The following is a 70402-nucleotide window of genomic DNA, read 5'->3' on the forward strand; positions in this document are numbered from 1 at the left end:
AATAAATATATATATAAAAGGGCTGGACACAGATCCATGATAGAGTATTTAGCTAGCTTGTGCAAGGTCCTCCATTTAATCCCCTGTACAACAAACAAAAGCCATTTGTTTTCTCAGTTCTGGAGGCCAAAAGCTCGTGTTCATTCTGTCATGTGATTTGTCAGGAGGCTGCTCTCCTTGGCTTGCAGGTGGCTATGTCTTGCTGTGTCTTCTTAGGGTCTCCCCACTTTGTATACTATGTCTGTGTCCTAATTGCTTCCTGTCAGGGCACCAGCCGGATTGTCATGAAAGCTTAACCTGTCGGCCTTATTTTAACTTAATCATCTCTTTTAAATCCCTGCCTCGAAATATAATCAGAATATAAGTTATGGGGAATTAGAACTTCAACATGAAATATTTTGGACCTGCCTTATCCTGTTCACTTGTCCAATACATATCCTCCAGCACTAACTACATAGAACCACAAAAAAACACCCACTACTCACTGTAAAAATTCCTACTACAAAGCCTAAAGATCCCCAATCTCTTTGGGACATGACGGCAGACACCTTTAATCCTACCCCTGGGAGGCAGAGGCAGGCGATCTCTGTGGCTATTACACAGTCAAAGCCTGTCTGGAGAAAACAAACAAACAAAAAAAGATCCCCAATCTCTAGCCCCTACAGACACCACTCATTCATGGACCCCATCACTTCCTGCATGAGCTTCATCACGTCATAATTCATATCACTCCACAGACTACCCACTATTCTCCTTACAGACCTCTCCCCGACCCCACATCAATTTGCTTCCTGGCCCGTAATCACTCATTCCACAGCCTAAGTCATCATGAACCATTAAATCTCTCACTGCAAAGGTCTTACTCTTCACCCCCCAGATACCCCAGCATAATTCACTGGGCTACACCATGATTGTCCCTATTCGTCACAACACCATATCCCATCACTCACCTTACAGGCCAGTACAACAGCTATCACTCCACAGCGCCTGCCACCTAACAGCATCTTATCAGCCTATAGACCCCTAACCACTCACCCTAAAAACAAACTACAGTCCCCTATAGACTCATTCTTTGTCCCACGGGTTCCATCATTAACCCGGTCCTTCTTAATGCCCATTATTCACTCCAAAGACTCCACCAGTTCATATATACCCATCACTACCCCCCAGAAGACCTCATCACTCAGCTGTCAGTCTCTTGATCACATCTATTACAGGCCTCATCACTGACCCCACAGACCTTCATTATACCCTATCTGTGTAAAGCTACACTTCAGTTCTAATCTTGGCTTTATGCAGGCTTTCAGGGTAAATCTGGAGAAATGTCTTTTTGTTGTTGTTGTTTAAAGCAAGGGAACTGTTTTAATAAGTACATTTCAAGAGGCAGCAGGCTAAACAGTGACAAGAATACCACCAGCAGGTCATAAAATATCTGTCCTGCATAATTTCACCTTGATTCTCTCATTTCATATGCTGTTACTCAATCTCTTGCACTAAAGACATGCTGACTTTGCACTGCCACACACTAGGCACAGCCTCAATTTCTCTCCATTGTACTGCCTATTATGTGCTACTTTACCCTTTGACCTTGAACTTCTTTCTCCACGGCTTTAATACTGACATTCCTTGATGGAGAGTGAAATGTAAAATAGTACTATCAATAATGTCTACCTCATTGAGTTTTGAATGGAGATAAAATAAATTGATATATGAAATCTGCCTGGCATATATGCTTTGTATTCGTTAAACAGAAGAATGAATAAACAAATGAAAGGGAAAGCTCTCCCTAGAATAATAGCAAGGGTCTCTCTCTCTTTTTTTTCCCTTGCTTCCAGTATCTTTCTCTCTTCTCCTAAGACAGAGACATCTTACCCTGTCAAAAGGGCGCACCACCTTCAATGCTAATAGATTGATCATTCCTTTCTAATGTAGCTGAAATGAGAAGCACACTGTCAAACTGTCTCCCAGTAGGAAAATCCAGTAGTGCGTGTAGAACAGGAGAGACATACAAATAACCCTAGCTGCCTTTCATAAAAAGGCTGTTATTCCAAAAACTGAGATGTAGTTTTAATGTAGAATACCAAAGCAACAAATTATTTTAAAATATACCAAATTGAACTGGGAATATGAATCAGAATCACTGCTAGTGTGATTGCTAGCATGCACAAAGCTCTGGCTCTGATCTCCAGCAACCCAAGAAACTAGGCATGGTGATGCTATCTGTAATCCTACCACTCAGGATCAGAAGCTCAAGGTTTCCTCCATCTATAAAGCAAGTTCCAGGCCAGCCTGGCCTACCTGAGATCATCTCAAAAAATAAATAATGGTTATGAGATGGCTCCACGGCTAAAAAATACCTGATGATCTGAGTTTGATCCACAGTTCTGGCATGGAAAAAGGAAGAGAACTGACATCTGAGAGTTGTCCTCCGTCTGTCCGTCACATGCATGCCGTGGCACATGCACACACACAATAAAATGTAATAAAAAATCTTAACTTTTCTGCTGGACGTGGTGGTGCTCACCTTTAATCTCAGCACTCTGGAGGAAGAGACGGGTGCATCCCCAGTTTCAGGTGAGTTCTGAGCCAGTTTGGTCTACATGGGGAGTTTTAGGCAATCCAGGCTATATAGTGAAAAACTGTCTCATTTTTTTTTTCTCGCCTAAACCACTGGGCAATGGTGGTGGTACACACCTTTAATCCCAGCACTCAGAAGGCAAAAACAGGTGGATCTCTGAGTTCAAGGCCAGACTGGTCTACAGAGTAGAGTCCAGGACAACTGCAGCTACACAGGAAAACCTTGTCTCAGAAAAAGAAAAAAAAAAGTAAGATGTGTTCAACCATCTAGCCCTAATTTAACAAACACGTATTTTTGTTGTGATTGCAGTGCTGTGGGTCGCCTGTATGCTAGACATACGATCTATCAATGAGGTAAAAACCCAGACAGACAGAGTTTTATAACAGGGCTGACCTAAACAAGTTATAAGGATTGAATAAAACAAAGACTATGTAGGGCAGCACTTTCGAGATGGAGTCTGAAGGATCAGGACAGCCTGAGCTATATGAAAATAAAACCTGGAAAAAACAACTTTTGAAGAAATGTAAGACTTCCAGAAAGCATAAAATACTTGCTTTTGGTAAATTACTTAATGACCTATAACAAGAGTTCAGAAGTGTAAAAAACTCTGTATGTACAGTTCTTTGGATTCAAATGAAAATTATTTATTAAAAGACTCTGGGCATGGTGGTACATGATTATAAGTGCTCGGAAGTCTGAGGTTTAAAAAAAAAAAAAAAAAAAAGCAAAAGCAAAAAACTTCGAATTAACCCGGGGAAATTAATGAGATTGTTTTTAAAAAAAGAAAGAAAGAAAAGAACAACTAAATACAAAAGTCTTTGGAGAAAGATTTTTTTCCCCCTTCGGGGGAGTAATTTGAAGACAAGTATAAGAATTTGATGACATCATCTGTCACAGAAGGCACTAGGCAACTCCAAGCCAGTCTTGGAACATTGACGTCACCACGGTGTGGCCTCCTCCCCGCCCTCTCCCTTTTCTCGAACTCGTCGTCAGTTTACCACGCGGGTTCATGAATCCGGAAGTAGACAGACAAAACAACCGTGCCACGGGACCAAGACAGGCAGGACCGAGGCAGGCACTTGCACACAGGCAGTAAAAAGCGAAATCTGGTCTCTGGGAGGCAGGGTTCTAGGCAAGAGCACGCTTGGCGCATGCTCAGAGGCGACCTCCAGCCCAGGTCAGGTGGGAGGGGCAGGGTCGTGTAACAACCTCTGCGCCTGCGTTCTGGCGCAAGGTGGGGCCGCGAGCTCCCGAACTGTAGGGTGTTAGCTAGGCTGGGGGGCAAGCTGCTGTTACCAAGACAGAGAAGACAGTAGCGGCAAGATGGCAACAACCTCCGCGGCCTCGGACCAGGCATGCTCCGCAGCGCCCCCGCCCGTCGGGGGTGGCCAGGCTGCCGCGGCAGCTGAGGAGGAGGAGCGAGAGGTGGTACGGGTCCGAGTCAAGGTGAGGCTGGCGGCTGGTCGGCCAGCCTGCCTGGACACCACGTGAACAAAAAAACGGTGGCTGACATAGGATAGAGCACCTGACCTGAAATTTGAGGCGTTACTTAAAGAAGGGCGAGGTTTGAGAGCAGGTTAATGAAGGCATAGGTCTTGGGGACACCTCCGTTAGGTGTGGAACTGGTAATAGGGGATAAGGAGCCAATGGAGTGGATGGGTGGAGCCTACGGGTAGAGAGGTGGGTTGTAGGGTTAGAGGAGGGCCTCTGGAGTTCAGAGGAATGGTGGAGGTGCTGTTGGCAGAAGGAGTCCTAAAGTCAGTCAACATATGGATGTTGAGAGGGCACTTTTATGCATGTTCTACCCCTGAGCCCACGTGCTTGTGGGAGGGGAAGGGTTAACTATAACAGATGTTTTGAACACTGGTATTATGAGAAAATAATAGGAAAGGTTGGGGCGTAGGGAGGTACTTTATCCAAGGTTGTATAGGAAAATCCCCCCAAAGAGGATTCAAGGCACAGAGACCTGAATTTTAAAGAGGGAGAGAGAGAGTGTGTATGTGTCAATATGTACATTTAGAATGGGAGAAGAGTTCTAGGTAGAGGGAACAGCAAGAGTAAAGGCTAGGAAGTAAAGATGAACTTGGTATGTTCCTGTAGGTTCCCATATTGTTGGAGGAGGAAGACTGAGGGCAAAAGTGATAAGACAGTCGGGGCAGAGGAGAGCAAGTGAACAGCTTGCGATGCATACTCTAGGGAAGAGACCTGTTGCAATAATTCCAGCAGGCCCTGAGTGGTGGCTCATGCTGGCATTGTCAGTGAGGCTATTAGTGAGTGAGCCAGATGAAGTGGGAAGGGTGTTCAGACCAAGAGAGGTCAGCACACTCAAAAGTCTGGAGGAAGGTTTTACTTCAGGGAACTCTCAGCAGTTTGATACTAGTAGAGCATAAAGTTCAAAATAAATCTGAGTGGAGGGAGGCCTAGCTAAGGTCTCTAGGTTTGTTGTTGAAAAGATTTGAGCATTGGGGTGTTACAGGGAGATTTACTAAACTGACTGCAGAATGGGGGGACTGGTTTTATTGTGGTCAGACTGGACATGGTGATTCTGGCAACCGTATTTGAGGGAATCTAGAAGGGTTGGACACCTAGACTATTGCAGTAGCCTTTGTTCCTGCCAGTCTGTTTTCGCGGAGCAGAAAACATGGACCCTGTAAAATTCTAAGGACACACATCCTTTCTCTGCCCAGAACCTGTCTGTGGCTTCCTCTCACCCGGAACAAAAACCAAAGTCTCCACTATGGCCAAGAACATCCACCTAAATCTGGTCCCTGACCCCTCTTTGACCCTACCTTCTAATGCTGTATACCTCACCGCACTCTTTCCATGTGATGATGTGGCCCCTCGTGGCTTACCCCTTGTCTTCTTTCCCCAGAAATGTGAGAGCTTCTTGTCCCCCGAGTTCCGCTCTTTTGCAGTAGATCCTCAGATCACATCGCTGGACGTGTTGCAGCACATCCTCATCCGAGCCTTTGACTTGAATGGGTGAGTGGGAGGATGAAACAGACCACTCATCTCGCCAGTGACTGGCTTTTGCGGTTTTGTGGTTTTTTTTTTTTGTTTGTTTGTTTTGTTTTAGGTTTTTTTTTGTTGTTGTTGTTGTTTTTAATAATCCCATGGTGAATATGTGTATTTTGCTTGGAATCTTTGGGGAAAAAAATCATAGGATAAACTAGCAGTGTGCTTTGGGTCTACAAGGTATGTGCGTTTAAAACTTTCAAGTAATATTTTCAAAGTGCCTCTCCAGACAGGTTTTACCAATACCATCAGCATAGAAAATGTTTTGCTGGGTGTGGCAGTGCACACCTTTAGTACTCTGGAGGCAGAGGCAGGCAGATCTCTGACAGTTCAAGGCCAGCCTGGTCTACATAGTGAGTTCCAAGACAGCCAGAGCTATACAGTTAGACCTCTCAAGAAAAAAGATAAAAGAATAAAAAAAAGAATAAAAGAATAAGATAAAAGATAAAAAAGATAAAAGAATAAAAAAGATAAAAGAAAATGTTTGTTTCATACCCTTGATCTCAATACTCTGGAGGCTGAAACAGGAGGATCAAGGCCAGTCGAGGATACATATGGAACTGCCTCAAAAGGAAAAAAGAAAATAATGAAATTGCTTGCTTTCTTCATGCCCTCACAGACAGTGGTTACTATAAGACGTTGCAAAATTTGTCAGTCTGATAGCTAAGAGGTGATATCTTTTGGGGGTAGATGTGATGGTGATTTTGTTGTGGTAGGCTGTCCTAGAGGAATATATGACTGTGGTAACAAATTTAAATAGTATGAAATTGATGGCTATTTCAGAGAATCCTTGGTTTATACTTCCATACATAGTTGCACAAGTGTGTTTGAAGAATAAATTCTTAGTCGCCATTGTACATTTGTGCATTTTTGTTTTGTTGTAAAAAATAACAAACATACAGACTGCTTTTTTTTTTATGTAGTAAGAAGGCTGCTTTATTTCCACTTCTATCCCTCAACTACACTGTTACCGTCCCCACAGGGGACCAACATTTTACCAGTTTTCAGTGTGCCCTCCAGATATAAGCAGGTGTGTATCTGTTTCTATGTTTGTGTAACAAAGTGGATATAAATGACCTAACCTCAAGCTACCCGTAATCCTTAGCATAGTTTCCCGGCAAATAGAAGGAAGTTGTTGTCAGTATGTTTCACATTACCTTCCTTGTTTTGTAAAACTAATCTTGAAGCTGCTGGGGATCCCAAGAGCTCCCTCATATCCTTTGTCCAGGAAGAAGAACTTTGGCATCAGCTACCTGGTGCGGGACCGGCTAGGGCAGGAAGTTTTCCTTTCCCTCCTTTCTGATTGGGACCTCAGCACAGCTTTCGCCACTGCCTCCAAACCTTATCTGCAGTTGCGTGTGGACATTCGGCCCTCGGAGGACAGTGAGTATCCAGTACCATACGGGAACTGCTGTAAGATCCAGATTTTCCCACAGGGTGATAATTCTATGCCTTACAATACACTCCTGGTAGGCCACAGGGACGTAGTTGTTTTTTTATTTTTTTAATTATGTTTGAAGACCTGGGTTCAATCATCAGTACTTCCCCCAAAAGTTTGATTATAGTAATGGTAGTTGTATATTTTAAACTCAAGTTCAAGGCTAGTGTGAGCTACAAAAGCCACCCTGTTTCATAACAAAACTACAAAATAATTCAGGCTTTGGGGTTTTGAATTTTCAAATTAGGAATTTTCAACCTATATTATCACATTGGCAATTAATGTGAAAACATAGCAATGTGGTGATGGTTTCAGGGCTACTGAAGGAAAATATCCATGCTCTTGGGGAAAAACCATTTACATGTGAAAGGGGTAAAGTGCATGATGTTTCCAAGTAATTTTACATGTAGAAGGAGCAAGAGAAAGCAAATGATGCAGAAAAACTGTGGGTTCTGTATGAGGGCTATAAGAACAGGGTTTTCAGACCACTCTCTTTTGCAATGTAAAACATGAAAGCTGGGCCTTGCTCACTCACAGATTAGGTAAATGCAGTGCCATGGAGTTAAACAACCAGTTCCAGTGCACATTCTGATAGTTTTTGTTGTTGTTGTTGGTGTTTTTTTTTGTTTGTTTGTTTGTTTTTGTTATATAAAGGGTGTTTCACAGGTATGCCTGTGTACTGCGTGCATGCTTCGTGTTGGAGGAGGCCACAAGAGGGTATAGGATTTCCTAAACTGAAATTACAAATGGTTGTGAGCCACCTTCTGGGTACTGGGAATCAAAGCCTGGTCCTCTTGAAGAGCAGCCAGTTTTTTGTTTTGGTTTGTTTTGTTTGTTTTGGTTTGTTTTGTTTTGTTTTGAGCTATCTTTCCAGCCTCACCCAGTGTATTTTATTTGTTTGGTTTTTTAATTAATTTATTTATTTGTGTTTTATATACATTGGTGTTTTGCCTGCCTGTACCTCTGTGTGAGAGGTATTGGATCCGCTGGAATAGGAGTTACAGACAGTTATGAGCTGCCATGTGGGTGCTGGGAATTGAACCCAGGTCCTCTGGAAGACCAGTCAGTGCTCTTAACTGCTGAGCCATCTCTCTAGCTCCTCTGTTTTTAACGTTTTTATGGGTTTGACTGTGTTTTTGTTTTTGGCAGTTTTTGAAACATTTATAGTATATGGCTTTAGCTAGCCTAGAACTTGCCATAGAAACCTGGCTGGCATCAAACTTACAGTGATTCTTCGGTCTATGCCTCCCAAGTGCTAAGATAGGCATAACCCACCATGCGTGCTTGGCTGGGTTGTTGGTTGGTTTGTTTTGGTTCTAAGAATTGAATACAAAGCCATATGTTTGCTAGTTAAGTGTTGTACCACTGAACTATACTGTACCTTTTATTTTAAGATAGGTCTTACTAAGTTTCCTAGGCTGACCTAAAACTTAACATTTCTTTCACCCCAGCCTTATGAGTAACTGGAAATACCCTCAATACCCAGCAATTCCCAGCTGGGTATTGAAAAACTCAGAAAGTTTTTCAGCCACACATTTTGTTTATTGTGTGTGTATATATGTGTATTCATGTATACATATGCACATGTGTACCATAACATATATGTGGCGGTCACACTCAGACTTGACAGCAAGTGCCTTTACCCACTAAACCAGCTTGCCAACTCAGCAAATTGTTTTGTTTTGTTTTGTAATTAAATGTTATGGAGTCATATAGTTCATAGCCTTAGATAACTTGTGTACTTATTTGGGTTGACTGAGGCATTTTATTGACATCATGCTAAACATAAATAGCTAAATAGCCATTTAATGAGTATAGTTAATTGTCCAGATAATCTTACAGAATTAGGATGGTGCACACCTTTAATCCCAGAAATCCAGGGACAGAGACTGGTGGATCTCTGTGAGTTTGAGGCCAGCATGGTCTACATAGAGTGTTTCAGGACAGCCAGGACTAAAGAAAGAGACCCTGTCTTAAAAAAGAAAATCTTATAGAAGGGGGATTATTATTCTTCCATAAAATAGATGAAGAAACAAACCTAGAGAGGCATAAAATTGTCTGTGTTGCATAGATAGTGGAAGACCAAGTTTTGAACCCAGGAACACAAGCAGTTGATGATCTGGCTGCAGTCTTTTTTTTTTTTTTTTTCCTGAACAATTTGACTCTATGATATTTAGGGGTTTAGAGTGCAGGGGCCAGGCCTATTGTCACATGCCTTTGATTCTAGCACGCACAGAAGCAGAAGCAGACAAATCTATATGAGTCAAAGGCCATCCTGGTCTCTATATACATACAGAATTTCAGGACAGCTAATATTACATAGAGAGACCTTATTTAAAAAAGAAAAGACAAAAAGACTGGCCGGCTGGCAGGCTGGCAGCCTTCCCAGCAAGAGGGTTACCATGACTCTCAAGTCAGACTTAAAAAACAAACAAGCAGAGTGGGTGATGTACCTCTTTAATCCCAGCATTTGGGAGGCAGAGACAGATGGATCTCTGTGAGTTCAAGGCCAGCCTGGTCTACAAAGTGAGTTCCAAGACAGCTAGGACTATGCAGAGAAACCTGTCTCAAAACAAAGCAAAAATGCTTGGCAGCCTTGAGAAAGAGAAAGAGAGAGGTAGAGAAGGATAGAGAAAGGAAAGTAGGAAGAAATAGAAGAAAAGAAAGAAAGAAGTCAGACAGCAGGGCACAGAAATCTGTGTCAATAATTTGTCAGGGGCTGAAGAGAAGATTCAGAGGTTAAGAGCACTGGCTGTTCTTCCAGAGTTCCTGAGTTCAATTCCTAGCAACCACGTGGTGGCTCACAACCATATATAATGAGACCTGGTGTCCTCTTCTGGCATGCAGGTGTACATGCAGACAGAACACTGTATACATAATAAATAAATAAATCCTTAAAAATAGCTTAGTCAGGGGCTGGAGAGATGGCTCAGAAGTTAAGAGCACTGGCTGCTCTTCCAGAGGTCCTGAGTTCAATTCCCAGCAACCACATGGTGGCTCAAACCATCTATAATGAGATCTGATGCCCTCTTCTGACCTGTAGGCATACATGTATAAATAATAAATAAATAATTAAAAAAATAGCTTAATCAGTCACTTGAGTAATTCCTCAGGCCTTAGTTCCTTCACCTCTAACGTGGAAACAGTTGTATTATTTGAATAAATAAAGTCTTTCGGGCTGAATAAGCACAGGGCAACCCAGCTGCATAAAAACTGAGAACATGCCAATGGAGCATAGAGTCAATGATACCTGAATTCACAGAAGCACATTTTAAAAGTTCTTTTCTCTCTGTTCATGTGTTTGTGTAAGGGTGTATATGCAAGTGAGTGTATGTGTATGTGTGTGTGTATGTGAGTGTATGTGTATGTGTGTGTGTATGTGTGCTCTCATGTGGGAAGACCAGAATCAACATGAGTTTCTCAGTCATCATCCACCTTATTTTTTGAGATAGGTTTCTCCTTGAACCCAGAACTCACCAATTAGCTACATTGGCTGGTCATCAAGCCAATGGATCCTCTTGCACTACTTCAAGGGCTGGGATTATAGGCCTACAACACTGTGCCTCTAATTTTAGGTGGACTCGGGATTACTAGGGATCCACATTCAGGTCCTCTTGCTTATGTGGCAGCCACTTTACTGACTGAGACATCTTCTTAACCACAAACTTATCTATAAAAATAGTTTTTTTACGGACTAGAGAGATGGCTCAGCAGTTAGGAGTACTGGTGACTCTTCCATAGAGCTTGGATTCAGTTCTCAGCACCCACATGGCAATTTAAAACAGTCTGTAACAGTCTGGCCTCCTAGCTGTCTTGGAACTCACTTTGTAGACCAGGCTGGCCTTGAACTCACAGAGATCCATCTGTCTCTGCCTCCCAAATGCTGGGATTAAAGAGGTACATCACCCACTCTGCTTGTTTGTTTTTTAAGTCTGACTTGAGAGTCATGGTAACCCTCTTCCTGGGAAGGCTGCCAGCCTGCCAGCCGGCCAGTCTTTATGTCTTTTCATTTTTAAATAAGGTCTCTCAATAAGACGTTCTGCTCAGACATATGCTCATAAAATATTTTTTAATTAACTCTCCAGTTATTGATGAATCAGTTCTTTCTCCACTGTTTCTAAAAGTGCTAACTTAGTTTCCAGGTTCCAGCATATGCCTGCTCTGTTTCTGATTTTTTTTTTCTTACTCTGATCTCTTCATTTGCTAACATTTTGTTTTATTTTGTTTTATTTTATTTTATTTTATTTTATTTTATTTTATTTTATTTTATTTTATTTTATATTTCAAGACAAGGGTTCGCTGTGTAGCCCTGACTGTCCTGAGCTCTTTGTAGACCAGGCTGGCCTCAAACTCAGAGATCTGCCTGCCTTTGCCTCCCTACAAACACATTTATTTGTTTGTTTGTTTATTGAGAACAAAAAAAAACCACAGCTCCCTGAAATCATGAGAGGATTCAAAAATGAATTGCCTTAAACTTATATTTTACTCTGTGTGTGTGTGTGTGTGTGTGTGTACCAAGACATACCTGTAAAAGTCAGATGACAGTTTTTCAAGAGTCCGTCTGTCCTTTCACCTTGTTGAGGTAGAGTCTCTTTTTCCACTTGTTGTCCTGCATATTCCAGGTTAGCTGGCCCATGACCTTCCAGGCAGTTCTCCATTCTCTACCACTGTCTCACAAAAGGAGTGATGGGATTACAGATTTATACTACCACATCTGGAGTTTTGAGGCTAGAACTCAAGCCATCAGACTTGTTGAGCCATTTCCCTAGCCCATCCCTGGCTTTTTATGCTTATGGCAGAGATATAAACTCTTATGCTTGTACAGCAAGCATCTCACCAATCGGCCCTATTTTGCTTAACGGAATTAACTTGTCACACCACTAAAATGCAGAGGAGAGTACTAGGTGTATTAGCATATGCCTTTAATTCCAGCATTAGGGAGGCAGAAGTGAGTTGGAAGCCACTTCTACACCAGCTAGGCCTATACAGTGAGACTTTGTTTCAACAACAACAACAACAAAAATCTGCTGTCTGCTGGGCATAGTGGGCCATGCCTATAATCCCAGCCATAGGGAGGCAGACAGATTTCTGTGACTTAACCAGCCTGGGCCACCTAGTGAAATCCAGGACAGCCAGGGTTATGTAGAAAGACTCTGGATCAAACAAACAAACAAACAAACAAACAAAAACAAAAAAAACACAAAAAAAAAACAGAAGAAACAAAAAACTCTGATGGGGAATTTTACTGGAGTTACATTTTTGTTGGTGGTGTTGAGACAGTGAGACAGGGTCTTTTTGTGTAGCCCTAGCTGGCCTGGAACTCACAGAGATCTGTCTGCCTGCCTTTCCTCCCAAGTGCTGGAATTAAAGGTATACCCAGCCTTTAAATTAAATGATTTAAAGAAACAAAATTTAGCAACTAAGAGAAAATACTTAAATAGCAGAGGACCCAAGTTTGGTTCCCAGCCCCCATGTCAGGTGGCTCACAGCTGCCTATAACACCAGCTCCACGGCGATCTGAAGTTTCTGTCGTCAGCAATGGCACCCACACACAGTCAATTGAGAATTACAAAAAAAAAAAAAAAAAAAAAAAAAAACTTAAACAAATGGAGTACAGTAAAGAAACCCGAATAGCTGCTCCATGGGTGAAAGGGGGAAAAGTTTTTTTTTCCAAATTGACAAGGCTGTCACTAGGGAAAGCAGAAAGAAGTGACTGGGGTAGGGATGGGGTTGGGGGTTCTCCTTGGTTAAATGAGAACAGGAAGCTGTAAAGAATAGAGCCTGTGAGCTGGGACAAGGCCTTGTGAGTCCAAGACTGAGGGAGCCTAGATGCTAGCATTGACTCTGACTTGCTTATAGGCACCACAGTCAGTTTTGCCAGAAGTAAGAATGTTTCCTTTTAGTAATGTTTCTTCAAGCCCCCGAGGAAATGCAGTCTTCTGTCTAAATGCCTCACCTTGGGAAAAGGAATTTCTTGCAAGACTAGACAAGAAACTCTTTAGTAACCAATTAAACACATTCACCTTATTAAAAAAAAATGAGGCCCAGGAGGCTGAACATTTGATGGGACCTTCCTGGGCCATAGATGAGTTCAAGGCCAGCCTGGACATGTGTGAGTGTGTGTGAAGGGGGGATGAAGCTCAGTGGTGGAGCATTTGCCTAGCATTTGCTAAGCCCTGAATTCAATACCCAGTATGGAAATATTTAAACTTTTTTTTTCTTTTGTTTTTTTTTTTAAGACAAAGTTTCTTTTCTTTTTCTTTTCTTTTCGGTTTTTCTAGACAGGGTTTCTCTGTGTAGCTTGGCTATGCTTGATTCACTTTGTAAACCAGGATGGCCTTGAACACAGAGATCTGCCTGCCTCTCTCTCCCAAGTGCTGGGATTAAAGGCATGTGTCACCACCACCAACCCCCAGTCTGTCTTTTTTTTTTTTTTAGGTTAATTTTATTATTTTTACTCATGTGTATATGTGTGTGTGTGTGTGTGTAAATAATGCCACATGTGCACCTTCCAAGGCCAGAAGAGGCCATCAGATTTCCTAGAGCTGGAGTTACAGGTGGTTGTGAGCCACCCAACATGGGTGCTGTCATCTTAATTACTGATTGATCTCTTCAGCCCCCTTATATTTTTTATTGGTTTGTCATAGGATGATTTTGCCCTATATAAACAAAAAAAAATAAGTTTGCCATGCAATAATAGTGCACACCTTTTTTTAATTTTATGTTGTTTTTTTTTTTTACTTTTCATATTTTTTATTAATTTTTATTTTTTTATATTAATCACAGGTTATTCACTTTGTATCCCAGCCATTGCCACCTCCTTCATTCCCTCCCAACCCCACCCTCCCTCCCTCATCATCTCCCTGCCCCTTTCCAAATCCACTGCTAGGGAGGTCTTCCTCCCCAAACCTTTAATCCGAGCATTTGGGAGACAAAGGCAGGTGGATCTCTGAGTTCAAGGCTAGCGTGGTCTACAGACTGAGTTCCAGGACAGCCAAGCCTACACAGAAAAATCCTGTCTCGAAAAAACAAGAACAAACTCAAACCACTGATTTGAAATGCTACTCTTTTTATAGATTGGGTTCCCATATACACTTAAATTTATTTGGGGTCTTCCTCTTGCATTCTGTGGACTGGCTCTGTTTGTGTTAAATATTTTTGTTTTGGTTTGGTTTTGAGACAGGGTTTCTCTGGGTAGCCTTGGCTCTCCTGGATTTGCTTTGTAGACCAGGGTGGCCTTGAACTCATAGAGATCTGCCTGTCTCTGCCTCCCTGAGTGCTGGGATCACAGGTATGCGCCGCCACACCTGGCTTTGTGCCAGCTTTAACACTATGTATGTGTGTTTTAATTTTTTATGTATATGGATGTTTGGCATAGCTATGTACCATGTACATGCCTGGTGCCCTTGGAGACCAGAAGAGGGCATCAGATCCTATAAAACTGGAATTATAGGTGATTGTAAGCCACTATGTGGTCACTGGGAATAGAACCCAGTGCCTCTGGAGAAACCAGTGGTCTTAAACACTGAGCCATCTCTTTAGCCAAATGTGTATGTATGCATGTATATATGTATGTATGTACATATGTATGTATGTGTAAAGTGTGTGTGTGTGTAATGTGTGGCCCTGGCTGGCCTCAAACACACAGAGGTTCACCATCTTCCTACCACTTTCTTCCTAAATCCTGCTGGGATTTAAGGTGTGTGCTACCACACAGGGATAACACAATTATTTTTAATGGCAATGCTTTTATGGTCAGTTTCAATTAAAGCTTTTGCCATCCTTTGGATGTTCTGTTTCTTAGCTATTCTTAACCATGAATTTGTTCTTGTGAACCTTAAAATAATTTCATCCAGTTTCAGGGGGGTAAACATTAGAATTCTGGTTGGTATTACACTGGATTTATATATATTAGTTAAAGGTTTGGCAGTTTTGACAAATTTATGATGAAGAATAGAGTATGTGTCATATGTATTATGCAATACCTCAGACAGGGTTTGGGCCTGAAGCCCATAATGAAATGCTTGGATGTGTCTGCAGGAAATGTGTGCACATTCACCCAAAGTCGGTTATATAAAGACTATTTATAGCCTCATGTTGGTCCATGTCAGGTTTTGCAACTAGACAAGTTTGTGCATGCAGAAATTCTTTGCCTGTTTCTGAATGTGTTTTCAATTTTCCTGTTGTATATCCGTATAAATAGAATGCTTCTCTTTTCCTGTTAACCCCTTTTGGCCTATGATAGGACATTTGTTCTCTCCCTCCCTTTCTCTCTCTCTTCTCTCTGTTCTTCTGTCTTTCTCTCTCATCTTTTCCCTCTCCAACCGCTCTCTTGGTTTCATATAGCCTAAGCTGACTTCGAACTTCTGGTCCTTCCTTGGCTACCTCCCAAGAACCAGGATTATAGGTATATATAGGTATGTTCCACTACACTTGGCTGAGTGGGGCTCTTTATGACATTCATACTATTGCTGTACCTTTCTATTTGTGTGCCAGCTTTACCATCAAGTTTCTTTAATTTAATTTAATTTTTTTCTTCTTCTTTTCCTTTTTTGAGACAGAGTTTTTCTGTGTATCTCTGGCTATCCTGGAACTCACTCTGTAGACTAGGCTGGCCTCAAACTCAGATCCACCTGCCTCTGCTTCTTGAGTGCTGGGATTACAGGCATGTGCCACTACTCCTGGCCAAAGTTTTTTTTTTTTTAATTTTCAACCTCACCCTCCCACCCACCCTGCTTTTTTATTTTAGTTTATTTACTTTTATATCACAAGGGTTTCCCCTCCCTCCTCTCCTCTCAGTCCCCTCCACTCTCTCTCATTTCCAATTCTCCTCTCCATTGCACCCCAGAAAAAAAGATACATCATCAACCCTCCCCAGCACATGAAGTTACATCAGAACTGAGCATATCCTCATCCCCTGAGGCCAGGCAAAGCAGCCCTGCCAGGAAGAAGTGATCCAAAAGCAGGCAATAGAGTCCATGTTAAAAACAGCCCTCGTAAAACACTCGCCAGGTGCCCCCATATGAAGACCAAGCTGTCCATCGGCCACATATGTGCAAGGGGCCCTAGATACAGAGCATACATGCTCCTTAGTTGATATCTTAGTCTCTGTAAGACCCCATGGATCTGGTTAGTTGTCTCTGTCTTCTTGTCGTGTTCCTGTCCTCTCCAGGTCTTTCCATCTTCCTCCAACACTTTCAACACTTCCACAGGACACCCAGAGCTCTGCCCCATGCTTGGTTGCAAGTCTTAGCTAGCATCTGTCCTATCTTGACCTGCTGCTGCCTAGAGCCTCCCAGATGACAGTCAAGTTAGGCTTCTGTCCGTAAGTATAGGAGAGCATCATTAGTACTGTCAGAGCTGGCGCTCTACCATGGGGTGGGTCTCAGGTTGGGCCAGTTATTGGTTCAACCTTTTCTCAAACTTTGTTCCCTCTTTATCCTTGCACTTCTTGTAATTTTCGGATCAAAGGTTTTATTGGTGGGTTGTTATTTTCTTCCTTCAACTAGTCGTGCCTGGCTAAGAGGTGGTCACTTCAGTCTTCATGTCTCCCTCTGTTAGAGGAGTCTCAGAGTCATACCCATATCCTTCCAGGAGCTTATCCTGTCGCAAGCCTCCAGCTTGACAAAGAGATGCCCCCCTGCCTCAGTTTTCCTTCTTGTTCCTAGCCTTCTGACCTCTGTTCTCCCCACATCTGATCCTCACCATTGTTTCCCTCCACATTCTATCCTCTGCCCAGTTTTCTGTCTTCATTCACTTCTGTAGTCTATTCTTTTTGCCCTTCTGAGTGACATTCAGGCACCCTCCCTTGTTCCATCATTGTTACTTAGCTTCTTTGCATCTGTTGATTGTAGTATGGTTATCCTGTACTATAGGACTAAAATCCACTTATAAGTGAGTACATACCATGTGTCTTTCTGGGTCTGAGTTACCTCACTCAGGATGATCTTTTCTAGTTCCATCCATTTGCCTGAAATTTTCATGATTTCTTTGTTTTTAATAGTAGTATTCTATTGTCTAAATGTACCACAGTTTCATTATCCATTCTTTAGTTGAGGAACATCTAGGCTATTTTCAGTTTCTGACTATTACGAATAAAGCTGCTATGAACATAGTTGAGCAAATGTCCTTACCATATGGTAGAGCATCTTTTGGGTATATGCCCATGAGTGGTATAGCTGGATCTTGAGGTAGCTCTATTCCCAATTTTCTGAGAAAACGCCAGATTAATTTCCGAAGTGGTTGTATAAGTTTACATTTGCACCAGAAATGGAGAAGGGTTCTCCTTTCTCCAAATCCTTGCTAGCATGTGTTGTTACTTTAGTTTTTGATCTTAGCCACTCTAACTGGTATAAGATGGAATCTCAGAGTCATTTTGATTTGCATTTTCCTGATGACTAAGGGTGTTGAACATTTCTATAAGTGCTTCTCAGCCATTTGATATTCCTCTGTTGAGAATTCTCTATTTAGCTCTATGCCTTTTTATTTTTAATTGGGTAATTTGATTTGTTGATGTTTAATTTCTTTTTTCTCTTTTTTTAAAAAAAAAAGATTTTATTATGTATACAGTGTTCTGCTTGTATATACACCTGCATGCCAGTGGAGGGTACCAGATCACATTATAGATGGTCATGAGCCACCACGTGGTTACTGGGAATCGAACTCAGAACCTCTAGAAGAGCAGTCAGTGCTTTTAACCGCTAAGCTATCTCTCCAGCCCTGATGTTTAGTTTCTTAAGTTCTTTGTATATTTTGGATATTGGCCCTCTGTCTGATGTAGGGTTGATGAAGAACTTTTCCCAATCTGTAGGCTGCCATTTTGTTATTTTGACAGTGTCCTTTGACTTCCAGAAGCTTTTCAGTTTCATGAGGTCTCATTTATTGATTATTGATATCAGAGCCTGTGCTACTGGTGTTCTGTTCAGGAAGTTGTCTCCTAAGCCTAAGTTACATATTTCTTAAGTTACATATTTTCCCCACTTTGTCTTCTAATAGAAGCAGAGAACTGAACTTCATTCCTGTACAAGAATAGCAAGTGCTCTTAACCACTGAAGTCTCTTCTCTAGCCCAATATTTATGCATTTTTAGATACTTGACAGAAGGCTGGCTGGCCTTTAAGTCAGTATGTAGTGCGGGCTAAGTTCAAAATCCACTTTGAGCTTCCTGAGTATTGGAATTACAGATATAAGCCATCATGCATGGTGGTTGGCAAAGTGTAATTTTTAAATAAATAGAAGTATACTTTAATGATAAAAATGTCACATAATTATGCCTGGCTTGGTGGTGCACCCCTTTAATCCTAGCACTCAGAAAGCAGTCAGCTTTTATGAGTTTGAGGCCAGCCTAGTGTATATAACAAGTTCCAAACTAGCTTGGGCTACAAGGTGAGACTCTATCTCAAAACAAATGAAATAAAATGTCAAAATAAAGTATACTGTATCCAAAAAACAGTAACATCATTACTTAGTATCAAATATGATACACTACACTTAATTCTGTTGCTACACTTTGATACAGCTAGTGGCGAGGATTCATTTACAGCACAGTCATCACAAACTCAGGAGTGGTGTGTTGCGCTTCAGCAGCTATGTCATCAGTAGTAGTTCTTCATCTCTCTTGTAACCTGTGGGACCACCGTCATGTATGTGGTGGTCATTCAGTGGTCATTTGCCTAAAGAACTTATTGTTCTCCTCTAGTAGGGTGTGTGACTTAAATGTTAAAATGGTCAAAATGCTTCTCTTGAGCTAAAGTATAGATAGTTCAGTGGTAGAGGACTCGTCTAGTATATCTAGCTCCACAGACACAAGCAGAAAAGCCTTTCTTTGGCCAAATCAATTTGTATTTATCTTAGTTGGGTGTGGGCCCCTTGCATCTCAGGCTTTCTCAGTGCTTCACTGATGCTCGAACCCTTATCTTCTAGCCTCTAGAGTTGTACAGCAGAAGGCCATCTTCAAATGGATAATACATTAACATGTGAATAGGTTCTGAGGGGCCCATTAATGTATGTTAAATAGCTTCAGCCAATTGGTGAGCCATTTTTGTTTTCTCTTTCTTTCTCTCTTTCTCTTTTTCTTTTCTTTCTTTTTTTTTTTCCTTTTTGGTTTTTGAGACAAGGTTTCTCTATATAGCTTTGGCCCACTTTGTAGACCAGGTTGGCCTCAAACTCACACAAATCCCCCTGCCTCTGTTTCCTGAGCACTGGGATTAAAGGCCCATCCTGAAATGGTCTTTTAAGTTTTTGTTTTTAGAAGAGCAGCCAATGCTCTTAGCCACTGAGCCATCTCTCCAGCTCTTGGTGAGCCATTTCTTCAGAAAAATTTTCACCATACTTGTTGCCTATTTAATTCTAAGATCTCCACCTGATCATTTTTTTCTCTTCATTTTTATTATTTGTGTATGGGGTTTCCCAAGCTTGGCCTCCAGGTCTTTTTACTTTTTCACTGGAATCATTTAACCTTAACTATGTCTTGCTGTAGTTTCTTAATTTGGTAAGGAGTACAATATTCATCTCACCTGGGAAGTGTGTTAATGCTCTGATTAATGTTTTAGCAAGACCACAGTGGTAGCTAGCAAGGGGTTGGGGGTAGAGTGATGGGGGAACAGGGAGGGATGGGGACAGAAATGGTACAGGGATTAGTTAGGAAGGAGCAGTCTAAGGTATCTGGGGTGGTGGCTTAGATAGGGTTCACAAAGTAGATGAAAAATGAGGTGATGTTGAAATGGCAATGATTTGGACTTGAGGACTGAGTGAGTGGAAGGGGGCAGGAATGGGTCAGGTTCCTGGCAATTGAACAGATGAAGCAAAAAGGAATATCTGAGCTGGGAGTGCATCTCTTCCTATCCTTTGTGAGCCCTTTGTTTTGGAGTAACCTCAGAGATATTCATGGAGAGGCAGTGGCATCTAGACATGGCTTTGCTTTAATCCCAGCACTCAGGGAGGCAGAGGCGGGTAGATCTCTTAGTTTGAGACCAGCTTGCTCTACAAAGTGAGACGAGGACAGCCAAGGCTATACAGAGAAATCCCGTGTCAAAACAAAAGAAAGGGCTATGAGTCCATGAAAACACTGTTTAGGGCTGTCATTGACCTGCAAATGGTCTATTTAAACAAATAGAAGTTGATCTGTTTCATGTAACTGTTTGTTTCACATAATTATTCATATAATGAAATTGGCCATTGGATGTTTTCTGCTTTTGCAACACTGTGATGATGTCTTAAACCTGGCAGTTCATGCCTGAATTCCTAGAACTCAGGAAGCTGAATTATAAAGATCACCATGAGTTCAAGGACAGCCTGAGCTACAGAGTTAAGTTCCAAGTCATCCTGAATTAGAGTGAGACCCTGTCTCAAAACATTTTTTCAAACCTAAATTCAGGCTGAGGCTGAAGGTCCCTGGTAGAGTGTTCTTCACATACATGGTCTCAGGTTCCATCCCTAGCACACAGGCACACTTACACACACACACACACACACAAAGGATCCATGGTGGCTGAGGTGGTTCCACGGTCAAGAGTGCTTACTGGGGTGAGAAAGCTCAGCCAGTCAAAAGCTCAGCATTTGTCACCAATCCTGACAAGCTGAGTTCAATTTCCAAGATCCATAGGGTAGAGTGAGAAAAGTGACTCCCATAGGTTGTCTTTAACCTCCACACATGCACCGAGGCTCATCCATGTACCTACACAGCAAATAAATGTAAACTTTCTTGGTTTATTTTTGTTGTTATTGTTTTGAGACAGGGTTTCTTTGTATAGCCCTGGCTGTCCTAAAACTTGCTGTGTATACTAGGCTGGCCTCAAACTCAGAAATTTGCCTGTCTGCCTCCTGAGTGCTAGGATTAAAGGCATGACTCACAACCTTTAATTACAGCAGGAGTATCTAATGTTTTTTGCAGACTCCTACACTGTAAAAACACATACTCACTGCTGGGCTTGATGGTGTGCACCTTTAATTCCCTGCACCAGGGAGGCAGAGGCAGGTGGATTTCTGAGTTTGAGGTCATTCAGGTCTACAAAGTGAGTCCAGGACAGCCAGGGCTATTACACAGAGAAACCCTGTCTCGAATAAAGAAAAAAATAAAAAGGTGCATACTCATATACGTAATTAATAGTAAAAGTAAAAGAAAATCTTCCTGGGTTGGAGCCATAGTTCAGCAGTTAAGAGCATTGGCTTCTTTTCCCAAAGACCCAGGTTCAAGTCCCAATACCCACATGACTGCTCACAACTGTCTATTTTAACTCCAGTCCTGAGAGATCTGATGCCCTCTCTTCTGGCCTCCCTGGCCACTAGGTATGCATGTGGTACACAGACATATATGTAGGCAAAAACCCGTACACATAAACAGAATTTTTTTTTGAGACAAGGTTTCTCTGTGTAACCCTGGCTATCCTGTAATTCACTTTGTAGACCAGGTTGGCCAAGAACTCAGAGATCCACCTGGTTCTGCCTCTCGAATGCTGGGATTAAAGGCATGAACCACTACTGCCTAGCTTCTTTTTAGTTTGAAAGGAAAAAATAAAAATGGAATCTTGGCAATTGCTGCTGCAGCCACATCATACTTGAAATGAGAAGAGTGATGAGGAAGAGATCTTAAGGGAAGGGGGAGAGGAGAATGGAATACATGTGACATGGAAGTGGAGGAGATCAGCAAGAGGAGGGCAATAGGGAGGGGGATGAATAAGAACAAAGTATTTTCATATATGTTTATGAAAACCTCATAATGATAAAACACTTAATTTAACAAAGAAAAGGAAACTATAAAACAAAAAGGACACAAGGAGAAAATAAAGATAGAGAAGGAAGAAATCTCTGCCACTGTTTCATGGGCCAGGAGCAGCTAAGGTCAGGCATAGCAAGTTCCTTTTGTCTAACATACACAACATAACTTTCCACTAACACTTTTTCTAAGCTGGGTCTGGACTGTGGGGTAAGGTAAATGTGGCTGTGATCCTAGGAATAGGAATTTATTACTTCCCAGTTGTAGAATCTTGGTCACTAACTAGTTGTTCCAAACCTTTTTGGTCATTTTCTGTAAAAGAAAAATGATAATTGTAATTTCTATCATTTTGGTGGGGAAAACTATTGTGAATGTAAGATGAGGAGTGTTGGCTCTCAGACTTTGGGCATGGGATTCACAAATCCACTTCTTTCATTCACTAGGGGGGCCTTGAACAAGTAAATATCTATAGACCTGTTTCCTCATCAAAAATAAGGATAAAGCCAAGTGAGGCGGCACACACCTGGTCATTTAATTCCAAGTACGCCTGAGGCTGACACATAAGGAGGTTTATAACCCTGCCAGGACTGGAATAGGTTCAAGGCTAGTCTGGGTAACTTAATGAGACACCGTCCCAAAAAAAGGTATTTTAGTCCCAGCACTCAGGAAGGGAGGCAGAGGCAGGTGGATCTCTGTGAGTTCGAGGCAAGCGTGGTGTACAAAGCAAGTCCAGGATAGCCAAGGCTACACAGAGAAACCCTGTCTGGAAAAAACAACAACAAAAAAGGTGTTTTTCCAAAGGCCTCATGATATAGCTCAGCAGCAAAATACTTGTACAGCACATGTATACCCTGGGTTTGAATCCCCAGGACTATTCTCTCCACATGCACAAAAATATATTTTAAAAAGAATACTAACTAGTACTTCCATAGTACCAAGTATAAGGACCTGATTTACTTCATTTTTATTGGGGGGGGGATACACATTGTCACGGTGCATGTGTTCTACTACTGTGTGAGTTCCAGAGATTAAACTCAGGTCATCAGGCTTCGTGGCAAGTGCCTTTTCTCACTGAGCCATCTCACTGGTCCCCAAGTTATTTATTTATTTATTTTTGTTTTTTTATTTGTTTGTTTTGAGACAGGGCCTCATTATATAGCTCTGGCTATCCTGGAACTCTCAGGATAGCTGTGACCAGGCTGTAGACCAGGCTGGCCTCAAATTCACAGAGATCAGTCACCCTGCCTCTGCCTCTCAAGTGTTGGTATCAAAGGCATGCCAGGTCCTCAAGTATTTTTTAAAGGAGGTAGCCTTGTTATATAGTCTAGTGTGTGCATGTCTGTGTCTGTGTCCATCTTCCTGTCTCTGTCTCCAGGAACTGTGTATTACAGGCCTGCATTACCAGGCTCAACAGACATTATTATTTCTTAAGGTTAATCCCTTGTTCCAGTGTCTTGCACTCAATTTATATTACTTAAATCATTAAAATATTAAAGGCTTTTCCGGCCATTTTGTGAAATATTTCCCATGTAAAAACCGTTCATGGCTGATTTTTTTAAACATTATTTGGATGAAACAGAGACGAGGAAATAGATGTTTATTGCCCTGTTGGTAGCTAAGCTTTAGAAAAGGAACCTTGTGATCTGGGTTCACATTTCTGTTCTTATAGTGCTTCACTTTGTACGTTCAGGCCCATTGCTGGAAGACTGGGACATAATTAGCCCTAAAGATGTCATTGGATCCGATGTGTTACTGGCTGAGAAGCGACCCTCACTGACGACAGTTGCCTTGCCTTTTACACAATCCATCCTCTCTCAGGTGATTTCAGGAGGTGGGGGGTTTCACTTTAGCTGTGGTTGGAGGGAAGGGCCTATCTGGAATTCCCATTCCTGAGCTTGCTAGTTGGCGTCTGCCCTAAACCCCCACAGGTAACCTGTAGCTTCCATCTCCCCTTCCTCTCCAGGTGGGTCGTACATTGTCTAAGGTCCAGCAGGTGCTGAGTTGGTCTTATGGGGAAGATGTCAAGCCTTTCAAGCCACCACTGAGTGATGCTGAGTTTCACACATACCTGAACCATGAAGGCCAGCTTTCCCGTCCTGAGGAGTTGCGCTTACGGATCTACCATGGCGGAGTGGAGCCTTCACTTCGAAAGGTGAGTTGCCTTAGTCACTGACTGCATCCATCACTCTGTGGTCACTGGTAGCTTGTTAGATACGTTCAGTGGAGCATACTGTCATAGGTACGGTAGAAAAAAATCCAAGGAAGGGGGTTCTGTGTCAGGTAGGTCTTAAGAGTCAGTGGCAAGAAGGCAAACCTATTACGAGGAGGACAGAGGACACAAGAGACAGGGTGGGTAGTGATTCATTGACATGGGTGTGACAACTCCGTAGTTGAAGCTGAACTTCATATCTTCTTTTGTCTCTGGCTAGGTGGTATGGCGGTACCTCCTGAATGTGTACCCAGATGGGCTAACGGGCCGTGAGCGGATGGACTACATGAAACGTAAGAGCCGAGAGTATGAGCAGCTCAAAAGTGAGTGGGCCCAGCGAGTGAACCCTGAAGACCTGGAGTTCATCCGCAGCACAGTCCTCAAGGATGTCCTTCGCACAGACCGAGCCCACCCCTACTATGCAGGGCCTGAGGACAGTCCACACCTACGGGCCCTGCATGACTTGCTCACCACCTATGCTGTTACTCATCCACAGGTATCATACTGCCAGGGCATGAGTGACCTGGCCTCACCCATCCTTGCTGTCATGGACCATGAAGGCCATGCCTTTGTGTGCTTTTGTGGCATCATGAAGCGCCTGGCTGCCAACTTCCATCCTGATGGCCGTGCCATGGCCACCAAGTTTGCCCACCTCAAACTGTTATTGAGACATGCTGACCCAGACTTCTACCAGTACCTGCAAGAAGCAGGTGCCGACGACCTCTTTTTCTGTTACCGCTGGCTGCTGCTGGAGCTTAAGCGTGAGTTTGCCTTTGATGATGCTCTCCGAATGCTAGAGGTCACCTGGAGTTCACTGCCCCCTGACCCTCCTGAACATGAAGTGGAGCTTGTCGGACCTCCCAGCCAAGTGGCAGACACTGGCTTTGGTAGCCACAGGGGACGGGCAGTACGTCAGAGGCATATGCTGAGGCCTGCTGGTGGAGGTGGCAGTCCTTTTGAAGATGCTATTGTCCACTTAGCTACATCTAGCCAAGGACCTAGTGGTGGAGGACGTCTCCTGAGACAGGCCAGCCTGGATGGTCTCCAGCAACTCAGGGATAACATGGGCCCCAGGAAGGACCTTCTGGTTCAACTATCCCACTCACCTACCCTAATTAGCTCTAAGTCTCTCTCTGAGCCGTTGCTGAACTCCCCAGATCCACTCCTCTCCTCCTCTTCTCGGCCCGATTCCCCATCTTCGTCATCTCCTCCATCTACCCAGGAGGCTTCTCCTTCTGGTGACATAGCTGTAGGATCTCCCTTGATGCAAGAGATAGGTTCTCCCAGAGACCCTGGGAAGTCCTTACCACCCCCACCTCCAATGGGCCTTCCTCCACCCCAGGAGTTTGGCCGAGGGAACCCCTTTATGCTCTTCCTTTGCCTGGCTATCCTGCTGGAGCACCGTGACCACATCATGCGCAATGGGCTGGATTACAATGAGCTAGCCATGCATTTTGACCGACTGGTGAGGAAGCACCATCTAGGGCGTGTCTTAAGAAGGGCCAAGGCTCTCTTTGCTGATTACCTACAGTCGGAAGTATGGGACTCAGAGGAGGGGGCCGAGGCCACAGCCCCATCTTGAATGTACTCCCTCCAACCTTCCATCCCCAGCAACACTCCATAGTTTGCCATGAGAGCCTACACCTGAGACTTTATTCCCTGCCTGCCAACCCCAGACATTGGAGCCTGGGGCCCTTTCTCCCCAGGTTTAAAACTGTGTGGTTCAGTGTTGGCGCTACTCCACAGAGGCTGTGGCCTCTTTTCTGTATTTGTTTTGTTTCTAAACTATACTTTGCACACACAAAGGTTACTGTGGTATTTGTGTTTCTCTACTTCCTGGATGTTGTAGAAGTTACTGTGGGCTCTTCAGTTGATGGGGCTGAAATACCTCACTTGATTCAGGGTGACTCCTGTTTTCTCAGACACAAGGAGAATAGTTGTTGAAAATCAGTTACGGGTGAGCCCAGCCCAGGGACTGCTCCAGAAAAGGCAAAATCTATGTTTGCTTGGTTGTTTTTTGTTTTTTGTTTTTTTTTTGGGGGGGGGTATCTGTCTGCTTGGAATATAAAGGGCTGTTTGATAGCTGTGTTATTTCAGGACAGGCACAAAAAGATGAGGAAGAAAAAATTTTTATCTAAAAAGGGCAAGATTTGTGCCTCTTTAAAAGCATGGTGGTACATGCCTTTAATCCCAGGATTCAGAGATAGAGGCAAGTGGATCTCTCTGAGTTCAAGGCTAGCTTGGTCTACAGAGTGAGTTCTAGTGACAGAATAGCCAGAGCTACATAGTGAGACCCCGCCTAAATAAATAAATAAATAAATAAATGAGACAAAACCCCAAGATGACAATAACAAAAAGAGACAAGAGTATCTACAGCCTAAAGAGAGAAACATCTGGGCATTCCATGGTATTCCACTCATCACTTCTAACATCTGGATTCTTCTTTGTGGGTCTTACCAGTGCAAGATGCTGGCAGCCCTGATCAGGGGTCTAAGGTTACTAGCTTTCCATGTGCTTTGGAACCAGCTTGTGGAACTATGACATTCCATGGCTAGAACCCTAAGCAGGTTTCTAGTTGATGGATGTCTGGTTTAACCATGTCAGCATATGTGCCCATTCCACATCAGTAATATGGATAAGAGAACTCAAGCAATGATAAACTTGGGCCCTAAAACTTGGGCCCTAAAAAGAGTTTGCCTAAGTATTTGCAAGATAATGGCTCAGTGGTAAAAACACTCACCAGCCTGGCAGTGGTGGTGCATGCCTTTAATCCCAGCATTCAGGAGGTAGAAGCAGGTAGATCTCGTGAGTTCTAGGAGAGCCAAGGCTACACAGAGAAACCCTGTCTTGAAAACAAAACAAAACAAAAAAACCATTATAGGATTAGAGAGATTGCTCAGTAGTTAAGAGCACTGACTGCTTTTCCAAAGGACCTGGATTCAATTCCCAATTCCCACATGGCAGCTCACAACTGTCTGTAACTCCAGGATCCAATATCCTCATACAGAAATATATGCAGGCAAAACACCAGTGCACATTAGATAGATAGATAGATAGATAGATAGATAGATAGATAGACAGATAGACAGACAGACAGACAGACAGATAAAAGAGCAGCTCTTCCAGAGGACCTAGGTTCAATTCCCAGCACCCACATGGCAGCTCACAACTTTGCCTTTGATGATGCACTATATTATATTGAACACTATATTTAAAAAAAAGGCAGCCCAATTTCCTCAATCAGAATGTGTAGTTCTCCCACAAGGTAACTGTCCTCTACTAAGGATATTATAGGTGATGGATAAGCTAATTAGAGTTCCCAAGCAATGACCTTGCTGTGCCAAAAGTTATGCTGCCAGAGATGAAGAGACACCAGGGAAAGCATCTTCTTATCTGCTCCCCTCATCCCCCAGATTACCATGTGAAGTTGAGGATGGCTCTTAAAAGGTTCTTATCATCCTGAAGTAGTGGTAGAGAAGGAATAGTCACTTGAAAAGCAGGATAAACTATCTTATTGTGTCCAGGGTATTCAAATACTATGGGTGTACCAAGTGTATACTATGAACAAGGGGCTGGACTCTATGGAAGCCGTCCATAATATGAAAGTATAAGGGCTTTCTGGGGACCTTATGTGTTTCTTTTCTCAGTAACTAGCTGATACCATACAGGGTATGTTGTATTATTCTGATTTTATCAATCTTTCAAACACTTTAATTTTGTTGTTTGTTGAGACAGAGTCTTTCTATATAGCTCTGGCTGGCCTCAAACTCAGAAAGTCTCCTGCCTCTACCTCCTGAGTGCTGGGATTAAAAGTATGTGCCACCATGTTGGGCTTTAATGTTAATTTTATGTGTATGGGTGGGTGTTTTGCCTGCACGTGTGTATGTCTATGCACCACTTGTGTGCCTGAAGTTTGCAGAGGACAGAAAATGGCATCAGATCCCCTGAAACTGGATACAGATGGTTGTGAGCTCCCATTTGGGTGCTGGGAATGAAAACCAGGCCTTCTGGGAGAGCAACCAGTACTCTTGTTTCATTGTTTTGTTTTGTTTTGTTTTGTTTGAGACAGGGTTTCTTTGTATATTCTTGGCTGTCCTGGAACCAGCTCTGTAGACCAGGCTGGTCTTAAGCTTACAGAGATCGATCTGCCTCCAGAATACTAGGATTAAAAGCATGTACCACCACCATCCAGTATTCTTAAGACAATGAGCCATCTGATATTTAAAGTCAGTTCTGTGTATGGCAACTTGGAACCAATGAGCTAGACACAGTGGCACACGCCTTTAATCCTAGCACTTGGGGAGGCAAAGGGAGGTGGAGTTTGAGGCCAACCTGGTCTACAAAGCAAGTCTAGGACAGCCAAGGCTACACAGAAAAACCCTGTCTCAAAAAAAGAAAAAAAAATGCCAATGAATCCATTCTTTGAACAGGAAGCTTCAGCTCTGAAAGGCAGAAACCTCTATTCTTTCTCTAAGATGCCTGGTCCATTCCAAGATAGGAAATGATATATATTGCTGAAACTACCACTAGAGAAACTTCAGAGGAAAATATGGGTTCCAGGGCTGACAAAAGAGGGCTTAGTGGGTAAAAGCTACCAAGCCTGATAAGTTCAGTTTGATCCCCAGGACCCACATGGTGGAAAGAGAAAACTGACTCATCTAAGTAAGTTGTCCTCTGACCTCTACATGTACTTTCCCCACCCCCCAAAAAAACACACAAAATTAATAAATAAATATAATAAAAATATTTTCTTAGAGGCAGGCATGGTGGCATATGCTGTTAATATCAGCACTTGGGAGGCAGAGGTAGGCAGATCTCTGAGCTCAAGGCCAGTCTGGTCTACAAAGTGAGTTACAAGATAGCCAGGGCTATACAGAGAAACCCTGTCTCAAAAAAAAACCCCACTATTATATAATATATGAAAAACGGATTACAGAAATTGTAGTACAGCTCTAAGACCCAGGAGAGCATTAAAAAAGTCTTTTTTTTTAAACATGTCTTTTTAAAAATTTAATTAAAAACTTATTTGCTTTTAATGCATTGGTGTTTTGCCTGCATGTCTGTCTCCCTCAGAATTGGAGTCATAGCCAGTTGTGAACTGTGGGTGCTGGGAGTTGAAACTTGGTCCTTCCGGAAAAGCAGCCAGTGTTCTTAACCACTGAGCCATCTCTCCAGCCCCACAGAAGGCAGTCTTCAACTGACAATGTGTTTTGAGAGATAGATGCCTAAAGGCAAATACAGTCTGGGCTAGGGAAATGGAAATGCATTATGGCTCTTCTTACCTTCTCTCCATGATGCCTTGGAAAACTCTTTGCCCGCTCTCTCCTACTGAAGAAATTATCCAGACCCCAAGTACAGATGTCTAGACAGCTCCTGTGAAGATAGCAACCATCCTAGGAGAAGAAATGGGCAGCCAGGAGCCATCAGTCTTCTGGATGCCAGGACCACTGGATATTCTGAAGGAGACTACTTCCTTACAGCATGGTTTTCTTCCAAGGGTTTAATGATTACTCCTTACTAGAACCCTTGCAGGTGTTACGAGAGCAGGCATGAGTAATAACTACTTCTGTGGTGCTAGGGGCCATACAGTCTGGCACATCCCTCACACTTTTATCCACCCCCTGAAGTCCAGGTAAGTGAACAGGGGGAGTATGGTTTCAGCCTTCCTCAATGCATTTTGCCAGCTAAAGTAGCAAGTAACTTCAGTTAATTTGAGCTCATCACGAGAATATAGATAGTAAGTCGGTGAAACTATCGGCAGAGAAAAATAGGCTGGAAGTATCAGCTATTTCTAAAAGTGTAACAAGTAACTTCCAAACTTAGCAGCTCAAAACAAGGATTTATTTATCTTGAAGTTTTCAAAGGTCAGGAATCTGGCAGTAGCTTAACTGGGTGGCTTTATCCCAGGGTTATTCCTGAGGTTTCAGTTGAGTTGTCAGCCTGGAAGCCTGATAGAGCAATGGCTTCAATCCCATCATGGCCCATTGGTAGGGCAATTGGCAAGGGTTTTCAGTTCTTAACCTGAGCCATTTCTTGGGATTCTTCACAACATGAATCTTAAACAAGCAGATAAGATCATGACCAAGATATAAATCACAAGACAGAAATCCCAGTGCCTACTACACTCTGAGAAATGAAAGACTGTGTACATGTGTGCACACACAGAGCCTTCATCTCATTATGCAGCAAGCAAGCTGCTGGAATTACAGGTCTGGACCACCACACCCACAATTTGCAGTATTAGGGAATGGATGCAGGATTTTATGCATGATATGCAGGCATTTTACCAACTGAGTTACACCCCCAGCCCTTAAAATAGTAAGTGCAGAAAATGAAATATTAGAACTAAGTCCTGATATATAAGTCGTTACCAAAGACTCAAGAGCTGGAGAAGTGGGCTCAGCAGTTAAGAGGACTAGCTGCTCTTCCAGAGGTCCTAAGTTCAATTCCCAGCAACCACATGGTGGCTCACAACCATCTATAATGAGATCTGGTGTCCTCTTCTGGTATGCAGGTACACATGCAGACAGAACACTATAATATTTAAAAAAAAAAAAAGCTGGAGAAGCTGGTGGGGGCAGGTGGCACAAGCCGATAATCCCAGCATTGTGGTTGGCAGAAGCAGGGGGATCTCTATGAGTTCAAAGCCACCCTGGTCTACATCTACAAAGAGAGTCCGGGTCAGTCAAGGCTACACAGAATCCCTATCTCAAAAAAAAAAAAAAAAAAAAAAAAGCTGGAGTTTAAAACACTGGCTGCTCTTCCAGAGGACCTGATTTCAGTTCCCAGCAACCACATGGCAGCTCACAGCCTGCAATCCCAAGGGATCTAACCCCCTGGTCTCTGGGGACACCAGGCATACACATTGTGTACATACACACACAAAGGCAAAACACCTATACACTTAAATTTTTGAAAAAGACAAGACCCTAACTGCAGTTTTTTTAAAAAAGTCTAAGCTAAGAATGGTGGAATACACTTACAATCCTAGCACTACCAAGGTTGAGACCGAAGTATCTCACATTTGAGGACAGCTGGATCAACAATAAGATCCTGTCTAAATAAAGCGGTGGTGGTGGGGGGTGTGTGTGTGACATGGTTCAGTGGATACAGGCACTTGCTGCTAAGCCTGTGGACCAGAATTCTGTCCCCAGGACACATAGAGGAGAGAACAAACTTCCTAAAAGTAGTTGTCCTCTTATCTCAACATGTGCAACTTCTCATACATACACAGAAAAGATTACGAAGGATACAGAAAAGTCATACAGATTAATAAAGGTATGTTTGCCAAACACATTTAAGCTTGAGATTATGCCTGTGTGTATTATATATATTAGGTATATAATTTCTGCCTAAATTTTCTTTTTATTGCTATGTCCAAAAGCAACTTGGGGAGGAAAGGCTTTATTTCACTTTACAGCTTACATCATGAAGGAAAGTTAGGGCAAGAACCTGGAAGCAGGAGCTGAAACAGAGCTTCCATGGAGGAATGTTGCTGAATGGTCCTCTGGAGTGACAGAACATACAGAATGAATATATATATATATATACACATATATATATATATGTGTGTAGGTGTGTGTATGTATATTCACTCTGCACACTCACATGCACTCATTCTTTCATTTCTCAGAATATATGTGTATATATGTATATGTATATATGATATATATATGTTATATATATGGGATTAGAATGACTTACAGGCTGTGTTCCAGCTAACCCAGTAATGGCTGGCTGTGAACAGAAAGTCCAAGAATACAGTAGTTGCTCAGTCCATGAGGCTGGATGTCTCAGCTGGCCTTCAGTAGATGCTGGAATCTGTAAGAAGTAGGCTCTAATACCAGTGTAGAAATAACTAGCTAAGAAGGACAAGCAGGAAAAGAAAAAAGTTTCCTTCTCTCTTATATAGGTTTCCAGCAGAAGGTATGGGCCCGATTAAAGGGGTGACAAGAGGGACTGCCTCTGACATAATCTGATTGGCCAGCTCTTTGATCACCCCCCCCCCCCAGGGGGAAGCAGCCTTACCAGGCCACAGAGGATGACAATGCAGGCACTCCTGATGAGATCTGATAGACTAAGATCAGAAGGAAGGAGAGGAGGACCTACCTCCCCTATCAGTGGACTTGGGGAGGGAGGTTGGGACTGGGAGGGGAGGAGGGAGGGGCTTATGGGGGGATACAAAGTGAATAAAGTGTAATTAATAGAAGTTAAAAAAAGGGTGACTTCACACCTCAAGACCCAGATTAAAGGCCTAGTCCAGCCTCAAGACCTAGATTAGAAGTAGATCCTTTGACTTCAAATTAAGAAAATAAAAATTCTCCCACAGGTGTGCCCTCTATTTCCGGATTTTAGTTAATTCCATATGTGGTCAAGTTGTCAACCAAGAATAGCCATCACAGCTGCTTACTGGTTTGCCCTCCATGACTTTTTCAGCCTGCTTTCTTATATAACTCATGACCATCTGCACAGGGATGGTACTTTCCACAGTGGGCTAAACCCTCCTACAGCCATCTTTTTTTTTTTTATAACAAAATGCCCCACACACTTGCCTATAGGCCGGTCTAATGGAAGCATTTTCTCATATGGGGTCCCTTTGCCAAGATATGTCAGGTTGGCAAAATATATATAATATATATATATGTAATATATATATATTGATATAACCTTCCATTTAAATGGAAAAAAGTGTCTTTTATATTAACAGTTATAAAACTAGATACCATTAGGGCACGAATAAGGCCTCGGTAGGGGCTGGAGAGATGGTTCAGCAGTTAAGAGCACTGTCTGCTCTTCCAGAGATCCTGAGTTCAGTTCCCAGCAACCACATGGTGGCTCACAACCATCTGTAGTGAGATCTGGTGTCCTCTTCTGGTGTGTAGGTGTACATGCAGCCAGAACACCATATAAATAATAACAAACTAACAAACAAATAAATAAAATTTAAAAAATAAAAAAGAAGGCCTTGGTAAACTCAAGAGTATCCTAATTAAAGGTTGCAAGTATAATTAAGTGTCATAGCATTTGCCTAGAATGTACAAGGCCCTGGTTACAGCCTCAGCACTACAAAAAAGTTATGTGTGTGTGTGTGTGTGTGTGTGTATTTTCTGAACAAATAAACTAGCAACAAGTTTTGAAACACCCTTAGATGAAAGATAAAATAAATATTATAAAATAACAATGAATGTATTATAGGCAAAATTTGTGGAACAAAGCACATTTGATTAATAGAAGAAAATATGTAGCTTTAAACACATTCATCAAGAAAGAAAGGAAGAGGGCTGGCAAGATGGCTCAGAGGTTAAGAGTTCTGGCTGTTCTTCCAGAGGTCCTGAGTTCAATTCCCAGGAACCACACATGGTGGCTCATAACCATCTATAATGAGATCTGGTGTTCTCTTCTGGCCTGCTGACACACATGCAGGCAGAATAAAGTATAAATAAATCCTCTTTTTTTTTTAAAGGAGGGGATGGAGAGATTGCTCAGTGGTTAAGTATACTGGCTGCTCTTCCAGAGGACAAAAATGTGTGTTCAATTCCCAGCACCCACATGCTGGCTCACAACTTCTGTAACTCCATTTCCATGAAATCTGATGCCCTGCAAGCCCTTCTGCAAGCACTGGATGCATGTGGTGCAGAGACACATATGCAAGCAAAACACCCATAACACCCATACACATAAAGTAAAATAAATAAATTATTAAATTTATGTATGTAGGTATTTATTTATTGAGTTTTCCAGATATGGTTTCTCTGTGTGGCCCTGGTTATCCTGGAACTCGCTCTGTAGACCAGGTTGGGCTCAAACTCAGGAGATTCACTTTCCTCTGGCTCCCAAATTCTGGAAGGAGCCCACTACCACTGCCTGGCTTGATTTCATTTTTTTAAAGAAATGAGCCAGGGATGGCAGCTCACACCTGTAGTCCCAATTCTTATGATGATAACACATGAGGACTGTTGTGACTTAAAGGACAACTTGAGCTAGGGAGTGAATTACAGGCCAGCCACCATTACATAGGGAGGTAGAGAGAAACTGAAATAGAAGATCCAAGCATTCTGCTCGAGAAGTGAGGTGAAGCTTGATGGCTTAGTCCTGAAATTCTAGCACTTGGAAGGCAGGGGAAACTCCATGAGTTTGAGGCTGCTCTGGGCTTCATAAGACCCTGTCTCAAAGAAAAGAACAAACACAAGCTGGGTATTGTAGCATGTGCCTTTAATCTTAACCTTTGGGAGTTAGAGTCAGGCAGATCTTTGTAAGTATGAGGCCACCCTAAGTCTATATAGCAAATTCCTGGCCAGCCAGGCTATAGAATAAGGCCTTGTCTCAAAAAAAAAAATTAAAAATTAAATTAAAATCCATAGTACCCTCCAGTCTCAACTCTTCAGAAGCTGAATCAGGAGTGTGACTTGAGCCAAGGTGTTTGAGGCCTTCTTAGGAAACTTAGCATTAGCTGGGAGCAGTGGCACATGCCTGTAATCCCAGCACTCAGGGGAGCACAGGCATGTGGATCTCTGTGAGTTCCAGGCTACCCTGGTCTACAAAGCAAGTCCAGGACAGTCAAGGCTACACAGAGAAACCCTGTCTGTGAAAAAAAAAGAAGAAGAAGAAGGAAACTCATCAAGATCCCATTTTCAAATAAATCAAGAAAGTTGGCTATTGCAATGCACATCTATAGTACTGGGCAGAAAGACTGAGAGTGTGAGGCTATCCTGGGCTCTGCAGTGACTTCTAGTCCAGCTTACAATACATCAAGACACCCTGTCCATAAGTAGGTAGGTAGATAGATAGATAGATATAAAAGACATTTCATGCTCTTTGATGGGAAGATTTTGGTGATGTATTAGGTATCTACTGATACCAAAGTATCACAAAGCTCACTGGCTACATCAGGCATGATGCAGCATGCCTGTAGTTCTAGCCTTTGTGAGGCTCACCGGGCAAGGGAACTAGGCTCTGTCTCACAAGTTGAGCTACACAGTGAGACCCTGTCTCAGGACAAAGCAAGCAAGCAAGCAAGCATGCAAACAAACAAACAAACATCTCCCATGGTTTTAGAGGGTTAGAATTCTGGGAGTAGCTTAGTTAGGTGGCTCTAGTTCATAGTGCTCACAGGTTACTGCTAGTCAGTGTGTCAGCCTAGACAGCAGTTCTCTGGAGGTGTGGATCCACTTCTAAGAAGGCCTGCTCCTACAGCTGTTGGAAGGAAATCTCAGTTCCATGTTACTTTAGCCCCTTCGTATAGGACTACTCTTGACAAACCAGGAAACATTTTACAGAAGGCTCAGTCTTCGTGAGAGAACAGTTTTGAACACGACAGAGTATCACTTCTGCTTTGGTTACTTTGAACATTACAACTGATTCACTAAGTATAGTCCATACCCAAGGGCAAGGAAAGTAGGCTCCAATTCTTTTGTTTGGCATTTTTCTTGGGGGGTAGGCAGGATATAACTGTTTAGGTAGCCCAGATTGGCTTTGAATGGAAGATCCTATTGCCTCAGCAACACCCCCCCCAAGTGCTAGGATTACTGGTTTAAATTAGCACACCCAATTAAGGTACCAAATCTTAATGGGAGCAGTATCAGTGTGCACATACTTTAAAACCACAGGTAATATCATGGTGTCATTCTCAAATCTTTACATTAAATGCAATTCAAAAAAAACATCCAATTTTTATTTGCTTGTTTCAATACAGGATCTCACCAAAGGCTAGCTAAAGTTAGCCTGGAACCTGTTAAAGCCTCAAACTCACAATCCTGCCTCAGTTTCCTGATAGATGGTGATGAGACATGTGGCTCAATGGCAGAGTAAAACCAGACACAGCTCTCCTCTGTGTTGGACTATAAGTCAATGGACTTAGACATGCTGGGCAAGCACTCTACTACTGAGCTAAACCCCATACAAGGATTGAGAATCCTAAACTAAAAGCAAAACTATAGTGCTAACGGAATAACCTGCATAAGAGTATCTTTGGGACTTTGGGAAAAAGGATTTCTTTAAAAATACAGACAAGTTGGTTGTGATGATCCCAGCACTGAAGAAGCTGAGGCAAGGGGTTTAGGAGTTCAATGATAGCCTGAGCATACAGTGAAGTATAGACCACAGGGTGAGAAATGATTAGATCAAAATTAAATGTATCTAACTAAAGATACTACCTACAAATTTAATAACATGAAAATACATGACAATCACTGAGAAATATGGGACTAAGACTAACAGGAACCATAGATGAATGGCACCTGAAGGTTAATAAAGCTATTTGTGTTGGGGTTGGTGGTAGAGTGTGGAAAAAGCCTTTATGAAATTGAGCAAATTCATCTTATGAGTGAAAAAATATAGAGTCCCTGAAGGCAAAAGAGTTATTAGACACTGAAGGCTGGGAAAGAGCAAATTTGCAAAAGTCAGTCCTTTGGATCAAGAGCTATTATCCTGAATAGAGAGCAAAATTCATGCTGTGGATTGGGATTTGCACCCCCTGAAGATAGAATACCTGTTTTGCTGAAAGCATTATCAGGCTTAAGGAGACTGTCAGATGGGGATAAGAGCTGAAGTCAGAAATGAGAAGGACGACACTAAGGGAAAGATTCCCATAACAAAGCGAGACGTTAGGCACAGGTGATAAAGAAGTAGGGGTTAAGGATTCGGAAATGTAGGGTCTGACACGAAGAGCTCTGAAGGTGATGACATTGGGGCTTTAAGGGATATGAGGTTAAAGTCCTAAAAAGAAAAAGAAAAAAAGATTGGTTTCTGAGGATGGTAGTTCATTGGCACCGATCTGCTGTCAATTACGACTTCTATCGAAAAGGATAAATAACTGCAAAGGGAGTGAATATCTCGTCAGGGAGGACAAGGCTATTTGAATCCAAACGTTTGTGGATGGAGCGGGGGACAATATCTCAGCTAAACGAGAAATGCTTAAAGTAGGATGCACTGAACTCATAAAGTTTCTATTCCCGGAAGCCGGCAAGGCGAATTGCTTCCTCTGCCTGACTTTCCCTCTAGCCAACGCCCCACGCCTACCTTAACCAATGAGCGCGCGCGCTGGGTGACGTTCTGTGACGCATCCGCTACGCTTGCTTTATCAGGCGTCTTCTCGCGTGGCAGCCTCTCTCTTCTCGTGGTTCCTTAGAGCTCGCCGTTTCTACAGCTTTGGCTTTTAATTTCCAGGTAAGCAGCGTTTGTCTTGCGTCGTGGTTGTCCCTCACCTCGCTTCCTTGCTTCCCAGGGGCGGGGAATGAGAGTAGAAAGAGGAGCGGCTGCTGACACGTAGGCTTGAGTTTCTCCAGGGAGGGCTTGTCCCAGGCTACAAGAGAAATCTCTGTTGTGAGGCTGTCCTGCTGCATCCGAATGGGAGTAATGCTGGGAGGGACGGACGGGGTCGGTGGCGGCAGTGACCACGCGACAACCTATTTTGGTTGTCTCTTCCCACGTGACCACCGCCATCTTGTTCTGCAGGGAAAGAGGAAATGCAATGCAGTTGTAGGCCTGCGCGACCATACAAAATGACGGGTGTAGAGGCTTGGGATGTTGTGGGCATGCGCGGGAGCGGTCGTCAAATGGCGAACAGGCTCAGTCTGGCTTGCTGGTTCCCGCCTTTTCTGCTCCCCAGTCTCTTGCCATTGATAATCCTTTTTAGCCCATTTGTGTGTGTGTGTGTTTTCCTTGTAATTTTGATAATCCTTTTTAGCCCATTTTGTGTGTGTGTGTGTGTGTTCCCTGTAATTCTCCCGGTGTTTGGCATGTCACCACTTCGCACAGTCACTATATTCCCCAGTATTCCACATACTCTCCCTATAGGACTTGCATTCTGCCATGTCTTCTGAAGAAGGGAAACTCTTCGTGGGAGGGCTCAACTTCAACACCGATGAGCAGGCACTAGAAGACCACTTCAGCAGCTTTGGGCCTATCTCTGAGGGTGAGCCATGGACCAGCCCACGAGTTGAGGCTGGTGGATAAAAGCTAGTCTGGGACCAGTATCTGAAATTCTCCTTAAGTTCCTTATTTTTAAGATATAGTTAGGCTGAGAAAAATCTAATGAGATACAGGATTGGGGGGAGGGGTGGTTGTCTATTCGCCCAAGTGCTATTTGGTGTGTGCTGATTTGTACTGTTTACTTTTCAGGCTACTCCTTTCCATTTAAATGTTAGGATTCTAATATTTCTATTTCTACCCCTCTCCCCCACAGTGGTTGTTGTCAAGGACCGGGAGACTCAAAGATCCCGGGGTTTTGGCTTCATCACCTTCACTAACCCAGAGCATGCTTCAGATGCCATGAGAGCCATGAATGGAGAGGTGAGGCCTCCTGCCTCCAGAGGAGCCTTCTCCCTGTCTGCCACTTTCTTCGTTCTTTCTGTTTTCCCTCTATGTCTGCCAGGGGCAGCGTGGCCACGAAGCCCCTCGGTGTCCACTCACAGGAGCATGACTGCCTTCTGTTCTAGGGGGTGGAGGGCAGCGGCAGACAGAGCCGGGCTGCCTGGGAGGCGACGACTGGTCCTGCATGAGGCGGAGAAGCCACCTGTGGATGGTTGACCTGCTCTGGGCTTAGGTAGTAGAGTCTGCAGACCTGTGGGCCTGGCCCGGAGAGGACCTCGTGAGTCTTCTGGGATGGACTCTGAAGCCTCAAACCAAGAGAGGTGTCTAGCCCAAATAGTCGGGCAGCTTAGAGGAGTGGGGAGGAGAACCCAGCCTGAGTTCAGTCGAGATGTAAGTAGTAGCAGGGGAGCACGGTGGATTCAGGTCGTTTTGTGGGATTTTGTAGCTCCTGGTGAAACCATTCTGGTCAGAGGAGCTTGTTCTGGAGCATGGCACCCAGAGTTTGGTGCTAAGCAGGAATTTCTGGGCTCTTGCCTAACTACCGGTGCCCGATCTTCCCTCTGCTACTCCCGACTGACTGACAGCCCTGCCTCCTTGTGTCTGTCTCCTTCCCATACCTAGTCTCTGGATGGGCGCCAGATCCGTGTGGACCATGCGGGCAAATCTGCCCGGGGAACCAGAGGAGGTGCCTTTGGGGCACATGGGCGTGGTCGCAGCTACTCTAGAGGTAAGTGTAGGGCTGGTTGTATTATGAGATGAGCTAGAACCATTTGTTAGAAGCCTGTCTCTGAACTGCTGCTGTTTAAATATTTTCCCATAGGTGGTGGAGACCAGGGCTATGGAAGTGGAAGATATGACAGTCGACCTGGAGGATATGGATATGGATATGGACGGTCTAGAGACAACAGCGGCAGGTGGGTGCTGAGAGTTTGGGATGCTATATATAGCGCTGGTGTTCTTAATTCAGTAGCCTGATAACTCGCACCTACCTGGAGATGGGAGTTTTTCCATGGTGCTCATACATTTTATGTGTTCTGCTTATACATTTTTAAAGGTTTTGTATTGTGTGGCTTGGGTATATCAAAGGTCAGTGTGCCAGGCTCTGGCAGTCTCCATCACTACAAAAAAGTAGTTAGACTTTATATTGTGGATCCATTATTATGAGGTTGATGTGTATAGTTTTTAATGTTTAATGTCTACAGTGTTGAGTACATTCCTGTAAAACAATTGCGTTTTCCCCAGAAGCCAGGGTGGCTATGACCGCTACTCAGGAGGAAATTACAGAGACAATTATGACAACTGAGATGGGACATGCACACATAATGTAGGTGAACCTGAATATTGGGAGTGAGTCAACCTGTGCTCATCAGACCCTCCTGTCCTGCCCCTCTTGCTTTTCTTCTCATCGCACTGCCCTATATCTCTGCTGCCTTGATGTCTTACCCAGCCAGTTTACCTCAGCATCACTTGGCTGCTCTTGCTTTTAGCTGCATGCCAGAGCTAGTTGTGGGATATGGTGTGGGGTACCCGAAAAGTGATCTTATGTTCTGTTGGGACATGATAGAAATAAGAGGTGGTGTGCTGCATCTTTATCAACTCTGGGAGGTGAGCATGTTTATCAGCCTGTTTCTTCCTGACATCAAAATTCTACCCCTTCTTACTATTCTCAGATACACAAGGAATAACACTCTTCTGATCCAGGATCGTCCTTCCAAAATGCTGTATTTGTAAAGATTTTTGGAGCTGCGCTGAAACATCTGTTTTAGTACATCAAGTTCTATTTTTTAATTGAGCTCCCAAGGTAGTTAGAGACCTTTTAGAACGCTCCAGGTGTTCTTTAAGCATTTTTCTCTTTAAAGACAAATTTTAAGACATTTGTTACAGTCCCAATATTTTTCCTTTAATTAGAATTTTTGTTTAGGTGCTCAGGATTGTTTCTGGCCCCAAAAGGTAGCCAGGCTAATGTTTTTTAAATTAATGGATATTTAGGGACATTTTAAAAAACTTGTACAAATGTTTATCATGGCCAGAAAGTGAGTTCTGAATGTACCTATGAACAATCTGAATCAAGATCATGATTATTTAGAGATTTTTTTATTCAAGATCACCGTCCTGATTACATAGAAGAACTTTAAAATGTTTGTGAATGTCATTTTTTTTTAATACTGGAAGAAAAAGTATTCTGTTGTGTCTGGTGTGTTTAGGATGTCCATTATGGAGCTAATTAAAAGATGAAACCTGAACACAAATCAATATTGATAATGCTTTTTCCTTATTCAACCTAGTTTATAATTTAGAAGTAGAAACAAGTCAGGATGAAGCTTGGAAATGTACAGGGGTGGGCAGAAACTGCTGTAAGAGTTGAGCCTTGAATTTGAAGTTAGGAAAGTTTGGATTGCCTTGTGGGTGTATGGTGAGACATGAAATGTGGTGGATACAGGTAAAAGTCAATTCTCTTATGACTAGAACCGAGTTTTCTGAAGTAGTTTCTTGGTCCTTTTCACAGCTATTGTTTCCTTAAGTTTTCTATTATGAGCACAAGGTCTCATATAAGATTGTCCTGGGAGCATAAGCACATTAGTCTCATGACATGGGCCCTAAACCCTACCATAAACAGAATAGTATGCTATCCCTAAATGATGGAAATTGTGTGTGTGTGTGTGTGGTGTGTGTGGGGGGTGGTCTGGAACCATATGTCAGGCATGAAGGAAATCTGGTTAGAAAACAAGAATTAAGGTTCAGACTAGATTCAGATTCCTAAATTCAAATGTGGGGTACTACTCCCTGCTCTTTGACCTTTGGTGAGACATTTAACTTATTTTCTTAGCATTGTGTTCCACATTTGGGGAGGAGAGTCAAATGAATAATTATATAAAGCCACTAAGGACAATTGGTAAACTTTCTGTTAACAAAGGTTGTCATGAGAAGCCAGTGGTGGCCCTTTAAATTGGGGGGGGGGGACACACGACTATCTTTATCTGTTAAGTTCTGCTTTTACGTTTAGTGGGGTTCTGGTGGCTATCTTTTGCTCCCATGGGGATTAGTCCTCTATTGATTCCTTTTAGAATGGAAAATTGAGTTTTGTCCCTGGTTATCACCATCAGGATCCAGATTCCAAAACTTTATTCTGAACAGTTTGCTTCATCCTTGGGGCATGGAGGCTTGTCTCCTCAGGTCTCCCAAGGATATTTTTTTCTCACACCCAAATGGTCATGAATTTGCTTTGGCAGGTGGATGAAGACTCAGGAACTTCCCAGAATTCTGCCTCACCCACTGAGCCAGGCCCAGAATATGGGGCATTGTGGCTAACCCCACCAGGTGGGTACTTGGTCTGAGGAAGTATAGGGAAGGCCCTATGCTGGGCCTTTGGGGAAGTAAGGTGGTGGGAGCTGGCAGAACCATTTTCTGTCTTAAAGGTGGGAATGGGGAGGAAATACACCCAATGTAAACTGAGGTAGTATTTCATAATCAAACATAAAATGGCTACAGCTAGATGATTTTCTACAGTGTGTTGTGTGGTAGTATACACAGCCTCAGAATTCTATAAAAATTGCCCCACTCTTCAGATAACTGGAGCTGTATTTTAATAATTTAGCTGTGGAAAGCCTGTCTCAGTGATAATTGTTAGGGAAAGAGCTCAGGAAGGACATTGTGGAAATTTATGGTCCCACAGACCTTGGGAAAACTTAACTTTTGAGGTTCAAAGCTCCCCTAGTGTGAGATTGGACCTCAGGAAGGACATTGTGGAAATTTATGGTCCCACAGACCTTGGGAAAACTTAACTTTTGAGGTTCAAAGCTCCCCTAGTGTGAGATTGGACCGAGAGCCAAAATAGCAAATACCATGGTCAAAGCACCTTGGTGCTGGATTTACAGGAGTGTGATGTCATTCTGGAAGATAAACCCATGGCTTGCTGCATGCGAGGCCAGCAACTAAAAAGGACTGGTTTTAGCCCCTGCTTCCTGGCTTCCTCAGTTTTAACATTTAAAATGAAAACGATCACCACACCCATGGACCACATTTTGCATTGAAGGCATATAGAAGGTGTACTGTTTTTCCAAATAAGTTCTATGGTTCCATTACATCATGAAAACCAGTATCCTGGTTTTGCAAGCTGCCTAGTCCCTTCTTAGCAGCAAGCTTATCCCCTTATTAATGTTGGATTTTGAGGAACTGCCCTACGTCCTGTAGAGTAGAAGGTGGGGCTTGTTTACCTTGTTGAATTGTGGTGTTCCAAATAAACCTTTTTTAATATGCTGGTGTTTTTATTTGGGAAATGGTTTTTGCTTGGAATTGAATCCAAGGTGAGTCCCTTGGTATATGTGAAGCAAATCATTTTGATCTTCCACTATAGATGGAAAGTGTGGTATTGTGTTTTAACAGTAAAAATTAGCATGGCCTCTGAGAAACCATTTGGTAACTGAAGAATATGATACTAATCTGCATTGAAATCCAAAATTTGTGGGATCTAGTTACTTTTGGTTTAGACTGATATTCAAAAGCAAGGAATTTATTGCCAAAAAGATAAATTATGCTTGTCTCCTATGAACTTTATTTAGCCACTGGAAAAGGGAGCAGAGGACTCCTTAGAAAATTAGCAGACTTAAAAAAGTAATTTGACTTCATTCAATAGACTCACTTTGATTTGATGGATATGTACATAAAGTAGTACATTAACATTGCTTCAAACCTGCTTTAGCAAAGCAGTATTGGCAGTTGGTTCACACAGGGTTGTAAATATTTTCTGCTTCACTTGGTGTCATAGTCAGGGCTTCATAGCAGCTAGGCAAGCACTCTACCAACTTTATATATTTTTTTTTTTGAGATAGGACCTTATGTGGTTCACACTGGCCTCACTCATTTTGCTTCCATTTTGCAAGTTCCCACCTTTTCTAACTTATTCCAGATAGCATATATTTAAAGCATAGACATGGTTTTGTAAATATACACACTAAAGATAGTTAATATCAAGATAATTGCCAAATTTATTACCTTCATATAATCTGCTTTCGATGTCTATAAAAATGTGATTTATTATTTTAAGTATGCTACAGTATCACTAGGCTGATGCTGTCTTCAGGATGAAAACAGAACTTCAAATACTAGGTGAGTATGCTACCTTTGAGCCATCTCCTCAACTAATACTGTCTTTATTTTAAGGTTGGATACTATACTGTACGTGTGTTGGGTCCATATGTTGGCTGTTTTATTTTATTGTATTTTTTGACCTATGCCTTTATTTTCCAAGATGTTTTAATTTAGGTCTGTGTATGGTTGGTTCTCTTAGAGATCAAAGTTCTCCGATTGCTCTGGGGTAAGCCAGCCAGTGACACCAGAAGCTAAGCTCAAGTAACCTGCAAGAGCAACATGGACTTATTTTTAAAATTTATTTTTGTTTGCATTGGTGTTTAACCTACATGTTTGTGTGAGGGTGTCAGATCTTGGAGGTACAGTTGTAAGCTGACATGTGGGTGCTGGGAATTGAACCCAAGTCCTCTGGAAGAGCAGCCAGTGCTTTTTAACTACTGGGCCATCTTTCCAGCACCCACAACATGGACTCTTAAAAGGTACTGGGTCATCTTTCCAAATCTCTCTTTAAGATAATGGCTTCTCTCTCTCCCTCTTTTTGTTGTATCTATGGTTGACCTCAGCTAATGAGGTCTGTTAAGATGGTTCCTTGGGTGTAAATCTGGTTCAAAGGTCTAGCCTGACTTCTATCTCCAGATGCCACAGTGATGTCTAGCCTGAGACACAGGCCACTAGAGTTACATGTCACTTACGAAGAAAAAAAACGTACTCAGATGTGTTTGGTGATTTCAAGCAGAGTGCAATGATGGCATGTGCCATTAGTGCCAGCACTCTGGAGACATAGGCAGATGGATCATCATGATCTACAGAGTGTGTTCAAGGACAGGCAGGACTACATAAAGAAATTCCTGTCTCAAAAAACCGAAAACAACAACTAAAAACCTTTTGTTGTTTTGGGACTACCATGTTCCTGATTGTCCAGAAACCTTAAAGACTGCAAGAAAATCCTCTATTGGAAATGACTAAAGTTGTATGATATACTATATAAGAAGTATTATTTCTGTTTGTCAAAATTTTAAATTTCCTTTTGTCTCTGCCTTTTAGTGTTGGGTGGGATTATGGGTGTGTGCCACCATGTGTGTGGTCTGCTGACTAGGGATCATACCCTGAAAAGTGATTCTTAGAAGCTTGCAGGAGCCCCTTCCTATTCCACTGTGTTGGATTGTTGACTAGTTGAGCTAATGCAGCTCTTGGAAGTGTAGCCTCTTATGTGCCAAGGACACCAGGTCCAGTCCTAACAAGCTTTCAGCTCTTAAAATGTACTCAACCATTCTTTGGAGGTAGCCCCCAGCCTTGAAGAGCATGTGATAAATAGATGTCCCATTAGTTGCCTAGGCACAGATACTTAATCCTCTGCACTTCGGCCAGTTACTGTGTTACCAATCAACTGCCCATAAAAGCTTTAATGAGGTCTGACAGCTACACTAATTAATGGATATAAACAGATTAATTTAGAGGGCAGACATAATATATTGGGATCTACAAGCTGTGCACAAGGGTTTGTGGCTCTATTTACAGACTCAAGTATGCATTACACTTGTGGAGTAAGCTTTTTTAAAAACCCAGTCAAGTACTGGAGAGATGGATGAGCAGATAAGAGCACTCTTCGAAAGCACCAGAGTTTCCCAGTGCCCACCCGGCAGCACACAGTTCTAGGGGAGGTGGCATCCTCAAGCAATTCAGGCAGAAAATGAAATAAAGATAAATCTTGGAGGAAAAAGAAAGTCAAGTCAGTTACTCCTATAACATTTGTGCCACTAGATTTTTAAATTACCAGGTCTCTTCAGCTTATGTATACAGTATTCTGCCTGTGCCTATGCCTACAGGCCAGAAGAGGGCACCAGATCCCATTATAGATGATTGGGAAACAAATTGAACTCAGGATCTTTGGAAGAGCAGCCAGTGCTCCTAACCTGTAAGCCATCTGTCCAGGCCAGGAAATGGTGAATTTTGACTTCTGATTGTTATGCCCCAATCCTCATTTGCCCCATAATGGGGAAAAGGTGCATGAGGATTTTCTAGCCAGGGGGTAGTGGTGAATTCTTTAATCCCAGCGCTCTATCAGCAGAAGGCAAGCAAATCACTGACTTCAGGAGAGCTGGGGCTACATGAGAAACCCTGTGTCAAAGAAACGATATTCTATTCTCCAGTTGAACCTTAGCTTCACGGCCCTTCCCATTTCAGCAGTTTGCCATGGTTCTGAACACACCTCTGTAGCCCTGGACATCTGTAGACTGGGCTGGCCGTGAATTCAGAGATCATCCTGTCTTTGCCTACCCCCCTCCTGGACTTTGGTTGAAAGATTTTCTTTGTAGCTTTGGATGACACAGACTGGCTTTGTAGACCAGGCTGGCCTCAAACTCAGATCCGCCTTCCTCTGCTGGGATTATAGGTATGTGCCACTGATCCCGGCACCTTAGTACTTTTTTTTTTTCTTTGTAGTTGGTGCTTCTCTGTGTACGCCTGGCTGTCCTGGACTCACCTTGTAGACCAGACTGGCCTTAAACTCAGAGATCCTTCTGAGTGCTGCTCTTACAGGCATGTGCCTCTGCCTGGCTTTAGTACACATCAAGCCACTTCCACCATGAAGTTAGCAGGTGTCAATCTGTGGCAGTCATGAAAAGTCCACAACACTCCCCTCCTTAAATATAGTTCAGTTTCTCTGCACATTTTTAAGCTTTGCAGGTTATATAGATAGGAAACATGAAGGCAAGATGAATCTAAAAGATCAATGACCTTTTCCACCAGTGGAGTCACTATTGTCATATCTACTTTGGCTGTGGCCTTCACTCATCTGACAGTGAAACTACTGGATCCTGTTAAGCCGCATGAGTTTCTGGCTTTTTTTTGTAAATCATGGTAATCAAAATCTCCAGGAGCTGCTTCTTATGTTTTGATAAACAAGAGTACAGCACTGCTATTCCCTCAAGCACTCACTGGCCACTAAGACAGTTAAATCTTCTCTCTGAGCTACCAGCTAACTGCCTTCTCATCTTGTTCAAACTAGTATATAATCCAGTGAGAGCATATAAATGATTTAAAAATTGAAAAGAAGCTAGGTTCAATGGAACACTAATCTCAGTACTGGGAGGCAGAAGCAAGTGGATCTCTGGAGACCTGTGCTACACGGTGAGTTCCAAGGCAGCCAGAGCTCCGTAATAGACCCTACCTCAAAAAAAAAATAAAATAAAGATTGAGAAGAAATGTGTCTGTGCTTTGTGACTTTTGTTTGAGGGTTCCTGCAGAGGCCAAAAGAGATGGAGGAATCCAGCCAGTTGTGAGCTGCCTGGTAGTCTAGGAACTTAACTTGGATCCTCTGGAAAAGCAACAAGCCTAGTCTTAAATGCTGGCCACCTTTTCTAACCCATGAAAACTGCAGAATAAGTGCAATAAGGAAAGTAGAAGCCAGGGGCTGTGGTGCATGCTTGAAGTCCCAGCACTCTGGGAGGCAGAGGAAAGTGGATCTTTCAGTTACGGGACAGCCAAGGCTACACACAGAAATTCTGTCCTAAATTTTTTTTAAGCTCCTGGGGAAGGAAGCTTTCAAGAGAAAGGAGTTTGGGAAAACCAAAAAGGGGGAAGTCAAGAAAAGACTGGTATTTGTATGTGTAAGTGGGGGCTGGAGAGGTGGCTCAGAGCTGCTCTTCCAGATGTCCTAAGTTCAAGTCCCAGCAACCACATGGTGACTCACAACCATCTATACTGGGATCTGGTGCCCTCTTCTGGTGTGCAGGTGTACATGCAGACAATACTAAATAAGTTCCTGGAGAAGGAAGCATTCAAGAGAAATCAGGAGTTGGGGAGGGAGTCAAGACTGATAAGTTTGTGTATAAATGCCATGTGTATGTGGGTGCCCTTGGAGATCAGAAGATGGCAGTGGATCCTTTGGAACTAGAGTTCTAGGCAATTCTGAGCCACATGATGTGGTTTGGGTGCTGGCAAACTGAACTTTGGTCCTTTGCAAGAGCAGCAATTGCTCTTAACCACTGAGCCACCTTCCAAGCTCCCAAGGAGGGAAAATACATTTGAAAGTGCTATAATAAAACATTGTATGCTGAGTTAAAATTTTAAGTTAGTCTAACCATGAAAAATAGTCAAAACTTAGTATCTATGCCAGATGCTTAACCAAAGCTTTATGTGTATTAACTCATGTAAACATTATACCTGTGAGACAGGTTTTTCAAATTAAGAGTGATTCACAAACATTATGTATCTTTTGCCTGAGATCAGCAGAACCACTCCCAGTGGCCAAGTTATACTGTCCTTTGAAAAATTACACTGCTTCTAGAATCAATAGCAAATAGCACAAGCCCTTCCCATTAATGACTAATTCACCTTTAATCCTGTCATCAGAGGGTTGTACCCAATCTGGACCTTCCTGAGACGCATTCTCAGAGAAAGGGCCAACAAGATTGCTCAGGGTGTAAAGACCCTTGCTGCCAAGACTGAAGGATATGAGCTTGATCTCAAACTTAGAACTGTGTGCAGTCCAGTGACCTTCACAGGTGGGCTCTGCTATGTATATCCCTTCTCCCAAATACATTTAATAAAAATGTATTTTTAGTAAACACATTGATCATTGCGTTTTTTACGATAAAACATGAAAATGCAGTGTGGACACAGATGAGGGCCAGTTAAACAGAAAGTCACACTTTGATCCTTTGGTGCTTTAAGATTTTCTCTAAACTAGGGATGGGAACAGGATCCACAACAGTCCTATTAAGATTTAATTGGCTGGATATGGTAATGAGTAATGTAACCTTGGCTACTTGGAAGGGTAAGGCAGGAGGATCACAAGTTCTAGGCCAGTCTGGGAAATTTAGTAAGACCAAGCCTGAAGAAGAAGAAAAAAAAAAATCTGTTGGCATGGTTACTCATGTCTTTAATCCAGCATTGGGGAGGTAAAAACAGGATCAGAAGTTGAAAGCCAGGCTAGCCTGGGCTACATAAGACCCTGTCTGAAACAAAATTAATAAAGGACTGGAAGCCAGTTGTAATAATCCAACACTTGGGAAGTGGAGACAGAAGAGTCAGTTCAAGGTTATCCTCAGCTACATAATGAGTTGGAAACCAGCCTGAGTTACATAAGACCCTGTATTTTAATGTGAAAGGCACTTGTCTAGCATGTCGGTGGCCCTGGGTCCTATCCCCTGTACCATAAAACATTAGATTAATACATGTAAGCTACTTAAATGATGTCCAGCACTTTGTCCAATGGATACTTATTATGGTTTTATTAAAGTTACTTGTTTTGTGACAAGACATAGTTTATTCTGTAGAAGTTATATTTCAGGGTATGTTTTAAAACATACAGTGACAAAGGATATCAATAGGATTCACTTATCAATTTTTAGGGGGGGTCAAATTTAAAGCAAGCTAAATTTATTAAATATTAAATACTAAACTAAGAGAATAGACTTTGGTCAGGAGTATTCTGCAAAATTTCCCAGCTGGAATGGCCTTCCTCACTTCAGACAACCTAAAAACATTATTTAGTTGATGCTTAGGGTTTGTTTGTTTGTTTTTGGTCAGCTAGACACAGGTTAGATTCACTTGGAAAACTGAGAACCTCAACTTAAAAATGCCTACATCAGATTGGCCCGTAGAGCCATTTTCTTGATTGATAATTGGGTGGTGCCACCTGTGTGCATATAGGCCTGGGTTGTATAAAGAAGCAGGCTACAGCAAGCCTTGGGGAGCAAGACAGTAAGCAGTGTTCCTCCATGGTCTCTTGTTGGAGGTTGGTCTGAAGTGTGTTACTGCCCCTTAAGAACTGGTTACACCTGTCTTTACTTTGTAAACCTGCCTAAGACATATCTGATTGGTTGATTAAATATCCTATACCTGGGCAGAGCAGAATGGGGTAGGTGTGGCTAAGGTTCCCTGTCTCTGGAGGATGATGGGAAACAGACGGAGAGAAAGAGAGGAAACATGAGGATGCCATGATGGGTTAGCCTGGAGAAGAAATGACATGGGGGCTGGGAGGAAGGACTCTAATAATGGCGTGAAAAGGCCCAGTGAAGAATAAGAGCAAATATAAGATTATGTATGGAAGATAGGATTAAGAAGGATGGCATTGGATGGGGTCTGGGAGATGGATGGTGAAGCTATTAAGACAGTGTAGGTAGGAATATCTGCCTGGCCCAGGGTAAATAAGGCAATTTTAAATCTAACAGGTGTCTGTGTTGGGATCTGTAAGCAGGCATCTCTATGGCCAGCCCCAAGGGACCTGACAAACCAGATACCAGGCATCTGTGAAGCCACCTATGGATCACCTGAAACCACCTGTGCATGCTCGCTCCACCTGTGCTCTCTCCTCCTTTCCTCGCTCTCCCTCTCTCCCCTACCGTGCCCAGAGACTGTCTCTCTAACCCCCTCCATCTTCCCTTAATAAAACCTCCCACATGGAACCAGTCACATGGTGTGATTTGTGTACCCACCATGTAACTTAATGAATAATCCTAACAGTTTGTGTCTTATTGTTTGTGATAGTGGGTTAGATAGTACCACTGTGATAATCTTAGGGCTAATAATGAAAATTATATAGCCCAATAGCTGAGAGACCAAATAATTAAAAATTAGTGGGTATTGGTTTAAAGTTTAAAGCACAAGCCTTAACAAAGGCCAGCCAGGTGGAGACATATCCAACCACCTGCAGGGGAGAAACTAGCCTTACCACATTCTTTTCCTGCCCACTAGAGATACAGTTGCTAGGAAACCCACCCAGATGGCCAGGCCTGAACCATTTATGGTCTTGGCGCCTAAAGTAAACCAATCATTTCAAAAGTCAGTTTCCCTTTCCCAATCATGTAACACCAAGGCATGTAACCCACTGCTTGCAGTTTTGTCCTTTAAAAACCTTGTTCCCCTAGACCACCCCTCCACATTCCTCTCCTGCTTCCACAGGAAGTTTTGTCACCTGGGCTCCAGCACATATCCAATAAACCTTCATTTATTTGTAGCAGAGTCGATTCCTGGTGGACTTTGGGGGTCTCACAAACTGGGCATAAGAGCCATTTTTTATTTTGCTGCAACAGTCTCTGCTTCAGTTCCTGGCTTGATTTTTAGCCCTGACTTGCATTAGTGATGGATTGAGACGAGTTGTAAGGTAAATTAAACCATTTCCTCCCCCAAGTTGAATTTGGTCAGTGTTTTATCACAGCAATAGAAAGCCTAACTAAGACAGTTGATTGTATTTATTGTGAAAGACTGGGGGGCTGGAGAGATGGCTCAGAGGTTAAGAGCACTGTCTGCTCTTCCAGAGTTCCTGAGTTCAATTCCCAGCAACCACATGGTGGCTCACAACCATCTATACTGGGATCTGATATCCTCTTCTCTTTTGAAAGACTGGATTCAATCTTATGACCCTCCAGCCAACCTCCTCCTTCCACTTCACCCACTTATAGAATGACCTTTATGTTAGACTTAATATCAATCTTGGAAATTCTGTTGAGAGGAATATTTGAGATACAGATTGTTAGGATCATGGTGGAGTTATATTATGGGTTCATAAATCATGCCATGTGACTGGTTCCACGTGGGAGGTTTATTAGGGAAAAGGGGGTGCCACAAGACTGTCTCTGGGCAAGGTGTGTGCGACAGAGGAGAGGAGCGAGAGAGAAGGGTGTGTCCTCTTACAAGGTGACCCAGCGTATGCACAGACAGGTGGCCTCACAGATGCCTGATGTCTGGTTTGTCAGGTCCTTTGGAGGCTGGCTGTAGAGATGCCTGCTTAAGGATCCCAACACAGATTCTAGTTTAAGGTGAATAACAGATCATTGGGATAGTTTCCTTGGGTCAAAACCCCAAAACTTGTTTTTCCTAATTGCATCATATAAAAACATTTGCTGGGCATGGTTGCACACAGCTTTACTCCCAGCACTTGGGAAGCAGAGGTAAGTGGATCTCTGAGTTCAAGGGCAGCCTGGTCTACAGAGTGAGTTCCAGGACAGTTACGGCTACACAGAAAAACCCTGTGTTGTAAAACCAAAAATGGGCTGAAGAGACTGCTCAGTGTTAAGAACACTGGATGTTCTACCAGAGATCCTAAGTTCAATTCCCAGCAACCACATGGTGGCTCAAAACCATTTGTAATGGAATCTTATTTCCATTTCTGGTGTGCTTGAAAACAGAGCACTCATACACATAAAATAAATAACACTGAAAAAGAAAAAGAAAACAAACAAAAAAGCCGAGCATGATGGCGCATGCCTTTAACCCCAGCACTAGGGAGGCAGAGACAGGTGTGTGTTCAAGGCCAGTCTATTCTACAAAGAGAGTCCAGTACAGAAAATCAAAAAAACAAAGACAAAAAATAAAAAAAAAAACAACAACAAAACACAAATTTCCTAGGGGCAACTCTCCAAGACCAGTTACTCCCAGTGAACACACACATGGATTCTTCTCATCACATAGTGTTTAAGAGATTCCTCACTGCTCTAAGAACTAGAAAATGTTCTAGGAGTCAGTCTCTGCATATATTTTATTTGCCTCGCCAAATTTGTGCTGCTCAGCACCAGCCCAAACCACTTCCACAAGTCATGTTTCTGATTTTTACCTAGTGGTTGCCATATCCACCCTTGTCCCTCTCACCCCAGTACATTATCCCCGTATATACAAAAGGTGTCAAGGGGGAAATGAATAGAACCCAAGGGGTGGAGCCTCAGTCCTTGTAAGGGAAACTACAGTCCTTTAATGCGCCTGCGAAGCTCCCACGTCCTGGAAAAAGTTCCTATCGATTTGCTCTGTGCTCCGCAGCTTTTTCTGGTTGCGGGCAGCCATCTTGCCTGGAGCTTGAGACAGGGAGAAGAGAGACAAGGAACGGGTGACACTGGGCTCAGGGCTGCCCCGGGGGCCTCGAGAGCTAGGGGCAGCCTCGGAGGTGGTCCTGGGTGCTGGGCTATGCTCTAGGACCAGAAAAGGGAAGGCGGAGGTCAGAAGGCTTGATGGGTGGGAAATGTCAAACAAGACTTGCTAGGTGGGGGGAGGGTTGTTGCTAAGGCAACTGGAGAGGGCGGAGTCATGTCTGAATTGTTGCTGCGAGTCAGCCGAGTGCTGCCCAGGAAAGGAAGGGCTAGGGTGATGACCAGGCTAACGCCCCACTGGGATTTCGCGACATCACCTGTGTGGAGGGACTTTGTGTGTCTTTGATAACTGTCACCTGCTGGAAGGGGCGGAACTAGATTTCCTCTGTCGGGCACACTGAACATTCCAAGCCCTTGCCCTGCAGGCTCCCGCAGGCAGACGCACCATAGAAGGAAGCCAGGGAATGGCCGCGGTGTGGCAACAAGTCTTAGCAGTGGACGCGAGGTGAGGCGTGGGGTTGGAGCCCATGGGAGCGGAACTTACTGTGGTGCACGAGCAATGGTGATATGCGAGGCTGGGCGGACTTAGCTGGTGCCGCCGCGTGAGCATGCGCAGTAGCTTGGTGTATGATCTTCCTGCCATGAAGTGGCAGGTGGGGGTGGGGAAGGGGGCGGAGGGGAAGGTTCCAAAGAGCATGCTGGGAAAAATGCGGTTTGAAATGGACAAGCGCAAAGAGACTGTCTTTGGGTGGGCAGTGGAAGTCAGGCTGGTGACTTCCTACCTAGACCCTCACTGCCTATCCTTTTCCCCAACTTATCTTGATATCACTACCCTACTGTTATTACCCAATTGCTACCCCATACTAACCTCTACCGTTACCTGACCCTAACCTCCTTTGCTGTACATTACCAATCTGTACAATACCAGTCTGTCATCATGCTAGACTGGTATTCTAGTTGTCCCCAGATTGACCCCACAGAGCTGCATACTGACTATGCTGTCCCCAGACTGATCTTTTCATCATACCCATTATTACTGCAGAATGACCCCCATCACAGTACCAAGAGAAAATCTCCTATGCCACTGCTGATCAGTCTTACCATCCCAATCACTGCCAAACACCTCATTGCTCTACCCTATTCTTCGAGCTGATTTATTCCCTCTGTCCTGTGCCTGCTGCCTGCCCTGCCTTCTGGAACCTACAGGTACAACGCCTACCGTACACCAACATTTCCACAGTTTCGGACCCAGTATATCCGCCGACGCAGCCAGCTGCTGCGGGAGAATGCCAAGGCTGGGCACCCCCCAGCACTGCGTCGGCAGTACTTGAGGCTACGGAGCCAGCTGTTGGGCCAGCGCTACGGGCCACTCTCTGAGCCGGGCAGTGCTCGTGCCTATAGCAACAGCATTGTCCGCAGCAGCCGCACTACCCTTGACCGAATGGAGGTGAGCTCTTGGCTACACCACCTGCCATGTATCTCCCCTGCCTCAATAGTCACCACGACCTTTTGTCAAACCCCAGTAATGGAGAAAGTACCGTTCCAGGATCAGTAGAGGTCTAAAAGGTAATATAGCATCTAAGTCGATAACCCTGATAAACAGACAGTGAATTAGGGGGAAAAAAGGTAGAGCAAATCAGATTAATGAGTTGAGCATTACCATAGTATAGTAAGGAATCCTAAGACAGTACCATAAAATGGACTTAGGAGACAAAAAGGAACAAGAGTTTGGTGCAGGGATGTAGTTCAGTGGTTAGAGTGCTTGCCTCCTGTGTATGAGGCTGATGGTTCTATTCCTAGCACAACAAAAAAGAATGATAAGTCACTACTCCAAACTCAAGGAGAAGGAAACAGTGAAACCTGACTGAAGTGAGAGGCTGATTTGAATGGGATTTTGGTGGAAAAGTGGTCATTCCTTGTGAGGAAAACATGTATGTACTAAGGATGTATTGAGCCGGGCAAGGTCAGAAACAGGGGCACTAGTGAAGAAACTACTGAAACAATGCAAGCAAGCAGTGATGGTGGTGGCTGGTGCTATGGAAGGTGAGAAGGGACCAGGTCTGGTCATATTTTGAAGACTCCAGACTTCGTGGTTTTCACAGACTAATCTCTTTTCTTTTGAGACAGGATCTCACCATGTAGCCCAGGCTGGCCTCAAATTCACTATGTAGCCAAGGCCTTGAGCTCAAGTGATCTTCCTGACTCAGTTTCCCAAATGGCTGGAATTGGAGGCATGTACCATCATTAATCCTCTCTTGTTTGCAGGACTTTGAAGATGATCCTCGATCCCTGGGGGCCCGAGGACACCGACGTTCTGTTAGCCGAGGCTCCTACCAGCTGCAGGCACAAATGAATCGTGCAGTCTATGAAGACAGGTACATACTAGAGACAGGTAGGGGTGGGGGTTCACAAGGAGGAGAGGGGCCCTGGGATATGGCAAGGCCTGAAACTCCTCACTTACCTCCTATCACCCCCTACTTCCTATTGGGGCTCAGGCCTCCTGGCAGTGTGGTACCCACATCAGTGGCAGAGGCAAGTCGGGCCATGGCTGGTGACACATCGCTGAGTGAGAACTATGCCTTTGCAGGCATGTACCATGTTTTTGACCAACATGTGGATGAGGCAGGTGAGCTAACGGGTAGTGGGATCTATCACCAAATACTTGTTCAGACAACTCTCCAAAGCATCCTTTTCCAGAATGCAAGACCCCTGGCACCCCACCTCAGAAGGAGATTACCATTCATAAAACCTTTATCAAATGTAAAAGCCCTCTGCAAAGTTTTTGGTGCTTTGGTACTGTAAAGAGCCATAGAAATTCAAGAGAGTCCTTTAGGGCAGGCTGCCTGAGTTCTTGAGTCATTTGGAAGAGTTCAAAGCCTTTGCTGAGGATAACTCCCTTTCAGAGTGTGTAGTGAATGGTTTTTCAAATCAAACTGAGAGCTTAATTATTGTAAAGTACTCATTAAGACAGGACATGCTCTTTTGCATTGCAGAAAACTTTTTCAGTCCTCAAAGTGCCTGCTAAGATTTACAAAGCATTTTGACAGTAGGTCTTCTGAGGTTACAACTCTCTTTGTCAGCCAAGGAAAGCCCTTTGTTGAGGCTACCATTCCTTGTGCTCAGTGGATGTGTTGACTCCCATAAACGGTTCCTTGGCATTTGCAGTCCCAAGGGTGCGCTTCGCCAATGACGACCGGCACCGCCTGGCCTGCTGTTCACTGGATGGCAGCATCTCCCTGTGCCAGCTGGTGCCTGCCCCACCCACTGTGCTCCATGTGCTACGGGGCCACACACGTGGTGTGTCCGACTTTGCCTGGTCCCTCTCCAATGACATCCTCGTGTCTACTTCTCTCGATGCCACCATGCGCATCTGGGCCTCCGAGGATGGCCGCTGCATCCGTGAGATCCCTGACCCTGATGGCGCTGAACTGCTCTGCTGCACCTTCCAGCCAGTCAACAACAACCTCACTGTGGTCAGGCTCCAGGACACCTGCTCAGCAAGGGGGAGGGGCGATGCTGGGTCTGGAGGGCTGTCTTGGGGCACCAGAATATAACATTTAATACCCCAAGTCCTATCACACTAGTCCTGTGGTCAGACTAAAAGGGAAAGAGACCAATAAAAACAGTTCATGGACTGGGATGGCCTTGGCTGGGTTGGGGTTGGGAAGTTGTGGTGCTGGGATACCTCTGGGATACATCAATCACAGTCTTACAGTTTTCTGTCTACAGGGGTTGCTGCTAGGGAGCAGGATGATGAGGCTGAAAGCTCGTCTAGTCTATCAATGGCAGCCCCACTGTGGTCAGACTCCAGGACAGACTGGTCAGAGGGCAGAGGAAGGACATGGAAAGTCTGGCATGGCCTGGGGGTAGGGAGTTGAAATATAGGGGAACAACAGGCCATGAGTGAGCTAGTTCTTGGGGCTCTGTCTCATTTCAATGGTAGCAGCTCATGGGCTTCAGAAGGGGGTAGGCCAGGGTATAAGGGAAAGACAGAAGGGTGTTACAAGATGATGTTTTTCAGACTCTGAGATGGGGCCTGCTTTAGTCTCATTAGCACAATTGGTCTAGCGTGGGCATATTGAAAGGCTAGCTAGGGAGTAGGAATTATGCCTGGGTCACCTTTTGGTGTACCTGCCACAGTCCCACTGTGTTAAACTCAGAGAAGGACTAGATGAGTCGGAATGATGGTGTATGTATTCCACCCACAGGTAGGGAATGCCAAGCACAATGTGCATGTCATGAACATCTCTACAGGCAAGAAAGTAAAGGGTGGTTCCAGCAAGCTGACAGGCCGCGTCCTCGGCCTGTCCTTTGACGCCCCTGGCCGGCTGCTCTGGGCAGGTGATGATCGCGGAAGTGTCTTCTCCTTTCTCTTTGACATGGCCACAGGTAGGCAGGCCATAGACCTATGTTTTGGTACCCTTGTTTTTATTGTCTCAAGACTCAACACTTGTCCTCACCTTTGCCTCCACTGATTCAGGAAAGCTGACCAAAGCCAAGCGACTAGTAGTACATGAGGGCAGCCCTGTAACCAGTATCTCCGCCAGGTCCTGGGTTAGCCGTGAAGCACGGGACCCCTCGCTCCTCATCAATGCCTGCCTCAACAAACTGCTGCTCTACAGGTGGGTTCTTCCTCAATTAGGGCCATCTGGGCAGAGAGATCCCGTCCCTTCCATCAGAGTGAAGCAAGAACCTGTTTGCATTACATTAAGTTCACCAAGGACAGAGGTCTGACCTCATAAAATGATGAGGATAGGGTTGAAGATGTAGCTTAGTGGCACAGTTATGGAATAGATAGCTCTGGGTTCCATCCTCAGAAATACAGAAACACACACACACACACACACACACACACACACACACACTACATAGTATGGCAATACATGGCTTACAAAGTACACACTGTGCAATGTGGTGATATTGATAACAACATAAAAAGGAAAAGCAGAAATGAAAGCCTGATTGAACATTGCTATGGCCAGGCCCTGTTCAGAGCACTTTGTATGTATCACCTTATTTAACCCTCACAACAACCTAGGAAATAGATACTGTTATTGTCTCCATTTTAGAGTTAAGCAGACTAAGACAAAAATAGATAAAGGGCTGAGAAGGTAGCTCAGTGGTAGAGCACTTGCCTAGCATGTATGAGGCTTTGGGATCCATTCCCAATATTATAATTAAAGAAAAAAATACCAGCACTTATTTCCCATTCTTTGTTTTGAATTTTTTCATGTGTGTGTGTGTGTGTGTGTGTGTGTGTGTGTGTGCATTCACATATCATGGAACATATATGGAGGTCAGAGATCAACTTGTGGCAGTCTATTCTGTCCTTTCATGCATGTTTCAGGAATCAAACTCAAGTTGCCAGGCCTGGCAACATGTGTCTTTACTCACTTGAGTTAGTTCTCCAGTTCCCTGTCTTTGTTTTTCTTTGTTTCATGCTGGGAGTTGAACCCAGAACCTTGTATATAATAATAACACACTCTACCACTTAGATAAACCCACAGCTAGATTGTTTTGTTCTTTTGATTTGGGGACAGAATTCATTCTCCCCTTTCATTTCTGTCATGTTACAATCCTCTAGCCAGCATGTACAACATAATGACCAAAATGACTTCAAAAAGTTATGTTTGTTCAAGCTGGACTTAATAAGCTCTTGACCTCAATTATGGCATGTGGGAGGCAGAGAAGCAGGTTGATCTCTATGAATTCAAGGCTAGCCTGATCTATATAGAAAGTTCCAGGCCAGCAAGAACTTCCCAGCAAAACCCTGTCTGAAAACACACCAAACTAACCTAGAGAGATGGCTCAGCAGCAGTTTAGAGCACTTGTTGCTCTTTGAGAGGACTTACAGTCAGTTCCCAGCATCCACATGGCAGCTCACAACTGTCTGTAATTACAGTTCTACGGGCTCCAACACCCTCTTTTGGCCTCCTCCAGTACTATACACATGGTGTACAGACATACATGCAGGCAAAACACATAAAATAAAAATAAATTGAAAAAAAATGTTAGCATGCATTGGCTGGACCCAGGCCCTGTATACATAGCAAATGTGCAGCTTGGCTGTCATGTGGGTCCCCTAACAATGGGAGTAGAGGCTGTCTCTGACTCTGTTTGCCTGCCTTTGGAGCCCTTTCCCCTAGCTGGGTTGCCTTGTCTGGCCTCAGTGGAAGATGATGCCCTTAGTTCTACTGTGACTTGAAGTGTCAGGGTGGGTTGATACCCCTTTCTGAGGAAAAGAGGAAAGGGAATGGTTAGAGAGGGATATGAGGGTAGGGCTGGGAGGAGTCTGAAAGCAGGCTGTAAACTGATTAAATAAATAAAGTAATGGAGAAGAGAAAAATTTAAAAAGAAAGATGATATACACCTATGATGCCAGTACTCTAAGAACTGACACAGGAGGATCACTTGAATGCATGCATTGAGACTCAGCTTGTACAACATAGTAAAACTCTGTCTAAAATTAGAATTTCATAAGCATTGTAAATATCTCAGCTACATGAGTTAGAACAAGACTGGTCCACCAATGGTCATCTCCTGAGGATAAGGTTGAATACTGACCTTTTCTTTTGCCTTCTCCTCAGAGTGGTGGATAATGAAGGGACGCTGCAGCTGAAGAGAAGCTTCCCTATTGAACAGAGCTCACACCCTGTGCGCAGTATCTTCTGTCCCCTCATGTCATTCCGCCAGGGGGCGTGTGTGGGTGAGTGCATAGGAGCAGGGTGACTGGGGAACTGGGAAAAGGCAAACACCAGTACTGCTGCCAGCCTGCCTCAGATATTACGACACCCTGATGCCATGACTTTCTGGGCATTAGGGTCTCTTGTGCCTTAACAGCCTAATGCCTAAATGCTTTAAACATGGGGCCATAAACAGCTTGGGAACTTCTCAGCTGAGCTCCAGATCCCTCTTTGCCCTAAAATTTCAAAGGAGGTAGATGAACTCCCATCTAGGGATGGTTCCTTTTAAACTACCCCCAAGATATCTGAGGCTCTCACACCTCACATACCCTCAAGGACTTTATGCTGGGGTATCATAGTAACCTCCTTGACTCTCTCTTTCATCCGGACAGTGACAGGCAGTGAGGATATGTGTGTTCACTTCTTTGATGTGGAGCGGGCGGCCAAGGCTGCTGTCAACAAGCTGCAGGGCCACAGCGCACCTGTGCTGGATGTCAGCTTCAACTGCGATGAGAGTCTGTTGGCGTCTAGCGATGCCAGTGGCATGGTCATCGTCTGGAGACGAGAGCAAAAGTAGGGCTCTGCCAGCCCTGCATTGCCCTCCTCCCTCACTCCAGTCTTGTGTTGTAAATAAAATGTCTGTGGTCGTGTTGAGGGGCAACTCCCAGGTCTCCCACCAGGAGTCACTAGGGAGCACTGCAGTGTGTTCATCCATTCAACAAGCACTTCCTGAGTGTCTGCTGTCATGTATCACGTAGTCATGCAGCCAGTAGACAGGAACGAAAGCACCAGCTGTGTTGTCAGGAACTGTTCTGGGAAGCAGGGGACAGCTGTGGTCTCATCTGGCAGAAATTTCTGCCCTTGTGGCCTCCCATCCCAGTGGAGGCAAGTACCTGGTACATAAATGTACAGTCATTCCTTGCTGTTCCATTTGCTTTATAATTGTTCAACATCATGACCTTTTGACCTTCCGGTGGCACAGAACCACTACGACTCTTATATCCCCAGTCTTGTTTTCCTACTTTAAATGTAATGTTCAGTGAATTACATGTGCTAGTCAACACTTGGTTATAAAATAGACTTTGCATTAGGTAAGTTTGCCTCTCTGTAGAATAATGTCAGTGTTGTAGGCACATTTAAGGTGGGTGAGGGTCAGGTAGGGTGTCCGCTATGTTAGGTACACTAATGCATTTTCAACATAGGATAGTCAAGACGGGTTTGTTGGGGTATAATCCTGTTTGATGAAGAAGCATCTGTAGATAATAGAATACATAAAGATGAGTGGTGTGAAGAAAAAAAAAAGGGAGGAAAGATGAGGTTGTAGGAACAGGAGGGTGCAGTAGCTTCTTGGGGCGATGTCATCAGGAAAAATGTTCCTGACAGGATGGGTGAAATGAAGGAAGTCATAGTGTGGGGATAGAAGCACATCCTTGACAGGAAGAAAGGTTAATGCAGAGGCACTGTGCCCACAGTGTGTCAGAACATGACTGGACTGTGTGGGAGAAAGACGATAGACAGGTCTTTCAGGCTTCTTGGGCCATAGCAAGGAGCTTGGCTTTTCTTGAGTGAGGGAGGTGGGATGGGATCAGTCAACGGTAAAGAAATGTAGGTTGGGGAATGTTAAGTTCAACCCTAGAGTTTCATGAGATTAGGTTGTAAAACTCCCCGCTGTGGCAGCTTCTGTCTGGATGGACCCCACACTTGTCTGTGCATTGAGATGTATCCCACAACCAGAGAGCAAAAGAGCTGAGTTCTTGGAGCATTCAGGCAGCCATGGACTCTTGGGCTGAGCTACATGCAGCTCCTGCTGTGGGACGGAGGAAATAGGAAATCTCTAAGCTTACCTCTGTCTCCACCCATGTAAATACAGAGCCCTAGTTTCAGTCCTGGGTCAACTCAGAGACCAAATGCTAATGTTCATTATTGGGTATTAGCAAGGAAATAAATTTCTAAATAACTCTCTGGTTAGAACCATGAAGAAGTTTCAAGGTTTGAAGAATCACCAGGGGCTGTTACGGATAACCTCCTATATGCTGCTACATTTGCTCTCATTGGAACTTTGGGAGCTCAGGGTCATCAACCTGGTGAGCCATGGGGCTAACAGCAGCACTTTGAGAAAAGAAGATAACTACTCCCTGTTTGTTTAACCTGTTAACAGTGTGGTTGCTTGCAGCCAAAAGCATTTCCGACTCTATCAGCCAGATCTTAGGCAAGTGGTTATAAGATGGGGATATTATCAAGCTGGACTGGTCATGTAGTTAAAATCATACATGTGTGCCAACATTCCTAATCCCGCTTGAGGGACACTGATTTTCTGTGAGGACTGGAATTTAATACAGCTGAAAGACACAGCTGAGGGGACCAGATACCAATTAAGTTTAAGAGACCCTCACAAGGATAGCAGTTCAGACCTGTGTGTTAACTCTTTTCTGTACCAGATAGATACATGGTTTCAATCAAGGTCTGTAGGTAGCAAGATAATTTGGGCAAATACCAGTTTTCTCTAACTTCCTTCTTTTCTTCACATTTTCCACTTTCTTTTTGAGTCCAGTTTGGGGATGATTGATGATGAATATTGTTTGCATGATTTGGGGGGGTTCCTTCTTGTGAAATTTTTTTGAGGTGACAGTTGACATTCGACTTTAAATTCATCTTGGTGATACTTTTGACTCACAACCTAAAGGAAAATAACTACTGAGTAAACAAAGAATAAAAAATAATGTTATTGGTGAAACTTGGGCCGCTCTTAATTTGTCTGTCATCCCTGTGCCTCTGGTTTGACATCAGAATTATGTTCATTACTCAATCATCTGTGCTACTTTACTTTTCCCTCAACTCCAGACTTGGTCCACACCCTTTGTCTCACTGAATCACACACCAGTCCCTGAGCATTTCTTCCTCTTTCCTTCACCAATGTCTGTCTAGGGTGGCCTCAAACTCATAGAAATTTAACCTGCCTCTGCTTCCAAAGTGCTATGATTAAAAGCATGTACCACCACACCTGGCTCATAAAATAGTTTTTAAGTAGAAGTCTTTTGAAATTTTTGTTTAGTTTTGTTTTTTTTTGTTTATTTGTTTTTGTTTATTTTCAAGACAGGGTTTTGCTGTGTAGCCTTGGCTGTCCTGAACTTGATTTACAGAGCAGGCTGGCCTCAGATTCACAGAGATCCTCCTGCCTATGCCTCCCTGAATGCTGGAATTACAGGTGTGTGTCAGCATACCCGGCTGATTTTTAAATTTTTATGTACATGGGTGCCTGGTGCCTATAAAGAATCAGAACCCCTGGAACTGAACTCACAGATGGTTGTAAGCCACCATGTGGGTTCTGGACTTCAAACCTATGTCCTTCACCAGAGCAAGAAGTGCTCTTAACTGCTGAGCCTGTAAGTAGAGGTTTTGTTAACTATACCATTACTGGTCCTCTGACCTAGTCTTGAACTGAGGCTTTTATTAAATAATCTACTTTTATGTGGGCATCTCTGCAAACACCAGGATTGGCAGGGTGATGATACTTGTGAGGCAAGAAGGAAATCTAGGGTTGGAGAGATGGCTTAGCAGTTAAAAGTACTGACTGTTGTTCTTCCAGAGGACCCAGGTTCAATTTCTGATACCACATGGCAAATCACAACTCTCTATAACTCCAATTGCAGGGCGTCAAACATCCTCCCACAGACATGCATGCAGGCAAACCACCAATGCATGTAAAATAAGTAATTTTTGAAAAATTACAACAAAACTCACTATCTGGTGTTGGTTCAAATGTCTGTAGTCTGACACTGGGCAATTTATTGAAAGAATATTTAAGAACAGCACAATTTGTAAAGAAAAAATAAGTTTATTGGTATAACATGGTCCCTTGTGCACAAAGAGGCATAATTACATTGAAACTCTTTCCAAAGTACATGTCACTTCTTCTATGAAGATGGGTTCTAGAAATAGGCTACAAGTGTTATCTTTGGGGCCTAGGGAAGGATCTGGTGTGGTCTCAGTCATACAGATAGCATAGAGGTCATCTGTGCTATTAGTTACCTCCAGTCCTGATTGGAGGAGCTTGGTGGGACCCCTGGCCATACAGCTAGAACAAAGGTCATCTAGATTATTGAGAGTATTTCCACTCATGGTTGGGGGAGTTTAGAAGAGCTCCTGGCCATACAGATCATATTTGTAGCTCGTCTAGACTATTAACCATCTCTGCTCCTGCTTGTGGGAGCTTGGTATGTCCTGGCCCTACAGATAACAAAAGAATCACCTAGGCTATTAGACACCTCCATTCCCAGCCTTCAGGGCAGAAAACACATTACATATATATATATATATATATATATGCATATATATATACATACATATACATATATATATTTTTTTTCCTTAAAAAAAGATAACCCAGCTGGGCATGGTGGTGCATACCTGTAATCGCAGCACTCCAGGAAGCAGAGGGAAGTGGATCACTGTGAGTTCGACGCCATCCTGGTCTACAAAGTGAGTCCAGGACAGCCAAGGCTACACAGAAACCCTGTCTTGAAAAACAAACAAAAAAATAATCAGGGCTGGAGAGATGGCTCGGAGGTTAAGAGCACTGTCTGTTCTTCCAAAGGTCCTGAGTTCAGTTCCTAGCAACCACGTGGTGGCTCATAACTATCTATAGTGAGATCTGGTGCCCTCTTCTGGTGCACAGGTGGAACCGCTGTATTATATAATAAATAAATAAATCTTTTAAAAAATAAAATTAAAAAGACAACCCTGCATATTTAACATTCCTGGTTTCCCTTTGTGCTCCCAAAAGTTTAAAAGCCTCTTCTAGTTTTAGATCAAATTCAGATTTGTTTTTGGTTGTTTTGTTTTGTTTTAGCCCTGATGACCTAGAACTCCTTCTGTTGATGAAGATGTTGTCTAAATCACAAAAGTCCACGTGCCTCTGCATCCTTTAGCATATTCCCCATCCCCATCCACCATTGGTTTTAGAAATGGGTCTCATGTAGGTGAGACTGGCCTCAAATACTATGTCACTGAGGCTAGCCTGGAACTCCTGATCTTCCTAATTTCCCATCCTAAGTGCTAGGGATCACCACCACCTAGGCCTTTTTTGAACTAGGCCTTTTTTGAACTAGATAACTTTCAGGCTTCTCTGAATCTTTGTCATTTTAATTGTTTGATTTTGAACAGAGACCACTTTGCTGGGTGTAGTAGCACATAACTTTAATCCCAGGACTTGGGAGACAGAGACAGGTGGATAGATAGACGGCTATCTGAATTTGAGGACAGCCTTGTCTACACAGTGAATTCTAGGCCAGCCAGAATTATATGGTGAAAACCTGTTACCCCCACTCCCCCCAAAAGGGGTGGTGGTGGAGAGATGGCTCAAAGGTTAAGAACACTGGCTGTTCTTCTGGAAGACCCCAGGTTCAATTCAGCACCTACATGGAAGCTCACAACTGCCTGTAACTCCAATTGCCAGTTACAGGCAACTGCCTCTTCTGACTGCCCTTTCTGGCCTCTATGGGCATAATGCATAGACATGGCACAAAGACACATGCAGACACAACACCCATACACATAAAATAAATAAAATAAGATTAAAAACTAAAACAACCCAGTCTTGACCTGGAAGTCTAGTCTGTTATTGCGTCAACACTCCCAGCCCCTTCTCAAACCAGGGCTCTCATTTAAAAATCATTTCACTGGTCAGTGTTACTTTGGTTCCTAATCCGTTTTTCTTGCTCTCTGTATTGGGACTATAGACTCAATGAGCTGGTCTAGTAAGCTAATACAGTAGTTTAACTATTCTAAAACCCTTCCAACTCCAGGCTTGTATTTAAACCATCTCTGGTTTGGACTTTTAAGTGGATTCTAAGATTACTTTTTTTTTTATCAGTAGTGCCCTGAAAGGTCTATTGTGGGACTTTTGAAGTTATCACTTCTCCTGCTCCTGCTCCTGCTCCTGCTTCTCCTCCTCCTCCTCGTGCTATAGCCCAGGCTGGCCTAGAACTTATTGTGGTCCTTCTACCTTTACGTTCTGAGTGCTGGGATTACAGGTGTAAACTACCATGCCAGGGATGTTGTTATTCTCAATTGATACACCAATTGGCACACCCTGTAGTCTGAATTCAAATTCCAGGCTCTGTTTCCTACTCTCCTGTTGATTAACCTCACTTACACCCAAATATTTATTCAGTTATCTCCACCCCTTCTACTGTGGTCTGACCCCAAGCCATGGTCTTTGCTAACTACTCTTTCATGATTGCCCCTTTACTTTGAATGCAAAGATGTTCCTACTAATACAACATCAACACCTGCATTTCATCTGGTTCTTTAAACACAACAATTATTGCTAACTAATTAAAAATCCAGGCCTTGCTGGACATGGTGATCCATGTATTGAATTCTAGCACTTGGGAAATAGAGGCAAGTAGATCTCTATGAGGTCAAGGCCAACCTGGTCATCTGACCTCAAATTGTAGTCTTTTATTGTATTATCTATCTTTGCCTGGTCAGTTAAGGAACCCAGTGGATTAACTTTTATTAACTGAGTTCTTGTCTGAGTTTGAACCATGTGCTCTGTTCATTTTTCCACTATTGGTCCCCTCGCCCTCACGGGTGCTGTTGCCTTCTACCTAGGCCTCACTATTAAGACCCTCCTGTCTAAACAAATAAAACAAAGAAATCAAGAGCCCTCTGTGCTGGCCTTAAGTAAGGACATGGCCACTCAGTTCACCCTCCTGTTTTTTTTTGTTGTAGTACTTTGACTTGGTTTGATTTTTTTCTTCTTCTTCTTCTTTAAATAGGGTCTCTCTCATACACTCCAGGCTAACCTGGAGCTCACTATGTAGCTAAGGTTGACCTTGAACTTCGTATTCTCTGACTTCTACCTCCCAAGTTCTGGGATTACAGGTGTGTGCCACCACATTCAGCTTATGTGATACTAGGGATGGAAGCAAGCACTTCTTGGACTCAAGGCAAGCATTCTACCAACCAAACCCAGGTCAGCCAGGAGAGACCTTGTCTCAAAAAAAAAAAGTTGCTTCCCTGCAATGCAGTGAATATAAGGAATCAGACTGATGAAGAACAGACTGTATTCCAAGACTGTAAATGCTATGGACAGCTGCAAAGCAAGGCAGTGGAATGGGGATGAGCCTAAGCCAAGAGGAAGCCAGGTAGGTTCTGGTAAAAATAAGCCCTGTAGTCCTACCCAGAAGATGAGCCCACATTCTTCAAAGCCTCCATCTGGAAGATTTGGTGAGATAGTGACCTTTCCTGCATGATATGATTGTCAATATTTGAGAGGAGGTCCAATCTATCATTTGTCGTAACTCAGAGGGCTGTGTCCAGGTGCTTTCTCCAGAGAGAACCCATTGTTTAAGATTGAGATACTCTGGGGACCAGATAACAAGGAACAATCACAAGATAGGAAGCTTGGGAGACAACCTGCCACAACCTTTGGTTTGGGACAGCTGTGAAAGTCAATCATTGTCAGAGGATACCTCTGACTTAGGCCTGAGTCAAAAGTTCAGATGGGAGAGATACCTCTGTTTTTTTTTTTTGTTTTTACGAAACAGGGTTTCTCTGTGTAGCCCTGGCTGTCTTGGACTCGATTTATAGACCAGGCTGGCCTCAAATTCACAGTGATCCACCTGCCTCTACCTCCTAGAGTGCTGGGATTAAAGGCCAGCACCACCACACCTGGCTGAGAGATGGTTCTGTAACCCCAGTTTTCCCACCCCCACCCCAATTCCCGGGACTTCATTGTTTATGAATAAATGCATAGGTGCTAAGGTTTGGCTCATTCCCCAACTAACTCATCACTTATTTCACCCATTTATTCTATTCTATGTGTGCCACATGGCAGATTACCTCTCCTCAGTTTCATGTGTTCATCTTCCTCAGAGTCCAGGGAGAATCTCCCTTGGACTCTATTCCAGAGTTCATCTCTTTCTCCTGGAACTCCCACATCCTATTTCCTGCCTCAGATAATAGTCCATCAGCTTTCTAGTGGCAGGTGATGCTTCCATACAGTACACAAGAGAGTCTCTCTACATGGCTCATGTAGAGTGTATGCTGCTTTTTCAAAGAATCCAAGTTTGGTTCCCAGTACCTACTGCCTATCACCTCTGTTCCCAGGGTCTCTCACACCTCTGGCTTCCAAGACCACAGGTACTCATGTGTGTGAGCATGCACATACACACACCCCTCTTAGAATAATAAAATAAATCTTAATTTTTTTTTTTTTGGATAGCAGGAGGCTTGGCTCAGGCAGTGACAGTTACATTGGTCAGGAGCCCTACTCTCTGTAATTGGGGGCAGACCCCATCACCTTAGGTTAACTGCCAAGGCTGAGAGCCCCAAAGGGTCAGCACTTGCCTCAACTCCTGGAACCATCTACCCACCACACAGTTCAGTTGCTAGTAGGACTGAGAACTCTGAAACTCCAGCAGAGCATTTGCCTTCTTCAGCCTCCTTCCCTCCCTCAAAATCTTTTTTTTTTTTAAAGATTGATTATCTATACAGTATTCTGCCTGCATATGTGCCTACAGGTCAAAAGAGAGCACTAGATCATATCATGAACCACCATGTGGTTACTGGGAATTAAACTCAGGACCTTTGGAAAAACAATCCGTGCTTTTAAACCCCTGAGCCATCTCTCCAGCCCCTCTCTCAAAATCTCAAAGGCTGAGTGAAAATCAAAGGCACTAAGACTGTTTTTGGGTCTCAAGGCTGTGTTTGCTTCCCTCGCAGCACAGTCAGCAGACACCTCCTGGCTAGAGTATTAGCAGCTCAGAGCTGTACAAACTGGGAGGGAGGTCTCTGGACAATGAGAGAGCCTGTCCAGTCCACAGGTTGCAAAGCTAAGTGTGGCCAGTAGAGGCTCCTGCTCCACACGAAAAGGAGCTTCTAAAGAGCTGTCAGACATCTGATACTTGACCAGTATAGTATAGACTTGGTGCCAGCCTAAATGATAGGAAAAGCAAGACACTTCAAATGCACTACCAACTACCCACCAACTCCACTTGCAGACTCCAATATTTTGTTTTGTTTTGTTTCTGCACTTTGAAGAATTATCAAACATGTAGTCTCTGGGAAGATGAAAGAAGGCATGAGCATTGTGAAAGCCATAGGGCACTTTGGGCCCAGAAACTGCAAGACCAGCAAGAAGATCACCACTGTCCACAATGGACAGCTTTAATGGTTTTGGGGTGTGTACATCTCAACCCACCATAGAATTTCTTCCCTAGCTCAGGAGAGCACCTTCACCCCACCTCACAATATCCCATAAACTTTGTGCTCTAACTACAGCTCTTTGGGGTCCATATTTCTATTATTCACTTCCAAGTCTAGCTGAAAAGCCAAGTTAAGCTCATGACTATACATAAAAACTAAGGAAAAACAGGATATAAAACGAGCATAAAAATCAGTAGCTTTTCTATACACCAATAACAGACATGTTTAGAAAGGAATCAGAAAAATTCCCATTGATAATAGTTGCAATAAATAAGGCAGATATCAGCTGGACGTGTTAGCACAGACTTTTAATCCCAGCACTCCAGAGGCAGAGGTAGGCAGATCACCGTGAGCTCGAGGCCAGCGTGGTCTACAAAGGGAGTCCAGGATAGCCTGGTCTACAAAGTGAGTTTCAGGGCAGCCAAGGCTACACAGAGAAACCCTGTCTCAAAAAAAAAAAAAAAAAAAAAAAGAAAGAAAGAAAAGAGAAACCAGACATCACATATTATCTCTCATATGCAGTATGTAGATTTAAATTTTATATATGTATACATATGGCATTTATCCTCCGAGCTCTCTTTCTCATGTGGCTGTTCTGACAGGGTAACATAGATTGTGCTAGAGTGTATGTGGGTTGTGGGTGCATGTGTACATGTATGTTCACCTCTGTGCAAATGCATGTGCAAACCGGAGTTGACATCAGGTGTCTTCTATTACTCTCTGAAAGGAGAAATATTGGCTCAGGCCCCAAGGCAGTTTGGGCATGGTGGTGCATGCCTGTAATCCCAGCACTGTGGAGGTAGAAGCAGGTGGATCTCTGTGAGTTCAAAGCCAGCCTGATCTACAAAGCAAGTCCAGAACAGCCAAGACCACAAAGAGAAACCCTGTCTCAAAGAGAGAGAGAGAGAGAGAGAGAGAGAGAGAGAGAGAGAGAGAGAGAGAATAGAGGTGAGGTAGAAGGGGAAGAGAATAAGGGAGAGGGAGCAGGGATATTTGTCCTGGAGGGGAACAAAGGACTGACTCTGGATAGAGAGGAGACAGACATGGCCCATAGGAAAATGGCAGTTTATAAAGACAAAATGGGAAATCCCAAGTTAGGATGAAGTGTTTAATTTTTTAATATTTTGCTTAATTTTATGTGCATTAGTGTGAAGGCATCAGATTATTTGGAATTGGCATTACAGACAGCTGTGAGCTGCCATGTGGGTGCTGGGAATTGAACCCAAGTCCTTTGGAAGAACAGACAGTGCTCTTAACCACTGAACCATCCTCTCCAGCCTTAGGCATTTAATTTTAATTAGGCATGTTCATTAGATGAACCAAAGGGTGGTTTTGATTGCTGGACTTCAATACTTTGATAGTTGAACCTAGTCAGCCTCAGGGGGAGTTAGTGGCTAAATAAGGGAATAGACTTTGGTGGCTAGCTTTAGGAATATAATCTAATGGTTTTCAGAAAGGCAGAGAGAATGGGAGAAAAGGGCAAGGCCTGCCAGAGCCATGCTTGCCAGGCCCAGGCCTACTAGAGCTCTTCACTCTCTTCATATATTGGAGCAGGATCTCTTACTTGAACTCAGAAATTCACTAATTCCACTACTTTAGCTACCTTGCCCTGAGGAATCCTCCATCTCTGCCTTCTCCTTTTCCATACCACCTATGCAATTCTGGGGTTACAGGTAGTCAACCATACCTGCCCATCATTTACATGGTATCTAGTGGTTCAACTCAGGTTTTTCATACAGATCAAGCAAGTAGTTTACCCACTGAGCCATCACCCCAAACCATAAATTTCTATACATGATGGCTTGGGTTCATGCATGTCAACTTGACACATGCTAGAGTCATTTTGGAAGAGGGAACATCAATTTTAAAAAAGGCTCCCACTAGATTGGCCTGTGTGGCATTTTCCTGATTGGTGATTGACTTGGGATGGCCCAGCTTATGGTGGGTGGTACAACCTCTGTGCTGGTGATCCTCATCCTAGTAGAAAGCAAGACTGAGCAAGCCATGAAAAGCAAGGCAGTAAGCAGCATCCCTTCATAGCCTCTGCTTCAACTCCTGCTTCCAAGTTCCTGTCTTGGTGTCCCTTGGTGATGGACTTAACAGCTATAAGGTGAAATAAAAACTTTCTTTCCTAAATTGATTTTGGCCATAGTATTTTATCACAACAATGGAAACCCTAACAGAGAGATAAAAGAAAGGAGGGAAAAAGAGAAAAAAAGTGTGGTGAAAGCCATAGTTGTCTTTTTTTTTTTTGTTTTTGCTTATTTGTTTTAAGACAAGATCTGACTATGTAGACCAGGGTGGCCTCAAATTCACAACCTTCATGCCTCTCCCCCAATGACTGGGATTATG

The 70402-nt window shown here is 43.5% G+C and overlaps 3 protein-coding genes across 9 annotated transcripts; all 3 read left to right on the forward strand.

Moving 5' to 3' along the window:
* Window positions 1-3379: 3379 nt before the first annotated feature.
* Window positions 3380-25768, forward strand: Tbc1d25 (TBC1 domain family member 25). 4 transcript variants are annotated; one of them, XM_060374400.1, is made up of 6 exons: window positions 3380-4024; window positions 5451-5560; window positions 6822-6976; window positions 23413-23561; window positions 23707-23895; window positions 24173-25768. In XM_060374400.1, the coding sequence occupies exons 1-6, from the start codon at window positions 3902-3904 to the stop codon at window positions 25532-25534; spliced, it is 2088 nt and encodes a 695-aa protein (XP_060230383.1). In that variant the 5' UTR covers window positions 3380-3901; the 3' UTR covers window positions 25535-25768. The 4 variants fall into 4 exon arrangements, with proteins under 4 accessions (XP_060230383.1, XP_060230384.1, XP_060230385.1 ...); XM_060374401.1 differs by having other exon boundaries at window positions 3389-4024; window positions 23434-23561; XM_060374402.1 differs by having other exon boundaries at window positions 4005-4024; window positions 6517-6976.
* Window positions 25769-36895: 11127 nt separating this feature from the next.
* Rbm3 (RNA binding motif protein 3) lies at window positions 36896-40511 on the forward strand. 2 transcript variants are annotated; one of them, XM_021628112.2, is made up of 7 exons: window positions 36896-37116; window positions 37747-37864; window positions 38135-38241; window positions 38884-38989; window positions 39083-39176; window positions 39505-39586; window positions 39933-40511. In XM_021628112.2, exons 2-6 carry the CDS (start codon window positions 37762-37764, stop codon window positions 39563-39565), a joined length of 471 nt encoding a protein of 156 aa, XP_021483787.1. In that variant the 5' UTR covers window positions 36896-37116; window positions 37747-37761; the 3' UTR covers window positions 39566-39586; window positions 39933-40511. The 2 variants fall into 2 exon arrangements, with proteins under 2 accessions (XP_021483787.1, XP_021483789.1); XM_021628114.1 differs by having other exon boundaries at window positions 39508-39586.
* An 11569-nt stretch (window positions 40512-52080) lies between these two features.
* Window positions 52081-61571, forward strand: Wdr13 (WD repeat domain 13). Of its 3 annotated transcripts, none has more exons than XM_021628109.2 (10): window positions 52081-52282; window positions 52580-52659; window positions 53361-53601; window positions 54420-54529; window positions 54650-54780; window positions 55320-55627; window positions 56363-56543; window positions 56635-56776; window positions 58742-58860; window positions 59230-61571. In XM_021628109.2, exons 2-10 carry the CDS (start codon window positions 52619-52621, stop codon window positions 59412-59414), a joined length of 1458 nt encoding a protein of 485 aa, XP_021483784.1. In that variant the 5' UTR covers window positions 52081-52282; window positions 52580-52618; the 3' UTR covers window positions 59415-61571. The 3 variants fall into 3 exon arrangements, with proteins under 3 accessions (XP_021483784.1, XP_021483785.1, XP_021483786.1); XM_021628110.2 differs by having other exon boundaries at window positions 52082-52282; window positions 53083-53601; XM_021628111.2 differs by having other exon boundaries at window positions 52082-52282; window positions 53197-53601.
* Window positions 61572-70402: the final 8831 nt, after the last annotated feature.

The sequence above is a fragment of the Meriones unguiculatus genome, chromosome X, assembly GCF_030254825.1.
Source record: "Meriones unguiculatus strain TT.TT164.6M chromosome X, Bangor_MerUng_6.1, whole genome shotgun sequence".
Taxonomy (NCBI): domain Eukaryota; kingdom Metazoa; phylum Chordata; class Mammalia; order Rodentia; family Muridae; genus Meriones; species Meriones unguiculatus.

Excerpts from the sequence above, each read along its gene's own strand:
- Tbc1d25 (XM_060374400.1), top strand. The coding sequence starts at position 3,902 with ATGGCAACAACCTCCGCGGCCTCGGACCAGGCATGCTCCGCAGCGCCC. Across the intron at positions 4,025-5,450 it reads TGGTACGGGTCCGAGTCAAG|AAATGTGAGAGCTTCTTGTC; the intron begins GTGAGGCTGGCG and ends TTCTTTCCCCAG. Across the intron at positions 6,977-23,412 it reads CATTCGGCCCTCGGAGGACA|TGCTTCACTTTGTACGTTCA; the intron begins GTGAGTATCCAG and ends CTGTTCTTATAG.
- Rbm3 (XM_021628112.2), top strand. The coding sequence starts at position 37,762 with ATGTCTTCTGAAGAAGGGAAACTCTTCGTGGGAGGGCTCAACTTCAAC. Across the intron at positions 37,865-38,134 it reads CTTTGGGCCTATCTCTGAGG|TGGTTGTTGTCAAGGACCGG; the intron begins GTGAGCCATGGA and ends TCTCCCCCACAG. Across the intron at positions 38,990-39,082 it reads TGGTCGCAGCTACTCTAGAG|GTGGTGGAGACCAGGGCTAT; the intron begins GTAAGTGTAGGG and ends ATTTTCCCATAG.
- Wdr13 (XM_021628109.2), top strand. The coding sequence starts at position 52,619 with ATGGCCGCGGTGTGGCAACAAGTCTTAGCAGTGGACGCGAG. Across the intron at positions 55,628-56,362 it reads TCAACAACAACCTCACTGTG|GTAGGGAATGCCAAGCACAA; the intron begins GTCAGGCTCCAG and ends TTCCACCCACAG. Across the intron at positions 56,544-56,634 it reads TCTCTTTGACATGGCCACAG|GAAAGCTGACCAAAGCCAAG; the intron begins GTAGGCAGGCCA and ends CCACTGATTCAG.